Raw genomic sequence first — 72,089 nt, 5'->3', positions numbered from 1 at the left:
TGTAATGCAGTCCAGAAACGAGAACAAAATCGAGGATCCCGATCTGAAACTATATCTTTAGGAACCCCATGATAGCGTACAACTTCATTCACATAGGCACCAGCTAGAACTTCTAAACTCCAGGTTTCTTTGATGGGGATAAACCGAGCACATTTAGTCAATCGGTCCACAACCACCCAAATAGCATTCTTCCCAGAGGAAGTCCTGGGTAAAGCCATCACAAAATCCATGGAAATAGACTCCCATTTCCAAAGAGGAACATCCAAGGGTTGAAGCAAACCCCGGGCTTTTGGTGTTCTATCTTTACTTTTTCGGCGGTGAGGCATCTCCGACATACTCCATAACTTCAATTTTCATCCTAGGCCACCAGAATTGCAATCTCAATCTTTGTACATTTTGGTACCTCCCGGATGAATGGAGTAAGGAGAAAGGTGTGCTTCATCAAGAACTCTTTTTCTCAAATCAGCTGCACTCGGAACATAGATTCTACCATGATAACGGAGATACCCATCATCATCAATCTTACAATCCTTAGCTTGCCCAAGTTGAATTTTAGCTCGAATGGATATGAGAGTAGGATCATTAGGAAGGCAAGTACGGATCTCACGGTGGAAGTCGAGTTGGTGACATGGCATCAAGATGATGAGAGCCCCTTTTTACAAGGCTTACTCCTAGTTTTTGAAGTTCTAGAGCAAGTTCGGGGAGGTAAGTCCCGAAAAGAATTCAAAGAATGACAGATTTTTCGCTAAGAGCATCAGCCACCACATTAGCTTTTCCTTCGTGATAAATTAGATTGGCATCATAGTCATTCACCAATTCTAACCATCTCCTTTGTCTCATGTTCAACTCTTTTTGGGTAAAGAGATATTTCAGGCTCTTGTGGTCGGTATAGATGTTGCAATGGACTCCAATGAGGTAGTGTCTCCAAATCTTCAAAGCATGTACTACCGCAGCTAATTCAAGATCATGAGTCGGGTAGTTAACTTCATGAACTCTAAGCTGTCGAGAGGCATAAGCAATGACTTTCCTCTTTTGCATCAAGACACAACCTATACCATGCTTAGAAGCATCACAGTAAACATCAAAGTCCACTCCTTCTTCAGGTAAGGTTAACACCGGAGCGGTAGTCAACCTCTTTTTCAATTCCTGGAAGGCATTTTCACATTCTTCAGACCACACAAATTTAGACTCTTTATTCAACAGCTGAGTCATCGGCCTAGCAATCTTTGAAAAATCCTTCACAAATCGTCGATAGTAACCCGCCAAGCCAAGAAAAATACGGATTTCAGAAACATTGATTGGACTTTTCCAATCAACAACGGCTTCAATCTTGGCAGGATCTACCATAACACCCTCTTTCGAAATGACATGCCCAAGAAAGGTCACCTTAGGTAAGCAGAATTCACATTTAGAGAATTTAGCATACCATTTTTCATGGCGCAAAATCTCCAAAATAGCACGAAGGTGTTGGACATGTTCTTCTTCAGATTTAGAATAGATCAAGATGTCATCAATGAACACTACAACACATTTGTCAAGGTGTTCTCGGAAATTACGGTTCATCTGATCCATGAATACAGCTCGAGCATTGGTCAAACCGAATGGCATCACCGTAAACTCGAAATGACCATATCTCGTACTGAAAGCGGTTTTAGGAATATCAGCTTCTCGGACTGGAATTTGATGATAGCCCGAACGAAGATCAATTTTAGAAAAAGTAGAAGCACCTCGGAGTTGGTCGAAAAGATCATCAATTCTAGGAAGAGGATATTTATTCTTGATAGTAACTCGGTTAAGTTCACGATAATCTATGCATAATCGCATAGATCCATCCTTCTTTCTTACAAAGAGAACAGGAGCACCCCAAGGTGAATAGCTAGGTTGAATAAAACCTTTGGCAATCAAATCATCCGGTGAGTCTTGACTCTTTCATTTCAGACGGTGCCGGACCTATAAGGAGCTTTAGCAATAGGGCCGGTACCAAGAATAAGATCAATAGCAAATTCAACTTCCCTTTCAGGAGGAATTCCCGGTAGCTCATCAGGAAAAACATCGGGAAATTCACATACTACTGGAATGTTCTCTTTAAGAGGCAGAGAAGAAGAATCAGAAGTAGTCACCATACACAAAAAGGCTTGATGACCCTTTTTCATTGCATTGACAAACTTTATAGCAGAAATTAATTTAGTACCGGTTTGTCTTTTAACCATTTGATAGGACACACGGTGACCTGAAGGGGTTGTAAGAATTATTTTCTTATCTCGACATTCAAATCGAGCATGATAAGTATGTAACCAATCCATGCCCAAAATGACATCAAATTCTTCAAGTGGAAATTGGAAAAGATTTGCTGGAAATATAGATCCCATAATAGAAATAGGAACTTCCGGATAGATTTTAGAACAGGAAAAGACATCACCAGAGGGTAAGGATATAGATGTACATTCTTCTTGTGATGATTCAAGTGATAATTTATTGGAAAGTTTTATTGAAATAAAAGATAAAGAGGCACCCGTATCAAATAGTACCAAACAAGGAACATCAAAAATAGAAAATGTACCGGTAATGATATCAGGGTGTGCCTCAGCTTCAGCTCGGCTCATAACAAAGATCCGACCCTTCGGCCTCACTGGCCTCACTGGGACGACAGGAGTAATAGGAGCCGTCACCTTCCTCTCCGGGCAAACATTGGCCTTGTGGCCCGGTTTGTTACAAGAAAAGCATACGATAGGATCAATGAAGCATTTACCAGGGTGTGCTGGTTTCTTGCAGTTATAGCACAGTCGGTCTCTAGTACCTTTAGTGTCACTAAAAGCTGAAGATTGACCACCCCGGTTAGCTTGAACATTAGAAACAAATCTCCTCTTGTTTGGGTCAGAGGGAGAAGAGATGAACCTAGGTGAAGGAGTAAAGGGCCTAGAAGAGGGATATAAAGGCCTCTTGCCAAGACTAGAACTAGTTGCACGAGCTTCATTTTCAATTTCTTTCAATGAATTCTCGGCCCACAAAGCATCATTATAAATTGAAACAAAGCTAGTGGAATCCCGACGGACCATGCTTTTGATCTTAGGGGAGAGCTTTTCAAGATAGAAGAAGGCTTTTTCATTGTCATCCTTCACTAATCTAGTGGCATAATGAGCCAACTCATTGAATTTATCAGTGAAGGTCTGAACTGGAAGGCTTCCTTGCTTCAACTCCATGAACCCCTTCAACTTTTGCTGTTTCAGCTCTTGAGGATAGAAACGGGCCTCCACTAACTCCTTGAAACGTACCCAATCAAATCCTGGTTCAGCTGAAACGGTAGGCCCAGTCATGGACCACCACCGGTCTGCTTCTCGTACTAGGAAATGAGAGGCTAGCTTCACTTTATGTTCCTCCTTGACATCATACAGTGTAAAGCTTTTCTCCAGCTCCCGAAACCACCCTGTAAGAGCAGCTGGATCAATCTCTCCACCATAAGTGGGAGTGTTGATTCGGGTCAATTGGTTAGCCACCCAAGTATAGGTGCCTGGAGGACCCTCAGCTGGCGGAGGAGGAAGAGGAGCTTGTTGATTTTGTTGGTTTTGTTGATTTTGGAGAATTTGAGTAAGAACTAATAAAATAGCATCATCAATGTCTCTTCTTGGCGGAGCCATCTTAAAAAGAAGAAAATTAATTAGTACCTATCAATTAGCAATCACAAACAGACTACCACATAAAATCCTAATTCTACCCATCCTACCCTTCTCTCAAGTTTATTATTCAAAGGTCAAGTGATTCTAAGTGGGGTGCACAAACGTGCGTCGGGAGCAATAGGCTCTGATACCAACTGTGACACCCTTAAATCTAGCCTTAAATAAATACGTAAATTCTACAGAAAAACTGGTAGGATATGTTTGTAAATGGTTCAACTAGTCAAAAACCTGCAATTTCAAAAATTTTTCTTCCTAAACCATTCACAACCAATCCAACTCAAGAAGAGTGTCAAAAACCCTGCAACAGCTGATAAACTAATTTACATACATAACTAAAGACGCGGAAATATAAGGATACCAACCAAAAATAGAAAAGGGAGACATATGTCCCTTCAAATTATATACAAACCAAAAGTTTAAAAGGTTTACTAATAGAATAGCCAATACTAGGTCCAAGGTTCCTTGCTCACTAGCCCGTCTGTGACCCCAACTAAGCATCAACAACCTGTCAATCGCATTTTATACAAACACGAAAGCCACAATTCAGTGGGGAGTAACTTCGAGTCCTCCCAGCCACGAATCGTCAAAATTAATGTAACATGTAGTAAAACATGTAAACAAAATGATAAATAAATCAATTATCCAATATTCTAACATATGAGCCCTAAATTGACCAAACTAGACTATCATGTGAAACATATAACAAATTGTAATCCAAACTCTATCAACCATAGCCGGCTTGCATCTCACCTTCTATGATTCATAGAATCATCAAACAAGAAAGGGCAATATATCAAAGACAGGCATAAGTTCTTAGTACCGTCAATAGTCACTTTGTAACTCGAGTCTATACCACGAGGTAGGGAAGGTAATCGAACCGGTATCTTGGCTCAGCGGTTAATATTAATAAAACATGGCCAAGAGACAACACAACCCTAGCCTAAAATCTGCGCAGACCTAGACATGCGGATACACACCACCGCACCCAAGACCCACAACTTTTTTTAAAACAAAGTGAAGTGAGTACCCTAAGGACACCACCGAACGGTTGGCTAGTACTTAAGCTGACCCCATACTATCAAAATTAGTACCTGAGGTCATGCCCCAACTTGGATATAAATCCACTAGTCAGGAACACAAAGGCTATCAAGCAGTGAACATATACTCGTCAGAGACTATAAAGACCTATCTATGATGAAGGCCGAAATACTCACCTAGGACCTAGTCCCAGCTAGTCCCAGCTTGAATACTTTAGCCCCATCTCTCAATCTCATTGAAAATATACTCACCTAGGACCTAGTCCCAGCTAGTCCCAGCTAGTCCTCACCTCATCTCTCAATCTCATTGAAAATATAGTTGTGCACAAAGAATGCACACTCATCCTTCTCAAAGCATCTGCAACCACATTGGCTTTCCCTTCATGGTATATAATATCCATGTCAAAATCGCCAATCAACTCCATCCACCTCCTGTTTCTCATGTTCAACTTCTTTTGAGTGAAGATGTACTTGAGACTCTCGTGATCATAAAATACCTTAAAGGTCGCCCCATATAGGTAATGTCTCCAAATCTTAAGTGCAAACACAACTGCACCCAACTCTAGATCGTGCGTCGGATAATTATCCTCATAAGGCTTTAATTGCCTAGAAGCATAAGCAATCACTTTCCCATTCTGCATCAACACACAACCCAACCCATTATTTGAAGCATCCCATACACCTCAAAGTTCTCACTCCCTTCAGGCAATGCTAAGATTGGAGCTGTGGTCAAACGCTCCTTTAATGTCTGGAATGCCGTCACACAACTGTCATCCCAAAGAAACCTGTTCTCTTTCCTCATCAAAGCTGTCATAGGTCTAGGAATCTTGGAGAAATCTTTCACGAACCGTTGATAATATCCTGCTAAACCCAATAAACTCCTAATCTCAGCCACATTCTTTGGTGCTTCCCACTTGGTAACTGCTTCAATCTTTGTAGGATCCACAACTACCCCTTTCTTTGAAATCATATGCCCAAGAAAGGCAACTTCCTCCGACCAGAACTCACACTTCGACAACTTTGCATACAACTCATGTTCACTCAAGGTCTGCAACACAATCCTTAATTGCTTCTTATGCTCCTCCTTAGTCTTAGAAAAGACTAAGATGACATCTATGAAAACCACCACAAACTTATCCAAGAACTGACTAAAGACCTGGTTCCTCAAATCCATAAACACAGCTGGTGCATTAGATAACTGAAACGACATCACCACATACTCATAATGGCCATACCTCGACGTGAAAGCTGTCTTTGGTATGTCCTCCTCTCTAATCTACACCTGATGGTTACCCGACCTCAAATCAATCTTAGAAAAGACTGCAGCACCACTCAACTGATCAAACAAATCATCTACACTTGTCAAAGGGTACTTGTTCTTTACCGTCACTTTGTTTAGCTCCCTTTAGTCTATGCACAACCTCAGGCTCCCATCTTTCTTTTTTACAAACAGAACTGGCGCTCCCCTTGGTGACACACTAGGTCTAATATATCCCCTGTCAATCAGATCATCTAACTGTTTCCTATGCTCCTCCAATTACTTATGAACCATATGGTACGGTGCCTTAGAGATCGGCCCCGTCCCCGGTTTCAGCTCAACACTGAAATCTATCTCCCTCTTCGGTGGTAACCCTGGAATCTCCTCTGGAAACACATCTGGAAAGTCTCCCACAATTGGTATCTGCTCAACTGTCGGACTCTCCACTCTGTGATCCCTCACATGCCACAGGATCAATGGGCATCCCTTCCTCATATAGGACTTCAAGGTTGTGACACCCTTAAATCTAGCCTTAAATAAATACGTAAATTCTACAGAAAAACTGGTAGGATATGTTTGTAAATGGTTCAACTAGTCAAAAACCTGCAATTTCAAAAAATTTTCTTCCTAAACCATTCACAACCAATCCAACTCAAGAAGAGTGTCAAAAAACCACAAATGGTGATAAACTAATTTACATACATAACTAAAGACGCGGAAATATAAGGATACAAACCAAAAATAGAAAAGGGAGACATATGTCCCTTCAAATAATATACAAACCAAAAGTGTAAAAGGTTTACTAATAGAATAGCCAATACTAGGTCCAAGGTTCCTTGCTCACTAGCCCGTCTGTGACCCCAACTAAGCATCAACAACCTGTCAATCGCATTTTATACAAACACGAAAGCCACAATTCAGTGGGGAGTAACTTCGAGTCCTCCCAGCCACGAATCGTCAAAATTAATGTAACATGTAGTAAAACATGTAAACAAGATGATAAATAAATCAATTATCCAATATTCTAACATATGAGCCCTAAATTGACCAAACTAGACTATCATGTGAAACATATAACAAATTGTAATCCAAACTCTATCAACCATAGCCGGCTTGCATCTCACCTTCTATGATTCATAGAATCATCAAACAAGAAAGGGCAATATATCAAAGACAGGCATAAGTTCTTAGTACCGTCAATAGTCACTTTGTAACTCGAGTCTATATCACGAGGTAGGGAAGGTAATCGAACCGGTATCTTGGCTCAGCGGTTAATATTAATAAAACATGGCCAAGAGACAACACAACCCTAGCCTAAAATCTGCGCAGACCTAGACATGCGGATACACACCACCGCACCCAAGACCCACAACTTTTTTTAAAACAAAGTGAAGTGAGTACCCTAAGGACACCACCGAAGGGTTGGCTAGTACTTAAGCTGACCCCATACTATCAAAATTAGTACCTGAGGTCATGCCCCAACTTGGATATAAATCCACTAGTCAGGAACACAAAGGCTATCAAGCAGGGAACATATACTCGTCAGAGACTATAAAGACCTATCTATGATGAAGGCCGAAATACTCACCTAAGACCTAGTCCCAGCTAGTCCCAGCTTGAATACTTTAGCCCACACCACACAAGACTCACCACACAAGTCAAGTAAGACACCCACTTAACCTTAAGAGGGCAAAAAGTCCTACTTACCAACATAAATTCTAACATTCTATCATGTGAAAGGCTATCTAAATGTCTATTTACAGCATACAATCCAACAGAATCCTCAATACTAATTTCTAATTCTAACAATAGTAATCATATTAAAGGCTTCAGGGAATCTAGGGCCATTTCTACAATACAAGACACTATTAAATTCAATAAGCTATACATGTGAACTAAAGCTTGATAAATGGCCTAAAACAAGAAAAAGGCCGATTATCTAATTCATTCAACCGAATTTTTACCCGCAACCCCAGACCTGCGGCAGTGCGGGTCAATTTGCGGTGACCAATCACTCAATTAACTGACATCGCATCAGTCAAAGGGACTAAGGCTCAGTTTTCGGCACAATCAACAAAGCATTACAATTATCGCTATACAATTCATTCTGAGCCTATTATTTACAATTCCATTTTGTAAACTATCCTAACATGTGATAACTATTAATATAAGCATAGTTTTACCATTAACATAATTTTTATTACTTATATGATTCAATTCCTAAAGTGTACTCATACTAACTATGTCATTAATAAACCTGAAATGACCAATTTTGCAAGGTAAACCGCGAAACAAGCAACGGACCGACCCGGGCCAGCCGTGGGCTTTGCCACGGGCTGCCGCCACGGCCTCGCCGCCTCTTCGCCCCACCCTTACTCCTCTTATTTTTTTCATTTTTGCTCAGTATAAGACCGTCTGAAAATTAATTAATCGTCCCCAATTCAACTTTGATAAATTAAACTAACAAAAGGCATAATTTAAGCTAACAATTGACATGCATGCAACCATTCTAAACATGTGAAAATTACTACACCAACAAAAATTACAAAACATTCAAAAACAACAAAGATTGTGACGATAATTCGTCGAGTAACTCAAAATATGTTACCTTAAGCTAGAAAAAAGAGCAATTAGCACCTCAAACCCAAACCCTAACTAGCAACTATCCGCTATCTTCAATAATATACGAGTCCCCAAACTCGTCTTCCAATTCTTCACCTAAATAAACAATTAAAACACAAAGATAAGTATATAAACCGAAAATTCCGAAATTTGGTCTTAAAACAACTTAATGAAAACTGAAATTAGAACATACTAAGTTGTAGATCTCGGCGAGGGGATTCCGGAAAGGTAAATTATGCGAAAAACGGACTAGTAACAAAGAAATTGTGTCGAAAATAAGCTTGGAATGATGAAAATGGTGTTTTTTAGAAAATGGAAGATGAAGATAGGGGAAATCAGAAAAATAAAAGAAAAGGGGGGTGTGGTCCGCGTAAGGGAAGAAGGAAAGGAGGAAAAGGAGGTGCGGGATTTTTAGTCGGGATTTTTACGAGTCGGTTTTGACTCGTTTCAATAATAATTAAATCCGTAAGTCAAACGCAAATTCCGTCAAGACCAAAGTTCTTAAACACGAGATTACAAGAAAATTGAATATTTATACGACCCATTTCCAATTTCGTTTACCCAACGTTCAAAAGAATTGTCATTTTCCCCCCGATACGCCCTTATTTCGAAATAAAAAGTTTTACACGGTTTAAACTATTTTTAAACATTTCAAAATTATCAAAATAAATACTTTTCTTCAAAATATAATAAAATTATATTTCTTTGAATTATTTTTACTTTAAATACATTAATGTCAAATTTTACTTGATTAATTAATTATTTTCGAAATATATTAACGGTCCGAAATTACGGGGCGTTACAAAGGTCACTGCTGCAATCAACTTAACTTTGGGTTTGACAACAAACCCACGATAACACACTAATCCCCTTAGGACCTCTCAGAGAAACTTTCTTTTGATGACAATCTATCTTAGCTTCGTACTTTCCCAACCAATCCATCCCGGCTATCATCTCAAACCCTTCTAAAGGAAACTCCAACAAATCTACAGGTAGATCAACTTGCCCAACTATCATGGACACACCTCTATACAACCTCCCACAAGATACAGACTGCCCCGAAGGTATAAAAACTTCCTCTCTTACAGACACATACTCACTCAAACCCAACCTTTTAACATGACTGTGACGCTCCCGAATCAAACAAAACAAAGGTATAAACACCATTAATAAGAAATGTACCGGTGATAACGTGAGCATCATCCTCAGTTGCTTTCTTCTCCATGATAAACAACTTCCCACTGGTCTTCTGCCCACCTCCCCAGACAGTACTAGCTAAGGTAATCGGTTTTGCACCCGACCCCTGGTTGTTGTTGGTGTATGTGGCCGGTCTCTGATAAGAATTACCGCCATTGCGGTTACCCCCCTCTTCCCGTTGTTGTTCTGACCTCCCTTGTTGTTCCATGACCCAGCCGGCCTGTTACTAGCATAACTCTGTGTAGGACCCTGTGAGAAACTCCCCTGTGGCGGTCTCTGGAAACCCCCACTCATCGCACTGGTGTACTCATGTCTCTTGTGGCCCATACAACCACAGTTATAACAGGTCATACCGCAACTACCTCCACTACAACTACGCCCACGCCCGTATGAAGCCCAAGCACTAAACCCTGAGCCCGATGAATATGCTCTCACCTGATTATGGTTGCTCTTCTTGTAGCTGGACTGACCACCCTGTTCGTTCTCAGCTTTCCTCTTCTCAACACTTCTCTTTTTGGTCATCTCAACCAACCTCTCGGCCCTCCCAGCTCGCTCATAGATTTCCTTCACATCGGTTAGAACTCCCACTGGTAGCTTCTCCATAATCTTTGGGGTCAACCACTTCTCAAACCTCAAAGCTAAGTTCTCCTCACTCAGCCCCATGTCCTCAACATATCTGGACTTCTCATTAAACTTGCGGTAGTAATCAGCTACCGTCATATCGGTTGTCATTTTAAACTCATCAAACTCTTCCCTCACCTTACTCCTCACATGTTCCGGCACAAACTCACGCTTCATCGCTTTGCTGAACTCATCACAGGTATTGCAGGTAACCCCTGCTTCATATAAAACTCCCTAGCACTCACCTTAACCTTATCCCACCAATCACCAGCTACTTCCCTCAGGTAGAATGCATCTTGTTCAACTTTCAACTCATCCGGGCAATGAACTAACTCAAGAATGTTCTCCATCTCTCTGTGCCAATTATCCAGCAGAATTGGCGCCCCGTACCCTTATACTCCTTAGGGTTGAACCTAGTTATGTGAATGCTGATTTTGCCGTGATCAACATCCTTATCCTTTCCCACTCTTTTCAGAGCATCCATAAGAGCATCCTGGTGCTCCAACATCTTCACTATGTCATCAACGGTCATACTCTCAGCTCTAGCATACAACGCGTTTCTTTTTGGCGGCATCTTGGAACTATATAAGAGAAAGGTAAACATAAACACTCATGCCATAACCCAAAACGTGCTTATGACCTGTATAAAACCCACTCGATCGAGCCCCTCAACCCACTCGATCGAGTTGACACCACTCGATCGAGTTACCCCCTTACTAGATCGAGTGCCTCGACTCTAGAATCTGACCAGAAACTTTTCTAACACCTACTCAATCGAGCCTATAACCTACTCGATCATGTTGACCCCACTCGATCGCGTGCCCCTACCTACTCGATCGAGCGCCCAAAATCTCGCTTCTGCCCAGAAAACGTAAACTACCCACTCGATCGAGTCATGCAGACTCGTATAACTACCCGCATGCTTATCTTTCTTTCCCAACTATACATACAACCTTTATACTATCAACATAACGACAACAACAATTCATATGTATAAACGCGGCTCTTTATATACTCAACATAAAACTTTGTTTCATATCACTAATATGCCACATTATAAAACAAACAACATGCCTCACTCATCCAACATACAAGTTACATATCTATCAACATTTATTCCATACCTCCTATCCCCTACATTCACACATCCACCGTTCCACACCACATGTTACTATATAAATACTCAAACAAGAAGATAACACAAACGATCCCCACACGTACCCCATGTAACCGGTTCGAAATTGTAGGGCGAGTTCGGGACTTTAGAACGTCTCCTAAGCCTTTGGATTAGCTCCTACAACTTCTATCCCGGGTTCATTTTAATTTGACTCCCTATGTTCATTAGGTTCACTGGTTACAGGTTTCAGGATCGTCGCTCTGATACCACTTTGTAACACCCCCATACTCCAAGTGCCTTATCATGACCACTTAAGGCTTGTAAGTGCTACCATCTCGGTTACCCGAGCCAATGATAATCAAATGACAATGAAGAAATGTAATTTAAATAACAATACCGTTTGAAGTGATTAGATATTCAAAACCAAAACTGTTAAACTGAAATACATAGTTCTCAAACGGTCTACTGGCAAAACTGACAAAACTATAAAATATCGTCAGACACAGCATAAGACTTCTAACTGCCTCATGATGACTCATCCCAGCTATCCCATACGCATCCTATCATACCTATTCAATTACTGCTCACCATCCCCGTACGGATCACCACAGTTTTTAAAACATTTAAACGGGGTGTAGTCCCGCCAGAATTACACGATACAAACCAAACTGAAACAAATGCCAAACAGCTCAAGCAACACATCAATATCCGGTCTCAATAATCAATATCCACACAACTGACTACACACTAAAGTGTGTAGTCCTGCCAGAGTACCCATCGCAACAAGTACTCCACACCGCCCGTGGGGGACCGCAGCCGTACCCACCAAATCCCCGCTCATCAACTACTGAGCGAATAACTCATGTTTCCTTAATGTGCACATCCCTTCTGTGGCGGGTTCCACAGGAGGCGAACCAAGGGCGTGAAGCCACTCCCGCAAGTGACTCCACTCAGCCAGGGACGTGCCCCGAAGATCACAAACAGTTATACAACAATAATCAACAATGTAAACAACCAACCACCACAATCACCAATAATATAACTAATCAACAATCACAATACAACCACCAAACACATCATGTAATTAATACCGAGTAGGGAAACCCTACCTGGAATTTAATCACAGAATAAGACGATCTAAACAGCTACTCTGAATCTCTCCTCAACAAAGCCTTCTCCTAGACATACATACATATAATTACTACCTTAACCACATGATCATAAAAACCCCGAAATCCCCAAATTTGGGTTTAACCAACAGTAACCAAATGCTATAAAAATGATATGTAGAACTTACCCACGACGCAAGGATCACAACGGTACAAAGAACAAAGAAAACCGACACCTCTAGCTCCGGTATTTACTAATAATGCGATGAGATGAAGCAACGTAACTTAGATCTACTCCTTTTTGTGGTTTTAGGTTTGTAAAAGTGTTTTAGGAAAAAGATGGCGAAACATTATATATTTATCCTCATTATTAACAAACTCGTCGCAAATCACCCGATAACCGACTTACTCGATCGAGTAAGTCACTTACTCGATCGAGTGCCAAGCCTATTCGATCGAGTACCCTACATGCAGACTACTTTTTCGTATTAAAACAAACTTACTCGACAGAGTAAGCCCCACTCGATAGAGTACCCAAAGACTCATAAAACCGTAGTATTACAAGTGATAAGGGCTAATCTTGGGTGAATCTCTTGAGGAGGGTTTCTACATTTGAGACCAAGGTTGGAGGATCTTAAAATGACGTTTAAGCTCGAGAACACATGAAGGTAGAAGACCTTTCTTGTGCCCAAAAATCCGAAAACAAAAATGTAAGGAACATTGTTTTTCTAATTTTATCTCTTATTTAGTTATGCATGCACTAGATCCTTAGAACTCATATTAAAATGTTAATTAGTTAACCACTAGAAATGTCTAATAACAGGTATATGAATTCCTTGTAGCGTAATTTAAAATATTTAAAGAGGATTTCTTCTGGGGACGCTCGAATTCTCCTGGGCACGTGTAGATTTCCTTGCAGCGTAATTTAATAAATTTAAAGCATGCCAGAAGGCGCGGACTGATGCCAAGATTAGCGTCCTGAGAATGGGGACAAATATCCTGAAGTTGATCTACCTAGATTTCTTTACATGAAATTTTATACCATTTAAACCTTCCCAGCTCCCACGTCCTAAGGTCAGGACGCTCGGATTGGTGCTAGGGACGCCCAGATTCTATTCAGCTCCCATGAGTTCTGCCCGTGGGGATTCCTTTTCCCATGTCATTATTTCTTCTTCTCCTTTGGTAAATGTTGTTGGTGCACTACAAAGGCTTGGTTTTCCCAGGCATTTGCTATCCCCACACTTTCTCAAACACTACACATTAAAACACGTTAAAATACCTCCCTCAGTTGCTCTCATGTCAAAAATCTTGATCAAAGAACAAAAATGCAAATCAATAATGGGAAAGATGCAATAAAGGAAATAAAATGCTAGTTAAGGGGTTAGAATATTTACAAATGGTGGTTTAGGGAGGACTTAACCAAACTCTCATTCTTGGATGAGATGTCAAGGGGCCAAAACCAAGGTGTTGTTGATGTTGCTCAACACCTTGTACAAGTAGTCGAAGGCTTGCTCATTTTCATTATAAAGATCTTGCGTAGATCTTTGTGCATTGTTCTCTTCATTGTGGTACTTCGAGTCAAAGTGATGACAAGGATAACCAAAACCTTGGTCTAAGGTCATAACATTTCCAATATAAGGATTAACTAATCCTTCAAATTCCTCATGCCATAGACCACAAACTTTACTACCTTGTTCCCCAGTGTTTTCATGAGTTGACAAGACCAATTATTCCTTCTTGTTGTAATGACCAATAAGGCCTTATTCATTACTTGGCATGATAGGTGAACAATTCAAGATCTCATTGTTGTTGAAAATTCCTTGCTCACTGAATAGAGCTACTTGAAGGTCATCCACTTTCTTCTTCCATATGGGTGGTGTTTCTTTAACCATAGCTTGATCTTTGCATAGAGATTCTTACTTCTACCTATCACATTATCGGCTATAGTGATCGACCATGAAGCATGGCTCATGTAGTCGGGGAGCTTCCATTGTCTTGTCATGGTTGAAAGTGATTGTCTCGTCCCCTACTTGGAGTGTGACCTCTCCATGTTTCACATCGATTACCGCTCCCGCGGTATGCAAGAGAGGTCTTCCTAAAATGATAGGAATGTTATAATCCTCCTCCATGTCTACAATGACAAAGTCTACCGGGATGAAGAAATTGCCAATTCTCATGGGCACATCCTCCCTTACCCCTAAAGGTATCTTTGTTGATCGACCTGCAATTTGAAGAGTAACGTTGGTGCATTTGAGCTCTCCCATTCCTAGCCTATTACACCTCGAGTATGGCATGACACTTACACTTGCTCTAAGGTCACATAATTCTTTATTGGTTGTAGTGTCGCCAATGGCGCATGGAATAGAAAAACTACCCGAATCTTTTTGTTTTGGAGGGGAACTATCTTGAAGAATAACACTACTTACTTTGGGAAAGGCAATAGTCTCTAGCTTTCGAATGGATTTCTTCTTGGTAGAATGTGACACCCCTCGACGAGTAAGGGCTTCTGAAGAATTAGAGTAAGGGCTTCCATGATAGTATTCTTCACCTTTGTAGGTCGTACCATCTTCTCAAGACACCACATAAGTAAACCACGTTAGCACCTAAAAAATAGCATGCACAAAGAGGCTACCAACTTAGGTCCTTAGTTCTACCCATCTCTCATTTAATATTCAAGGTCAAGTTCAAGTTTAAATTTGGGGTACATGTGTGTGCGTCAGGAGTAACATAAGCTCTTATACCAACTATGACACCCCTCGATGAGGCATCAAAAGAACTATTAAATCTAAGCGGAAAATACGAGATTTTTAAAACCTTTAAAAGTTTAAAGTGTGAAATCCACCATAAGTGATCAAACCAAAATAAAAAGTAAGATAATTAAGTTTTATAACTAAAAACAAAGTACGTTGCGGAAAAGATATCCCACCATAAATCAACGTTCTCGCTAGCTCACACATCTTCCCCATAATCTGCATCACAAACCTGTCATTCATATAAACATGAACACCACAGTTAGTGGGGAGTAACTCAGGGTTCTCCCTGCCACAATATGTAAAAATACACATAAGCAAGAACTTAATTAAACATATTGATCATACATCATACTTGAATAATAATGAACAAGGGGATATAAACGATAATCATAATGAGATAAGCATATTGCATTCATAATGAGATAGGCATGATACATAATATTAAACATGAACTCAAGGGAGTAGAATAACTAAGTCAACCAATTTCATATTTACTCGACTCAACTATTCATGTGAGATAATTAACTAATATGGAAGACACGGATACGATCATTTAGATAAAAGTACGCATTTCAAAGAACATAACATGGATATGAGATTAGACATCGAATCATATGAAGAAGATAAATAAAGGATCATTTAAATAGAAGATACATGGATGGGAACGTAGCCATTACTTTGAAAACATCTTAAAAACCATAGCACGAGACGTGGCTACTAATGTCGCATTTATACTTATGGCTTGCATCTCACCATAAGAACGGATGGGAACATCGCTCCTGGCGATCATATCGCAACTAGAGGCTTGTATCTCCAACTAGTATCCGATAGGACTAAGACTCTCAGAAACAATCATATAAGACTTGAACTCTCATATATAAGGACACGCCAATGACCATAATCAAGCAAGACATTTACGTTGTATGGACTCACAAGACAAACACCTAAACTCCAACCTCCTGGTAGGACGATGATAATAATACGGTCTTAGTCTAACCTGGATCAAGACTCTCGGGATGGGCGTCACCCAATTCAACATGCGGTGACCTATCCGCGATCTTCCAGCCGGGTGGTGTACCGGCTGCCGGGCCACCGGCTGGGAGTACACACCCATATCAAAATTTCACAAAAACTTACAGAGAACTCACAGCCGGGTGGAGCACTGGATGAGGGGCCACCGGTTGGGAATACACACTCATAGAAAATCCCATAAAGTTACAGCGATCTCCCAGCCGGCTGGTATACCGGCTGCTGGGCCACCGGCTGGGAGTACATACTCATTAAAATTGGCAAAATACTTACAGTGCACTCCCAACCTGGTGGTGTACCAGCTGCCGAGCCACCGGCTGGGAGTACACTGTGCTCGAACAGTCCAAATCGACTCCCAGAACACTTTGAAACCAACTAAAATTGTTTCACAACAAGTATTTAGTATCCTAAAATGATTCTAACACGGAAAAACAACATACTTGAGACGGTATTCAACAATTACGGATTTAAATGATAAAGCATGGAACTTTCATCAAAACATGTGAGAATTTACATACAAGCATGTTATTCAACATCCAACTAACACAAATCATGAAAGATACTAATTTTAACATTCATATCAGTTTAATACTACATAAATCACACAATTTTAACATAAAAGTAGAGTAACCCATCATCGTTACCTTTTTGCACTTCAATCTTCTAAAGAGTCGTCTACCTTTCAAGAATCCACTTTCGGGTTAACTAATCTTTCTCCTAAACATAAGAAAACACAAATTAAGACTAAGAATCAAAACTAGGAAAAGGGTACCGTGTATAATATGGGTCGACAACCCTATATATGGATTAAAGTCGGATCCTTTATTACCTAGAAAGATGGAGGGCAATGAGGGGAAGAGATAGAAGCAAAAATCACTTGATTCGGATACAAATTGAGCAAGTTATGGTGTTTTGAAGATTTTTAAGAGAAATGTGTAAAAATGCTGATAGTTGTTGAATATGGTGTGCTAAAAGAGGAAGAAGATGTAGTTAGGGTTTCCTTCATGATTCTTATGAGGAGGAAAGAGTTGTATGTGAGCCCAATAGTCATACTAGGCCCAAAATGTAAAATTGAGTCGATATACAGTATACTTTACATCTCAAGCCCACTACTACTCAAGACGGAAAATAACAATATTATTATTAGCATTATCCGACCAAAATATTTATTTTTGTATAAGCTAAGCTTTAAAAACATAATATTTATAAAAATCATGTTTAAAAATGAAATTATTTAAATTAAAAATTTTTATATATAAATAAGACAGTAGATGGTTAATTAAATTATAAATGTCAAAATGGAAAATTCGCGGGTGTTACAATCACCCCATCTTTTAAAAGTTTCGTTTTCGAAACTTTAAAGTAGGAAATTAAAAGTTATATAAAGTCGGACTTTTGTAATTGACAACCAAAACATTAAAAGTTTCTCATTGCAAGAATTAAATTTTCTTCGAAAGTTTCAAGTAGAGTTTTCCAACAGCACCAAATTCTCGTCAGAGGAACGTAAGTGTTCTCGTTGCGCATTCAAGATTGTCATATTCCAAATCCAAGATACGGTCAAAAGCAAATTATTTGTATAAATCGAAAATCAAAATACATTCAAAAACATTAATGAAGAGTTCTCAAAAGTATAAGTCTCAATCGTGGAACGAAATTGCTCTTATGGTGCACACTAGAATGCTAACTTTCCAAGTTAAACACAAATCTAAGACAAAAGTCACTCGTCGACAAGCGTAGAACAAGTTATTAAACGTTTCTAATAACGAGTTCTAACATCCGATCAACGTTAAAATCAAAAGAAAAAGGCAATTCACTCAAATTTTCTTTTGCAAAGGTCAAAATAGAAATAGAGGTTTTACTTTTAAATTCAAAAGGAAGTCAAATTCCTGAAAATATAACATTAAACTTTGAAAAAGAATTATAAATAGGTCAAAGTTAACAGAAATGGGATAAAATTTAAAGAAATCTCGGGTTTCACTAGTACACGACTCTTAGCCACGCACTACGAGATTAAACTTTCACTAGTACACGACCATCAACACACAACATGTCACATTAACACAACTATGTTACCCAACGATACGATTCTATTCAAACGCATGACATCACAACTATCTCTCTATGACCGTCTTTTCATAGCACCTTATTCAACCTTTACTTCAACATACAAATTACTCAACCAACAATGAAAATAATTATAGCTTCATACTAGAAATGTAACAGAAAAAATAGAAAACATTATAAACAAACAACAAAATAATTGTAATATCTTCCTTTTTATTTTGCGACATCACTCTTCCCCTCTAAAAGGAACTTCGTCCCCGAAGTTCACCACCGAATTAGTACTCACATTACGAAAACATATCTCTTGTCATGTACCCAAAGCATATGATTAGTTATTGACATTACTCATTACTCATACAACCATTAATTCATAAAATCATTTGCAACTTTATTCGAATAATTAGCCACAGTCACGAATGCATGTGTGTATCAATTGTATATGGAAAATACGCAAATTATGTGAAATATAACGAGTCTTTTCGATAATAAATGAGGTAGGCTACTAAGCTAGTAGACATTGAAGATATAAAAAAAGAATGCAATGAAAGTAACTATTACTTTCACTATTCGTCACCAATCTGTATTCAAAATCCAAGCACGACTTCCAACAAATCAAATTAACGGTTCAAACATATTATTAATCATCAACAACCATGTTAAACACCAACCATGCAATGATATTAACATTAAAACAATTGTAATTAAGGAAATGTTCCTGTAACAGTGCTACTCGATCGAGTGTATAGGGTACTCGATCGAGCTGACCCTACTCGATCGAGTGTCTTAGCTACTCGGTCGAGTAGCCTCATATCAGAATGCCCCTTACCAGTCACTCCTGCAGCTACTCGATCGAGTGAGGGGCACTCGGTCGAGTGGCCACAGGTCAAAACTCCACAAAAGCTTCCTAACATAACACAAGATATATATATGATATCGCATAACCTTGAGTCGGGGTGATAACCCGACTCTAAAATCCTGCAAACAAGTTTCAACTAAGCAAGTACGACCTTATGGCCACCAATACAAACCAAATGTAAAAAGTACGAACCGAAAAAGACTACTACCATCCAACACAATCAAAACAATAACAAAGAGAAAGAAAAGGAGTATCACTCCTCCTGCTGCTGCTCCTCCATCATCTCATCCCCAGCTCCATCCCCTCCCGAGGTGCCTACTCCTGATGCCCCAAGACCCGCGTCGGCCCCTGCTCCAGCTCCTGGACTCTCATACCATGGGATCAAAATGCCGAACGCAAAGGACTGTGGTGTCCCCCATGCTGCCATGTCCACCCCATAGGAGTGGAAAACCCCACTGTAGTCTCCACCACACTGGATGTGGTCCCTCGGTCTCAATACCCTTAGTGTAAGCCATCTCGTGCATGTTCCGGAGCGTCAGGGTAGAAGACACTCTCTCGGCTAGGTAGCTCGCCAGTGTCTCTGGGGTATCAAGGTAGGGATAGCAATAAAATGGGTGCTGTGGTGGTGCTGTTGGCTGTGGTCTGGTCTCAGTTGTCCTCTCCCTCACACGGCGAGGTCCTCTCCCTAAACTGGGCCTATCCTACGCCGCTCTCACGTTCTCCCCTTTCTTCGGCTCGGGCATCACCTGAAGGATCGTAACATCAATGAGGTACATCCGTCGCGGCCGAGGTACATCATCATCCTCCTCCTCATCGGAGTCAACAGATACCACCACTGGGTCTAACGACTCTGTCGGTGGGAGGTGCTCAGGAGCCGGTATCCTCATCCATCTCATACCCCACACCCTCCAAGCTAGGCTACCATCTGCCAAGGTTCTCAACCATTTCAAGTCGAGGTAGTAATCTCTGTCCATGGTAGGCACCGAGGTGGCTAAGGGGACGTACTCAGAGGAAGCCTCAAAGCGGGTTAGCTTTTCAGCTAACCGAGTGGCAAAGGCACCACAACTCAAGAACCTAGTGGTGGAAGAAGCCATCAAAGCAAGGCTGGCACAAACCATGGCGGGAGCATTGAAGACCACCCTCTCGGTCCGCTCCGGGTTAAGATAAGCCATTAAAAGCAACAACTCGTGATTGTTCAACTTACTCATATCAGGCCTCTCATAAAGAAGATTCGATATGGAACGAAGAAAGATCCTCAAAGTAACATGTTGTACATCATTGATCAACATGTTGCTGGTGGTGGGAGCTGATTTCCCGTTAAGGCAAGGCATAAGGCGGCAAACCCCGCACTCAGCTGGAATCTGGCGGATGAATTCCTTGGGAGGCTTAGCCAATCCAAGGTGAGAAGCAAAGAGGTCCATGGTTAACACAAAACTCGTGTTCATAAGACGGAACTCGACAGACTGCCGAGCCGGCTCGTATTTAAACGAGCTCATGAACTCCAAAGTCAGGAAAGCATAGGAATGCTTCCTTAAACGATATAGCCCCGTAAACCCCAAGGTCTCAAAAATGTGACGGACATCCGTCTCAATCCCCAGGTCATCTAGAAGTATGGTGTCTACACAACGAGTGGGTCTCATTTTTCGTTTCTGTAAAGCTACAAACCTCTTCCTCTGTGTGTAGTCCACAAAGACTACCGAAGGGTACTCGGGTACAGACGGTACTACTGGTCCGCTACCCTCTCCAACTTCGGGCTGAGAAGCCCTTCCCCTCTTACTTTGACGGGTTCCCAGGTTTAGTCTCGACATCTGTTTCAGCACACAATTTAAACATACTTACATAGGCACTTAAAACATGTGATTTACACAAATCGAACATTGAATAATCATCTATGTACACACTTTCACCAACCAATTCCCAATTTTGATATATAATTTCAGTTTATTGCATCTGAGACGATCTATATAGCTGTGCAAATTGTAGCATAGATAACATGAATTACTCAACTACTACAACTGTCAACACATGGCTTAAATACAACTCCATATATACTTGAAAACATGTGAAACATTCATGCATGCTCATAGAAAGGGAAACTAAGTACACACCATCCCAGGCAATCAACATTGTGAGTAAACTTCTCAATTCTCATAGTCAGATGGTCTCTATAGCTGTAACAATTTTGACATATTTAACAAGAATTAACATCGCTACTACTATATCAAAGGTTTAACTCTTAAACACATATTCATATTCAACACAAAATCTCAATCATAGAAAACGAATTTCAATTTAGGGCACTTTTAAGACGGAGTTTTAAGGCAAATTTTGGGGTGCAAATCACAAAATTCAACTTCCAACATGATATATGCAACATATACTACTCAATTTCATCATCCAACATGTACAAGACACCCAAAAATCAATTTGATTTCACAAACCCTAGAAAATTTGTCCCCAATGTTGCAATTTCGATTCAATTTTTTTAGCACAATAAACATCAACAATCATGAAAGGGAAGCATGTGGATTATATTACAACAATTACAAGCAACTTTTCTTCCATATAAATCGAAATTTCAGATTATTCTACCATTCCAATAGATTCTAAGTGATGAAAACATGAAAATAGGAAAGAAATTCATACCTTGATCAATTAGGAAGTGAAAGAACAAATCAAAGCAAAGAAACTACCCAAATTAATCACCACAAACACAAGATATAAGACTTTTATAGAGGTTTAGGAGGCTAGGGTTACGAGTGAAGAAGAAAGAATAAGAAGAATGAGAAACAACAAGGGTTTTATGAAACCCGCAGAAGTCCTTGTACTGTAGCCGACTCGATCGAGTGCCCTCTACTCGGTCGAGTAGGTGCTATTTCATCGAGTATCCGTAGGAAATTCCTACATCTCGACGTCATAGCTTCCTAACTAGATCGAATGAGATCTACTCGGTCTAGTAAGCACTCACACTCGTTCAAGTAAGGTTAAATACACGGCCAGAATTACAAAATTAACTGAAGGTTCCTCCAAAACAATATCACGTGTCGATGAAAAAAAATTAGAGTGATTGAGGTTTTTTTTTGTACTAAGTTGTCTATATCCTATAGGACGCATATGTAATTGTTGGAGCTTATTCTTTATTAATATACTTACCCTTCACCAAAAAAAAAAAATATCACGTGTCGATTCCAAACCATGTTCGGAAATCGTCACTGGTTATCGTACTCACTCATATATTACCATTACTACTCAAATATATCGTACAGTCTCATCAGATAAGATTTATATCACATTACGCTACAACAAACTTCACAACACATGGTTTACCTACTACCGAGTCATCCATGTATGCAATTATGTCATTATATCATGTCTAAACTCGTCTTACCACATTGCTAGCAAACTTATACTCACGTTAATCAAAACACATAATTAACGATAAATTTCCATACGTCATCCAAGTGTATTGGCAACATATTCATGCTTCAACATAAACGAATTATTCTACACAAATTAATCACCACACAAGCGGAAACTTTCAACCATTAAACATTCCATATACCCATTACTATTTCGACAATTCCCATACTAATTGGACAATTCCTTAACTATCACTATTGTGGTTACTGTAAGATGTATTAATCCCATATAAAATCACTATTACTAACCGCCTGAAGCAAACACAGACATTACCATATTTCATACTACAGCACAAACTTCTACGCTTTTCACGCACTTCTATCATATAAAACCTTCCACGTTCCTCATTATCACCACATAAACACACGGACACTACCGAAATTTCACCATACATGATTCTGACGCAACTATTGTGCCTACATTAACTTCAACAAGACTCAACCACACACATTTCTAACATAATCACCATACACGTTAAGTACATACTTACTGACTCCACATTCCCATACCCAGTGATTGGCTTAAGCACAATGGGGCCAAAATTTTGAAATGAGGGCGCCTACTCACCCAAAATCTAGCATCAGCTGAGGCTCCCATTGTATATACACCAGGTTCATTTTATTAGACTCACTACGTTCATTAAGTTCATTTGTTACAGGTTCCAAAACCTGGCTCTGATACCACTTTGTAACACCCCCATATACCGAGGAGCCTTAACTAGACCTTCCTTAGCATATAAGGGCATTACATTCTCGGTTTCCTGAGGAAAGTAATCATCAAAGGTCAATAACAGAACATTTATAATTATATTACAAGTGTTACAACCAACCAATAAAATAAAGATACAACTCGTTAGCTACACACTATCTCTATCAGAACTCGTGACGACTCCTCCCTACCAGGACTCCAGCTACCAACCACATCAACACCTGCTAAGACTGACTGCTCACCATAAGGGATCACGACAGACACATAAACAAACAAGACAACCACACAAGGTCAGTAACTGACACAAGACACAACGTTAACCAACAACAACCGTTAACACAATACAAACACAACCAGTCACACACAATCATACCCACTCCAATCAATCTCCGTCACCGACTGTCCACTGGACCAGCCCTGCCAGTGGGGGACCGCAGCCGTTCCCACCTAAGCCCCGCTCATCATACCGAGCGATAACCCTGTCCCATTAATGTGCACATCCCCTCCCGTGGCGGGTTCCACGGAGGGCGAAACTAGGGCGTGAAGCCACTCCCGCAAGTGACTCCACTCAGCCGAGGACGCACCTCGAGAACCAGAGACAAACAATCACAGACAACTGCAATACAACAACAACCGATATCCAGCATACACCAACCAACTACTAAGACACGGATGATGATGACGACATACCTACATGAGTAAAACCTGGCAAAGGACCGCTACCCGACTCAAGCTATGCACTCCTATGGAACAAGGACCTTCAAAGGTTACCATGGAAGGTATGTGGTGAAGGAAAAAGGAAGGGGCGACATCTAGGTTTAGAAGGAAGAGGCCGAAATGATTTTCGATTTTAAGAAAACACGATTATAAACCCTCGCTGAAAAGACGCTACTCGATCGAGTAACTTACGCACTCGATCGAGTGGCCCCTACTTGATCGAGTATCCATGTTACTCGATCGAGTAGCCTCTACTCTATCGAGTACCACCCAAAACTAAAGGAAACGAAGGCACAAGGTAACTTTAGCACGTATTACTAAGGACCATTACTACTCCCATGGTCGGTCAATGCTGGTCAACGGGTCCCTAAAAGGGCGGGTATTACAAAATGAATAGTAATTTAGACAACATAAATACAAAGTATGATGAGAGGGTCCAGACTTAATTAATCAAAAGAGCTATGATGAACTTCCTAGGGTAAGAGTTGAAGTCGAATCTACAAGGATGTCAAAGATTGAATTTCATAGGTTACCAATATCAAATTTAAAGAAGGAGCATGATGAAGCGAGGAAGAGAGATATGGACGGTAACGCTTATGGTCAAAGAAGAAGATTAGACAACAAGGAAACGCCAGATTGTCAAATCTCAAATGACAACACGATCCTAAACGGTTTCTAAAACTTCCTAATAAAATAAATTCACAACCATAGTACCTCCGAGGATTTCCTCAAAATAACTTGTGCCATTTTACATCTAGTCTATTCCATGAAACAAAGCACTTCACAACAACTGTGATTCCATGACTCTCAAATATAAATCATCTACCAACGACTTACACGAGACAAGATCAGAACTACTAAAAGATTTATACTCGTAACAAACTATCGACCACTAGGAGTTCTCACTATGGTAAAATCCTTAATCAAAGATCGTAATCCGAAGTTCTTTATATTTTCAAACACTCCAAACAAAATCTTTTTCACACCCGAATTCACAAGCATAGATGATCACATTCCCCAAATTATAAAGACCACCAACCAAAAGTAAATAGGTTTGTTATACAATCTTTCCTACTCAACTTAACTCAAGTTCAACTAATCCAGTTTCGATGAAATCAAGGTTCACAAAGAATCCTCAAGGAGCATCTCACTTACTCTACAACGTAGCCAACAACGCCATCACTCCACTAAGGAAACAAAGAGTAAAAACCAGACCAGGAAATGATTGGAAATTTCAAAGGGATACATGAACATGACGAGGTGTGAGATTAAAGGAGTCAAATAATAAAGGTAACTAGTTAACCCCAATAAGAGATATTAAAATTAGGGAGGTATTCAAAGCAAGGAAATGACAAGTAAACTTTTATACTTAAGAATTAAATCCAATCAAGGTATGAACGAAGGGAAGGAAGACGATTAATGGCACGAAGGAGGATTTTAAGCCTTAAACCATACGCTTCCTAAGACATAAGGTTCTCTCTAACAAGGTCACGCTTATTAGGGTATTGTACCTTTATAACAAAACGACCAAATCCCAAAACGAGGGCGAAGGCAATTCATCTCATCCCTCATATGAATGTCTCTCTTAAAGGGTTACACCGCTATGACTGATCAAGGTAAAATAAATGCTCACTTAAGGGTTGATAAATTGGTTAGATTTCTCGTTCACCTCTCCTATCACATATTAGAATTTCCCTAAAGTAAATATACCACTCAAGTATAACAACATCTCTTTGTCTCAAGTACTTGACACAACCTCAATGTTTTAAAAAACCAAAGAATGAATTAACAAAAACCTCTCAACAAAATTCTCAAGGGATAACTAATATCAAATCACATCATTAATCTATACGGGACCATTAACATTTAAACATGGGCTTTCCTCCAATCTCCTATCATAAACGTATCCCATGTTTACTCCTAAAGTAACAAAGTTCGACCTATCAAATATTTCAAATCCCAAACATGAATAACAAAGCCAAGTTCTATTGCTTTAGTAATTCATAGGTAAATTGCACTTAACATACAGAATCCACTAATCAAATATAGTCACTTTCTCAAGGAACTAGGTATAAGAATCACTAAGCATGTCTCATCACACTACCTATGCCTTTCTAACATCATAACCTCTCAAAACCAAGGTCATGGGTCAACCACAAACAATCTCCTCGAAAGCCAACTTATCGGACCAAAGTTAACATTCCATAAGGCAAAGATGAAGGTGTACATGAGGGGTCTTATAAGGAGAAAAAGACAACCCCCAAGATATTTGATAAGAGTTGCGAAAGTTATAGAAGCATAAAGACAAGGGAATATGACAAGGTACTCTTCAAGAGGAAGGTATCTTCGAGACGGCAAAGACATCCTTCAAGAGAAAGAGATCTATATGCAAGATGTTATGAAAGGAGAAACAAAAACGAAGGATAGGTCGAGTGGGTACCAAACTAGCTTCCAAGGTAAAGCAAGAGAGAGAGTTTAGAAATGAAGGATGAGCATCACAGGATAAAAGTAAGGAAATTTTGATCAAGGATAGAAAACACACCCATAACACTGTCGGGAGGAACAACAGCTCTGTCTTGATTCTCGATGAGAATGACTCTTCTTGGCGTGCCTTCCGGAGCATGAGGGGGAGGAGGAGTAATATTCTTCACGGGGCAATCCTTAATAAGATGTTCGGGTTTCTTGGAATGGTAACACTTCAAGGGCATATCATAGCATCGAATCCCGGGGTGATAAGCTTGCCTAAACTTGAAGCATTTGTAGTTCTTCTCAAGCGTATTAGTAGATTTAAAGACTCGTCCTTTCAGATCTTGAACTATTGGCTCTTGTTCTCCATGGTCTTGTACTCTTTGTTATTGGACTCTCGCCACCAATCTGTTCTTGTTAATAGATGATGAAGGTGAGGGCACAAAGGGTTTCTTGCCACGACAAATAGGGTGATGATTAACTTGAGCATTGACATTTCGTTGATCCCGAAGAATTAGAGTAAGGGCTTCCATGATAGTATTCTTCACCTTTGTAGGTCGTACCATCTTCTCAAGACACCACATAAGTCAACCACGTTAGCACCTTACAAATAGCATGCACAAAGAGATTACCAACTTAGGTCCTTAGTTCTAACCATCTCTCATTTATTATTCAAGGCCAAGTTCAAGTTTAAATTTGGGGTACACGTGTGTGCGTCGGGAGCAACATAGGCTCTGATACCAACTATGACACCCCTCGATGAGGCATCAAAAGAACTATTAAAACTAAGCGTAAAATACGAGATTTTTAAAACCTTTAAAAGTTTAAAGTGTGAAATCCACCATAAGTGATCAAACAAAATGAAAAGTAAGATAATTAAGTTTTACAACTAAAAACAAAGTAAGTTGGGGAAAAGATATCCCACGAATAAGCACAAGTCTAAAGATAGGTGAGTCTACGAAAACGATAAATAAAGTATAAGGGTCAACGTTCTTGCTAGCTCACACGTCTTCCCCATAATCTGCATCACAAACCTGTGACTCATGTAAACATGAACGCCACAGTCAGTGGGGAGTAACTCAGGGTTCTGCCAGCTATAATATGTCAAAATACACATAAGCAATAACTTAATTAAACATATTGATCATACATCATACTTGAATAATAATGAACAAGGGGATGTAAACGATAATCATAATAAGATAGGCATATTGCATTCATAATTAGATAGACATGATACATAATATTAAACATGCATACAAGGTAGTAGAATAACTAAGTCGACCAATTTCATATTAACTCGACTCAACTATTCATGTGGGAAATTAAATAATATGGAAGACACGGATACGGTCGTTTAGATAAAAGCCCGCCTTTCAAGGAAACATAACATGGATATGAGATTAGGCATCAAATCATATGAAGAAGATAAATAACGGATCAATTAAATAGAAGATACATGGATGAGAACTATAGCCATTACTTTGAAAACCTCTTAACAACCATAGCACGGGATGTGGCTACTAATGTGGCATTCATACTTATTGCTTGCATCTCACCATAATAATGAATGGGAACATCGATATCGGCGATCATATCGCCACTAGAGGCTTGTATCTCACCACTAGTATCCGATAGGACCAAGACTCTCAGAAACAGTCATATAAGACTTGAACTCTCGTATATAAGGAAACGCCAATGACCACAATCAAGGAAGACATTTACGTTGTATGCACTCACAAGACAAACACCTAGACTCCAACCTCCTGGTAGGACGATCATAATAATACGTGTAATACTCCGTATTTATGAGTCTCTGGGTACTCTATCGAGTAGGCCTTACTCTGTCGAGTAAGGGTGAGTAGCGTTTTAGAATAGTTTCTGACCTGTTGGGTACCCGATCGAGTAACTAAGATACTCGATCGAGTAAGGGGGCACTCGATCGAGTACCTTAGCTACTCGATCGAGTAGCCGGTTTACGGGGACTTATTTCTCGGGTTTTGTTAATTATGCGATTAAGGTATATAATCTTTTCCGTCATTGTTCTAAACACTTTTCAAAACCTAAATTACTGTCAAGAGAGAAAGCAAATTACGTTCTTCACTTTAATCGCATTGTTAGCAAATCCCGGAGTTTGGAAGGTCGGATTTCATCGTTCGTTATACCGTTGAGATCCTTGCATCGAGGGTAAGACCTACTTACCGTTTTTATAGTATTTCCTTTAAGTTGTTTAAACCCTAATATGGGGATTTGGGGGTTTTGTGTAGATTGTGATTTGGTATTGTTTATGTGTTTGTATGATAGGAGGAGGTTTTGTAAGAGGCTTTTTGATACAGCTGTTGAGACCGTGTGATAGTTGTGCTTTCCAGGTAGGATTTCCTACTCAGTATTAGTCCCATAATGTGATGTTGATGTGTTGTGGTTGATTGAATAATATAGTAATTGTATTGTGACGGTTGTGATTGTGATTGTTTGTCTCTGGTTCTCGAGATGCATTCTCGGCTGAGTGAAGTCACTTGCGAGAGTGGCTTCACGCCCTAGGTTCGCCCTTCGTGGAACCCGCCACGGAAGGGGATGTGCACATTAATGAACAGGGAAATCGCTCAATATGATGAGCGGGGATTTGGTGGGTACGGCTGCGGTCCCCAACTGGCAGGGCTGGTCCAGTGGACAGTCGGTGATTGAGATTGGTGGGACTGATGTGATTGTGTGTGTGATGGTGTGAGATATCTGTTTATCGTACTGTTGATATATATATAGATTGTGTGATTAGTACTGACCCCGTGTTGTTGTTTGTAAAACCTACGGTGATCCATTCGGGGATGGTGAGCAGTAATTGAGCAGGCTTGAGTTGAGTCACATGGGATTGCTGGGATTGCCACTGTCAGATGATAGAAGTCTTCCGCTGTAGCTTAGTCGTTTAATAAACTTTACATTTAGTTGATTAGAAAGTTGGTTTGAGAACTTGTACCCGTATTTTGGGAGTTGGCTTGATTTGTACTTTTCACTAAAGTTATACTATTAAATGTTGTTTCGTTATTGTCTTATGATTATCATGCCTCGGGTAATCGAGATGGTAGTATCCTTATACCTGAGTGGTCCTGATAAGGCACTTGGAGTATGGGGGTGTTACAAATGGTATCAGAGCGACGATCCTGAAACCTGTAACCAATAAATCTAATTAATATAGGGAGTCAATTAAAATGAACCCGGGGTAATGGTTGTAGGAGCTAATGCAAAGGCTTGGGAGACGTCCTGAAGTCGCGAACTTGCCCTATAATTTTGAACCGGTCACATGGGGGGTGTATGTCGAGGTCGTATGCGTTGTATGTTAGCTTTTGTGTGGATGTGATGAAGTATGTGTAATTGTTGGATGTTGGGAGTAGAAAGTTGAGAATGTGAAAGAAAGATTGATGAGACATATAGAACTGTTGTTGGAATGAGAAGCATGATGCATGTTTACTATGTGGCGTTTAATAACATGATATAGTTATTTCGTTGATCTATGAAGAGTTGTGTAGCATTATATGCTTAGTTATGATATAATGTTGGGATTTATAAAGTTGTTTATAATGTTGGGATATGATATAACATGCGGGTAGCGTTTTTGAGTTAGCATGACTCGATCGAGTGGGACTGACTTGATCGGGTGGGTATTTGACGATTTTGAATCCAGAATCGTGTTTTTGGGCACTTGATCGAGTACCTCGGACACTCGATCGAGTAGGGGGTCACTCGATCGAGTAGCCGGGCTACTCAGTCGAGTATGGTAGAGGTCAGAAGGCCTGTTTTGGGTCTGGAGTCGGGGCACTCGATCGAGTAGCCTGCTACTCGATCGAGTAGGTTAGGGAACTCGATCGAGTATGTCATGGGCAGCTTGCTTTTGTGTTTTGAGGTTTTGGTACGTATGTTTATATCCACCCCTTTTCTGATATAGTTTCAAGATGCCGCCCACGAAGAATGCTTTGTATGCGAGAGCTGAGCTTATGAACATAGATGATATCGTTAAGATGTTGGAGCATCAGGATGCTCTTACAGAGGCTTTAAAGACGGTGGGAAAGGATAAGGATAAGGATAAGGAGAAGGAGGTTGATCACTCTAAAATCAGCCTCTATATAGCGAGGTTTAACCAGAAAGAGTACAAGGGGGTTGGGGAGCCTAACCTTCTTGATAACTGGCATAGAGAGATGGAGAACATACTAGATTTGGTTCATTGTCCTGATGAGATGAGAGTAGAACAAGCTGCGTTCTACTTGAGGGAAGCAGCTGGCAAGTGGTGGGATACGGTGAACGTGAGTGCTAAGGAGTTGTATGCGAACCAAGGTTTACCTGATATACCTTGGGAAGAGTTTCGTAAGGCTATGAGAAAAGAGTTCGTATCGGAGCATGTGAGGAGTAAGTTGAGAGAGGAGTTCGATGGGTTTAAGATGACATCTGACATGTCTGTGGCCGAGTACTACAGGCAGTTTAATGAGAAGTCTAGGTATGCTGAGTACATGGGTTTGAGTGAGGAGAACCTGGCGCTGAGGTTTGAGAGGGGTTTGACCCCTAAGATCATGGATAAGTTACCCGTGGGAATCCTTACTGACGTTAAGGAAGCTTATGAGAGAGCCTGGAAGAGCGAGAGGTTAGTAGAGATGGCTCAGGAGAGAGTGGGTGTTGAGAAAAGAAAGTCTGAGAGTGAGGGTGGTGGCCAATCTAGTCACAAGAAAGGCAACCACAATCAAACTAGAGGGTTTTCTTCTGGGTCAGGGTTCAGTGCTGGGGCTTCCTTTGGGCGTGGCCGTGGAAGTGTTAGTGGTAGTTGGGGAATGACCTGCTATAGTTGTGGTGGCGTAGGCCAAAAGAGACATGAGTGCACAAGTGCACCTAGAACTTTCCAGAGACCTGCGCAGAGCTATGCGAGCAATAGACCGATTGGATCATGGTCAAACCGGGGAAGTCAGAGATATCAGAGTGGATGTAACCGCAACGGCGGTAATTCTTATCCGAAACCACGGACGAACAACAACAACAATCAAGGGTCGGGTGCTAAGCCGACCACATCAGCCAAAGACCTTTGTCCGGGAGGTGGGATGAAGACCGTGGAAAATCGCTCATGATGGAGAAGAAAGCAACTGAAGATGATGCACACGTTATCACTAGTACTTTTCTTGTTAACGGTATTCATACCTTTGTTTTGTTTGATTCGGTGGCGTCTCAGTCGTTTGTATCTTCGAGTCATGTTAAACGGTTGGGTTTGAGGGTATATGAGTCTGTTAGTGAGGAAGTTTTTATACCTTCGGGTGAGTCTGTATCATGTGGGAGGTTATATAGGGATGTACCTATGATAGTTGGGCAAGTTGATCTACCTGTAGACTTGCTAGAGTTTCCTTTTAGCGGTTTTGAGATGATAGTTGGGATGGATTGGTTGGGAAAGTATAAAGCTAAGATAGACTGTCATCAAAAGAAAGTGTCTTTAAGAGGTCCTAAGGGCGTTAGTGTGTCTTATCGTGGGTTTCTGGTCAAACCCAAAGTTAAGTTGATTGCAGCTGTTACTTTGAAGTCTTACCTGAGGAAGGGATGTCCTTTGATCCTGTGCCATGTGAGAGATGACCGGATATAGGGTCCGACAGTTGATCAGATACCAGTGGTGGGAGAGTTTGAGGATGTGTTTCCGGAGGAGATTCCGGGGTTGCCACCGAAGAGATAGATAGATTTCACAGTTGAGTTGAAACCGGGGACGGGGCCAATCTCTAAGGCACCGTACCGGATGGATTCTAAGGAGATGGAGGAGCTTAGGACGTAGTTAGATTATCTAATAGAGAAGGGATACATTAGACCAAGTGTATCGCCGTGGGGAGCACCAGTCCTTTTTGTGAAGAAGAAAGATGGGAGTTTGAGGTTGTGCATAGACTATCGAGAGCTGAACCGAGTGACAGTGAAGAACAAGTATCCTTTACCAAGGATAGATGACTGGTTTGATCAGTTGAGTGGTGCATCAGTCTTTTCCAAGATTGATTTGAGGTCGGGGTACCATCAGGTGAAGATTAGAGAGATGGACATACCAAAGACAGCTTTCACGTCGAGGTATGGCCATATGAGTATGTGGTGATGCCGTTTGGGTTATCTAATGCACCGGCAGTGTTTATAGATTTGATGAATAGGATCTTCAGATAGTTTTTGGATAAGTTTGTGGTGGTGTTTATCGATGACATCTTAGTCTACTCCAAGACTAAGGAGGAGCATGAGGAGCATCTGAGGATTGTGTTGTAGACTTTGAGGGAGCATGAGTTGTATGCTAAGTTGTCCAAGTGCGAGTTCTGGTTAGAGAAAGTTGCTTTTCTGGGGCATGTGATCTCTAAGGAGGGAGTAGCTGTGGATCCGGCGAAGATTGAGGCAGTGACAAAGTGGGAAGCACCAAAGAATGTGGTTGAGATCAGGAGTTTATTGGGTTTAGCTGGATAGTATAGACGGTTCGTGAAAGATTTCTCCAAGATAGCTAGACCTATGACAGCGTTGATGAGAAAAGAGAACAGGTTTCGTTGGGATGAGAGTTGTGAGACGGCGGTCCAAACATTAAAGGAGCGTTTGACCAAAGCTCCTATCTTAGCATTGCCTGAAGGGATCGAGAACTTTGAGGTTTATACAGATGCCTCAAAGAATGGGTTGGGATGTGTGTTGATGCAGAACGGTAAAGTGATTGCCTATGCTTCTAGGCAATTGAAGCCTTATGAGGAGAACTACCCTACTCATGATCTGGAGTTGGATGCAGTGGTGTTTGCTCTCAAGATATGGAGACATTACCTTTATGGAGCAATATTTAAGGTATTTTCTGATCACAAGAGTCTCAAGTACATTTTCACTCAAAAGGAGTTGAACATGAGACAGAGGAGGTGGATGGAGCTGATTGGCGATTATGACATGGAAATTATCTACCATGAAGGGAAGGCCAATGTTGTTGCAGATGCTTTGAGTAGGAAGAGTGTACATTCTTTGTGTACAACTCTATCTTTGATGAGGTTGAGAGATGAGGTAGCGAAGTTTGGTATACATATGATGCAGAGAGGAGATCTTTGTGGGAGATTTGACAAAGATGCCTGATCTTTATGAGGATATTCGTGGTAAATAGGCTTTGGATCCTAAGATGGTTGAGTGGAGAGCTGAAGTAGAGAAAGGGACAGTGTCTCGATTCTCCATTCATACAGATGGTAGTTTGAGGTTCGGTGGTAGGTGGTGTGTCCCTAATTATGAGGAGCTGAAAATGACAATCATGACAGAGGCACATTGTACACCATATTCAGTACATCCAGGTGGCGACAAGCTATACAAGGATTTGAAGAACACGTTTTGGTGGCCTGGGATGAAGAAAGAAACAGCAGAGTTTATGGCCCGTTGTTTGACATGCCAGAGAGTAAAAGGGGAACAGCGACGACCACAAGGTAAGATTCAGCCTTTAACGGTATCTGAGTGGAAGTGGGAGTCCATTTCTATGGATTTTATCGTGGGTTTGACAAAGAGTCAATAGGGTAACAACATGATTTGGGTAATAGTGGATCGACTGACAAAGTCAGCTCACTTTGTTCCAATGAAAGATACAAGGACTAAAGCACAATTGGCTATGGCCTATCGAAAGAACGTGCTTAAGTTACATGGAGTCCCTAAGGACATAGTGTCTGACAGAGATGCGATATTTATATCAAGGTTTTGGAAAGAGTTGCAGGAATCGTTGGGAACAACTTTGAAGAAGAGTACATCATTTCATCCTGCGACAGACGGACAGACAGAGAGAACGATCAAAACTCTTGAGGATATGTTACGAGCTTGTGTGATGGACTTTGGTGGTAGCTGGGAACAGAGGTTGGATTTGATAGAGTTTTCTTACAACAACAGCTACCACACTAGTATTGGTATGGCACCGTTTGAGGCTTTGTATGGGAGGAGATGTAGGAGTCCGATTTGTTGGGACGATAGTGCCGAGGCAGTGGTTTTAGGACCAGAGATGGTACATGAGATGGTTGAACAGATTAAGACGATCAGGGAACGGATGAGAGCAGCTCAGGATAGGCAAAAGAGTTATGCAGATCTACATCGCCGAGATATAGAGTTTCAGGTTGGGGACAAGGTTCTTCTGAAAGTGTCTCCTATGCGTGGGGTAATGAGATTTGGGAAGAAAGGCAAGCTAAGTCAGAAGTTTATCGGGCCTTATGAGATCTTAGAGCGAGTTGGGGAAGTTGCATATCGTCTGGCTTTACCAGCTGCGTTAGAGAGAGTGCATAATGTGTTTCATGTATCGCAGCTGCGGAAGTATGTGAGTGATCCGTCACATGTGTTAGAGGCAGAGAGCTTAGAGCTAGAAGAGTACTTATCATATCTTGAGGTGCCTAAGAAGATTCTTGATCGAAAGGTTAGGAAGACTAGGAGTGGTGAGACAGTTTTGCTTAAGATCCTTTGGTCTAACCACGAGACCGAGGAAGCTACATGGGAGCCAGATGAGGCCATGAAAGAGCGTTACCCTTTCCTTTTTGATCAGGTACGTATGGTTACGGGGACGTAACCTTGTTTCTTTTAGGGGGGTATGAGATGATCGCGAAGAGTTTTTAAGAGTTTTTGTACCCTTTTGTATGTTGTGTCGGTATGTTTGTCGGGATGAGTTTGGGTTAGTAACATGTTTTATGTCGAGTTTTGTTTTGGTTGTTGAGTCGGAGGTGTTGTGGTTGTATCCTTGTTTTGTGGTGGTTTGAACTTCGGAGACGAAGTTCTTTTTAAGGAGGGAAGACTGTAATACTCCGTATCTATGAGTCTCTGGGTACTCTATCGAGTAGGCCTTACTCTGTCGAGTAAGGGTGAGTTGCGTTTTAGAATAGTTTCTGACCTGTTGGGTACTCGATCGAGTAACTAAGATACTCGATCGAGTAACCGGTTTACGGGGAGTTATTTCTCGGGTTTTGTTAATTATGCGATTAAGGTATATAATCTTTTCCGTCATTGTTCTAAACACTTTTCAAAACCTAAATTACTGTCAAGAGAGAAAGCAAAGTACGTTCTTCACTTTAATCGCATTGTTAGCAAATCCCGGAGTTTGGAAGGTCGGATTTCATCTTTCGTTATACCGTTGAGATCCATGCGTCGAGGGTAAGACCTATGTACCGTTTTTATAGTATTTCCTTTAAGTTCACTACTACAATTCTAAGCTATAAGAACGCCACTTAAAGAACGGTCGATAACGGAACCGTTCTCTTGCTTATTTTTGTTATGGGCGCGCAAATATGACTTCACAAGAGAACGGTGATTGATTCCAACCGTGCTGGTAGATTAACAACGAGAACGGTTAGTTTGACCAACCGTCTTAATATTATAAAGAGAACGGTTAAGTCAAGAAACCGTTCTCATTGATACAACAAAGAGAACGGCCCAATGACAAAACCGGACTAGAAGTAAAAGACAGGCCCGTCTTCCACGTAAACCCAAATAAGGAGCTGCTGTCTTCCCCTCAAAAAAAGAAAAAAAACTCTCTCGTCTTGCCGTCATTCCAACCGCCACTCTCAATTTCTTCCTTATAATCTGCCAATTCCGCGTTCGCTCTTCACCGTCGACCACCTTGCCCACTTGCTTTCATCGTTGCTGATTATTGTTGCCACTGGTATGCCCATTTTTTTTTACAGAATTACAATAATGTTAAGTTTTTATGATAATACTACAATAATGTTAGTTTAATGTATGTTGATGTGATTCTTTTAGTATTTGGTGATGATATGATTGTACTTAAGTGGATTATGATTGCTAGTTGTTACACTGCCGCTATCGAAAGCGAGCCCTGCTGTTCGTTGTCCCTGCATAGTATCAATTATTCCGTCTTTATGAGTTGAATGAGTATTCCTTTCCTATTTTGTTGTAATTCATACAAATATAGTACACTAATTTTCCCAATTTTAACTGATTTCTCGAGTATAATAAGTCTGTCCCATCTGTTTAAGAGGGTGCTATTTAATCTGTCTAAATATTAGAATGGATATTTTCCGTCTTAGAAGAGAGTAACTGTATTTCAATAGTTAGTAGTGCCATCCCGTGTTAAAAGGTCAAGTTTGGTCAATATTATTGTCCTGCTAATCAGTAATCAACCGTATTTCAATTATAGTGCATCCTCTGTTTTAACCAAGTTAAGTGTATCTTTGAGTTCGTCCATGTGTTTCAGTCACTACTTCCTTAATTCGGTTCTCAATTAAAGACATTTCACAACTTACTTCTTTTAATTTTTTTTTGGATCACATGTAAGTAAATATTATTGCATCATTGCATCAAAACCAAGTCAAATATAGGATACATTCACCACAGTTTCAGTCTTACTTCCTTCAAAATTGAAACCTAGCTAGCCATGTTTTGTCTCTTTCCTTACATGGGTATATGATATTCTTTGCAAGTCGAATTTTGGCTTTCCGAATATTTCTTCTGCCACAGTTTCAGGCCTGCAGAGGTGCAATTGCATCCTGCAGCTACTCCTTTTCCACCAAATTTCATAGATGCAGTATGTAGTTTGGCTATAACTGTAGTGTAAATTCTAATCTAGTGACTTTAATTAGCTAGATAATGTCTCCTTTCCATTACCTCAGAAAGACAGTAGAAGTAATTTTATTTGCTATTTTCTCTTCCATCAGCCTAATTTTCACTTCCATGTTTTCACTTTATTTATTTTCATATAAAGTTTTCACAAATCTGCATGAAATCCAAAATTACATTCGAGGTCATTATACTATATTGATAATGTTTGTTGGTTAATTATATTATTTTTTTGTAGGATTGAGTAACTAAATGTTGATTTTTAACAAATTATAACAATATAGTTATTATTTTAATTATTAAATATGTCGTTATTTTCTAATAGGGATTATTTTTTTCACAGTATTTACGGCTGAGTACATTAAAAAAAAAATTCGTTGTAATATTTATTACTTTCTTCTACTATTTAGATTAATATGGATCGTACGTGGATGATGGATGCGAAAAGAGGTGATCCTACATATGATGCTGGTTTAGCTGAATTTTATGAATTCGTTAGAAAGAATGTGAAAGACACGTCTAATATGCCATGTCCTTGTGATATGTGTCTGAATATTAAATATATGACTTTCTCGGAAGTTAAAATACATTTAGAAAAGAATAATTTTAATCCAAAGTATAGACGTTGGAGGTTTCATGGGGAGTCTAGAGTGGTACAGAGAGTGGAAGAAGAAATTGATGTTCAGTCAAGAGCGATTGAGATTGATTGGGAAACTCTTCCTATGGAAAAAGGTATCGGCTCATTGGATAATTCGGATTGGGATACGTATTCTTGTGATATGATTTTATTTGTGAGTTTGATGATGATGAGTTAGAAACAATATTGAGAGACAGGATAAGTGAAGACAATGTAGAAGAAGATAACCCTGACCTAGATCTCGATGATAAAGATGACATTCTAGGTGAAGATGAAGATCCCGATGTTACTAATTTAGATGACATCACAAGAATTGTATTAGAAAAGTTAAAAGACTCCGAAATGCCTCTCTATAAGAATTGTAAGAATTATACAAAATTGTCAATTGTTGTTGTTAAATTTTGTATAATTTGAAAGCAAAAAATGGATGGAGTGATAGAAGTTTTACTGACCTCCTCGAATTATTGAAGGACATGCTTCCAGAGGATAATGTTCTTCCTAATCGTACCTATGCGGCAAAGAAGATACTTAGAGGAATTGGTATGAAATATGTGAAGATTCATGCATGTCCTAATGATTGTATATTATATCGCAAGGAATATGAGAGTTTGTCTCATTGTCCAGTTTGTAATGAATGGCGATATAAAAAGAAGGAGGGGATCCCAGCAAAAGTTTTGTGGTATTTTCCAATAATACCTAGGTTGCGAAGACTCTTTGCGAATAAGGAAGATGCAAAGTTGTTGACATGGCATAAGTGCAAAACCTAATGATGGCAAATTCGGACACCCGGCTGATGGTTTAGAGTGGAAACACATTGATGCCAAGTATCCCGAATTCGGGAAAGAACCCAGAAATCTTCGACTTGCACTCTCTCTTGTGGGATGAATCCTTATGGGAATTTAAGTAGTCAACATAGCACTTGGCCTGTACTCTTGGCTATTTACAATTTACCTCCATATGTGTGCATGAAAAGAAAATATTTGATGTTGTCCTTATTGATTTCCGGTCCTAAGGAGCCGGGTAATGATTTAGATGTTTACTTGGCGCCTCTTCTTGATGATTTGAGAACATTGTGGGATGAAGGGGTAGAAGTATTTGATGCCTACCAAAATAGTGTTTTCAATTTGAAAGCTATGTTATTATGCACTATATCTGATTTTCCTGCATACGGTAATCTTTGTGGTCATACTGTTCATGGCAAAGAGGCATGCCCCTTGTGTGGGGAAGATGTAGATTCTTGCTATTTGAAGCTTTCTAAAAAGCAAGCTTTCTTAGGTTACCGTAGATTTTTGGAGGAAGATCATTTTTATCGTAGGCAACAAAAACCGTTCAATGGAAAACCTGAACATCGTCCATGTCCTAAGATATTAAGCGGTCATGATGTATATGAAAGGGTGAAAGATATTAAAATTACATATGGGAAGAAGGGTTCAAAATTAGCATCTCGTGGATACAAGAAAATGTCTCCTTTTTTTGAGCGACTCCCATATTGGCGGGAACTCTCCATAAGACATTGTTTGGATGTTATGCATATTGAAAAAAATGTTTGTGACAATATTATCAACACTCTTTTGAATGTCCCAAATAAGTCAAAAGACAACACGGCGGCTAGGAAGGATATGATGGATATGAAAATTCGACCGGAGTTGGCCCCGCAAGAGGAGGGAGTACGGATTTATTTGCCTCCTGCTGCCCATACACTCTCCAAAAAGGAAAAAATAGAGTTTTGTGAGTGTTTGCATAGTGTTAAAGTGCCTGAGGGATATTCTTCAAATATTAGTAGCCTCGTGTCAATGCGAGATCTCAGGCTGAGTGGTCTAAAGTCTCACGACTGTCATGTTTTGATGCAACAGTTACTAGCAGTGGCCATTCGTTCCATTTTACCTAAAAAGGTTCGATATGCCATAACTAGGTTCTGTTTTTTCTTCAATGCCATATGCAACAAAGTTATTGATTCTGCAGAGTTAGATGAATTGCAAAATCTGATTGTCACTTCTCTTTGCCAATTCGAAATGTATTTTCCTCCTTCATTTTTTACAATCATGGTTCATTTGACTGTACACTTGGTTAGAGAGATTAAATATCTTGGACCTGTCTACTTAAGGTATCAATATCCTTTTGAAAGATTGATGAAAGTATACAAGGATTATACGTCTAATAGATATCGTCCTGAAGGGTGCATTGCCGAGCGTGCTATCATTGATGAAGCTCTTTCTTTTTGTTATACACACTTATCAAATTCTGAGTTACTTGGCATTCCGAAGAATCGACATAGTGAGTGGATGATGGGCAAAGGTCTTAGGGGTCATGTTCGCCAAAGTATGGCAGCTGATAAATGGCATTCTCCAATCTGCCTATGAATAGATAGTATATATAAATTCCTGATCTGAGTAACTTAGGGTAATTTGATTCGATTGATGCATCTGCCCATGATTAGATAGTATAAATGCAGGCATTCTGCAGTGTAGCATCCAGTTTTGATAAACCTCTTCTTGAGTCTAGGCACTCAACTCTGAAATAATCATATCAGGCCTGTCAATCAGTGAATGCTATTAATCCATTTGCTGTCATTTTGCTTCAATATGCTGGTATTCATTCTCTGAAATTGATTAGCCACCTCTGATAGTAACAGTTGGACTGTGTCTTGGTCTCATTTTGCTGTCATTTTGCCGCCTGTAATGAGGCCGGTTAAGAAAAGTAAAGTAGGTCCATTACATACCATGAATCCAAGCAACAAGATATCATAATGGTAAGCAGAAGGCTTTTTCAAATTGAACTCCTTTTGCTGTGCAAGTTGTGAAGCAACACTATGGTCAAAGAAGTACAGTCCTGATCTGAGTAACTTAGGGTCATCTGGTCTGGCTATTTCGGGTTCAGTTTTGGCGGACTCAGTTTTTTCGAGTTTCAGATGTTTTAAGATCAGTTGAGTCCAAGTGTAGGTCACTCGGGTGAAGTAGAAATGGTTCAACTCAGGTTTGCTGTCATATTTCGGTCATTGAATTGGGGCACAAATTATTGGTATTAAGGTCTCACCTAATTAGGGAATATGGATTATCCGGTAATTTTGGTACAGGTTATAGAGCTTTGGAAATTTATTAACTGTGGGAAGTTTTTCATGCTTGAGAAGTTGGCTTGCTTGTGTCTTGGTCTCATTTTTCGCTTTTATCCGCACTCATTTTCCATATGACCAAATCTCTTGCAATACCAAATCTCTCTTGGAACCTTTTTCTTAGGTGTTGGTATTTCCAACTTATATGCCTTGAATTAGACTTGATTGGAAAAGCGTCTTCTCTTGGATTTTCTGACATTTTCTTGTACTTTTGATCATGTACTTGCAAAGAACTCATCAACTCATTGTGGTTTTTAATTTAGTGTCCTCGGCAGCCGGTTGGGACCGTATTATGCGGATATTATGTTTGCCGATATATGTTGGAGCTTATCAAAGCAAGATATGTTAATGTCGCCCATAATGTATGTATTTTTCCTTATCATTTCAATCATTTTCATCTCTTTGTTTTATTGTTTCCGTCTTGGTAATTATTTTACGTAACAAGCTAGTATTAAGTGAAGTTTTGGGTGTATGTATACAGTTCATGTTAACCGCCCCAACGACATATACGGTTGAGCAAATTGACGAGGTGCGAAATATTTGGGCTGAATTCACACTCAATTTTAAGCCGACAAGTAATGGTGGATGAAGACGATGATTACCAGTTACTTACGTATAGTTATTTTTGCACTTGGATAGAAATAAGTGATGCGGATTGAAAGATTTTTATTTATACATTTTTTCGATATTTATACGTATATTTACTTTTGCACTTGGATAGGATTTTGTCTATTTTTGTAAGGAATTATAGTCATGAATTCAAATTAAATAAAAAGCTTGGTTTTTGTTCCGTAATACATCTTTGTGAAGTTTCGAATTGCAAGTATATATAGAATTCCTATAAGCTATACGATTTAATCGTGTAGGGGTTTCGAAAAAAAATATTTTAAAAAAAAAAAACAAAAATCAAAGAGAACGGTTCATGCAATACACGTTCTCCTTGAACCTCTAATACTATAATGGCGCCAAATTTGAAAAAAATAACTGGCGCGGCGCCAAATTTCATTTTACCAAATTGGCGCTTTTTCTGTCTTTACAAAGAAAACGGGTCCATATGTAACCGTTCTCTTTGTAATATGATAATAGCACGGTTGTAGTGTAGAACCGTTCTCGTTGTAGTTACAAAGAGACCGGTTTGACTTCGTGTTAACCGTTCTCTTATGTCAAAGAGAACGCTTGGCCACAGCACGGTTGAAAGTTGTTTTAAGAACGGTTAGTGACCGTTCTCCTAGCTTAGAATTGTAGTAGTGGTTGTTTAAACCCTAATATGGGGATTTGGGGATTTTGTGTAGATTGTGATTTGGTAGTGTTTATGTGTTTGTATGATAGGAGGAGGTTTTGTAGAAGAGGCTTTTTGATACAGTTGTTGAGACCGTCTGATAGTTGTGCTTTCCAGGTAGAATTTCCTACTCAGTATTAGTCCCATAATGTGATGTTGATGTGTTGTGGTTGATTGAATAATATAATAATTTTATTGTGACGGTTGTGATTGTGATTGTTTGTCTCTGGTTCTCGAGATGCGTTCTCAGCTAAGTGGAGTCACTTGCAGGAGTGGCTTCACGCCCTAGTTTCGCCCTTCGTGGAACCCGCCACGGAAGGGGATGTGCACATTAATGAACAGGGAAATCGCTCAATATGATGAGCGGGGATTTGGTGGGTACGGCTGCGGTCCCGCACTGGCAGGGCTGGTCCAGTGGACAGTCGGTGATTGAGATTGGTGGGACTGATGTGATTGTGTGTGTGATGGTGTGAGATATCTGTTTATCGTACTGTTGATATATATATAGATTGTGTGATTAGTACTGACCACGTGTTGTTGTTTGTAAAACCTGCGGTGATCCATTCGGGGATGGTGAGCAGTAATTGAGCAGGTTTGAGTTGAGTTACATGGGATTGCTGGGATTGCCACTGTCAGATGATAGAAGTTCCGCTGTAGCTTAGTCGTTTAACAAACTTTACATTTAGTTGATTAGACATTTGGTTTGAGAACTTGTACCCGTATTTTGGGAGTTGGCTTGATTTGTACTTTTAACTAAAGTTATACTATTAAATGTTGTTTCGTTATTGTCTTATGATTATCATGCCTCGGGTAACCGAGATGGTAGTATCCTTATACCTGAGTGGTCCTGGTAAGGCACTTGGAGTATGGGGGTGTTACAATACGGTCTTAGTCTAACCTAGATCCAGACTCTCGGGATGGACGTCACCCGATTCGACATGCGGTGACCTATCCGCGATCTCCCAGCCGGGTGGTGTACCAGCTGTCGGGCCACCGGCTGGGAGTACATACTCATTAAAATTAGAAAACTACTTACAGCGCACTCCCAACTGGGTGGTGTACCGGCTGCCGGGCCACCGCCTGGGAGTACACAGTACTCGAACAGTCCAAATCGACTCCCAAAACACTTGAAAACCAACTAAAATCGTTTTACAACAAGTATTTAGTATCCTAGAATTAATCTAACTCGGAAAAAGAACATACTTGAGACGGTATTCAACAATTACGGATTTAAATGATAAAGCATGGAACTTTCATCAAAACATGTGATAATTTACATACAAGCATGTTATTGAACATCCAACTAACACAAATCATGAAAGATACTAATTTTAACAATCATATCAGTTTAATACTACATAAATCACACAGTTTTAACATAAAAGTCGAGTTACCCATTACCGTTACCTTTTTTCACTTCAATATTCTAAAGAGTCATCTACCTTTCAAGAATCCACTTTCGGGTTAACTAATCTTTCTCCTAAACATAAGAAAACACAAGTTAAGACTAAGAATCGAAACTAGGAAAATGATAACGTGTATAATATGGGTCGACAGCCCTATATATGGAGGAAAGTTGGTTCCTTTCTTACCTAGAAAGATGGAGGGAGATGAGAGGAAGAGATAGACGCAAAAATCACTTGATTCAGACAAGAATTGAGCAAGTTATGGTGTTTTGAAGATTTGTAAGATAAATGTGTAAAAATGGTGATAGTTCTTGAATATGATGTGCTGAAATTTTGAGGAAGAAGATGTAGTTAGGGTTTCCTTCATGATTCATGTGAGGAGGAATGAGTAGTATGTGAGCCCAATAGTCATACTAGGCCCAAAATGTAAAATTGAGTCGATATACACTAAAATTTTCGTCTCAAGCCCACTTCAACTCAAGACGGAAAATAATATTATTATTATTATTATCATTATCCGACCAAAATATTTTTTTTTGTATAAGCTAATCTTTAAAAATATAATATTTATAAAAATCATGTTTAACAATGAAATTAATTAAATTAAATAGTTTAATATATAAATAAGACAGTAGATGGTTAATTAAATTATAAATGTCAAAATGGAAAATTCGCGGGTGTTACAAAGAATGTCTTTCATGTACTTCGCATAAGCCGGAATATGATTGATCAAGTCCGTGAATGGAATTGAGTCTTCTAAGTTCTTCACAATTTCTATGAACTTTCCAAGTTAGTCATCAAACTTAGGCTTAGCTTGACGACTTGAATGGAACTCTAATCACAATAGGCTCTTTTTCCTTAGCCTTCTCTTCATTCTTCTTCTTTGAAACTTCATTAGTAGTAGGATCTTCCTCCTTAGAGTTCTCCACAACTATTTGTTTGTCACTTGCATCCACAATATCTTCATCAATTGGCCTCTTCGACTCCTCATATCTTGTAACACTCCTCAAATGGATGGTGATTACCTTGAGGCGTTAATTGCCCCTTTGGTCTTTGAGAGCTAGAAGATATTAATTAAGTCGTTTGACTCTCTAACATTTTCGTGTGGGAAAGTATGTTGTTGATGGTGATTTCTTTAGCTTGGCTATCTTTTTGCATTTAGGTGAAAAATTCTTGTTGGTTCTTTTGCATTTGGAGGACCGCTTTTTGAACATCAAAGCTTTGGTCATTCGATTGGTTGTAGGAAGGTTGATTTTGATATCCTTGACTTTGGTGGAAAAAGGCTCTTTGAGCTTGATTTCTCATTGGAGGTGACGTGTATGTTGGTTGGGGGTTTTGAACATTTTCGCTCTTGTTTGAAAGATTTGGATGAAATTCAGTATTCTCATTATAGTAGTTGGAATAAGGGGTATCATTCTTGTATAATTAGAAAGCATTCACTTGTTCATTTGTTCCCCTACATTCACTTTGCTCATGTCCCAAAGTTCCACAACTTTCACATACTCCACTTGGATTTGAGGATGATGCCACCATAGCATTAACAGGTTGTTTGGGTGATTTGGAAGCTTCATCAAGCTTAGCCGTGGCTTTCTCAAACTTCAAATTGATGGTGTTGATATGAACACTTAGTTGAGCACCCCATTGTGTAATAGAATCTACCTCATGCCTTCCTCCTCTAGTGGCCTTTCGAGGCCTAGTATATTGGTAATTATGAACCGCCACCTCTTCGATTTTGTCCGATGTTTGATTGTCATCAACTTCGGTAAACATCTCATTGGATCCCATATTGAGCACATTGCGTGAGTCTTCATATAAACCGTTCCAAAATTTTTGCACAAGGAACCACTCACTAAGCCCATGGTGTGGACAAGAACAACAAATGTCCTTAAATCTCTCCCATGCTTCATATAATGATTCTTCATCCCTTTGCTTGAATCCAGTGATTTGGGCGCTCAACATATTGGCCTTCCCCGGAGGATAAAATTTCTTGTAGAAGGCAAGTGCTAGCTTCTTCCATAAATCAATATCAAGGGTAGCCTTGTTTAGGCTCTTCAACCATTACTTTCCGGTACCGAACAAATAAAAAGGAAAAAATCCCCATCGAATTTGGTCTTGAGTAATTCCGGTTTGAGAAATCGCATCACAATAGTCACAAAAAATGTCCATATGTGAATGAGGGTCTTCAAAGGGATCCCTCAAAATTGACTTCTCTCAACTAATTGTATGAATGCGGATTTGGCAATAAAATTACCGGTTAAATGTGGTGGTGTAGGAGTACCGTTTGGTAGGTTCTCCTCGGTTGGTACAGAATGTGTTGAAAATTTAGGCATTACGGGTTGATTTTGAATTGGGTTATCCTCTCCTTGTCTTTCAAAAGGGTTGACAAACTCAATGTTCTTTGGTTGAATGTCCAAAATCACTCCAATACCTACAACTCGTGAATTACCTCTAGCAACTCTTCTATTGTTGGCTAAGGTCCTCTCAATCTCGAAATCAATAGGTAATAAATTACCTTGTGATCTCCTAGTCATGCAAAATATCGAACAACTCGAAAACAAATATCAAAACCTTGAGAAGATTGACTTCCCCAAGGTAAAGAAAGACACAACTAAAAACAATTAAGGAAAATCAAATTAATTGAACACCGTCCCCGGCAACGACGCCATTTTTTTGGTTCGGGTCAAACTCGTTGTCAAAGGTACCAACCAAAATAATATTTATAAATTCACAAACTAATTTTAGTAAAGAGGTAAGTAAAGGTCGAATCTCAAGGGACGGGTATTGACGTAGGATTTTTAATTGCAAGTAGCTATGTCTAAGAGTGTCACGAATTGGGTTAAGATGAGGTGTAATCTAAACTAATCAACAAGATGGATGTAAATTAATGAAAACAAGCTATAGAAATTAAAGGGGTATGTAAACAAATGATTAAGGCACTAGGGTGTCATGGGTTCATAGGGGATTCATGGGAATAGATCATACACACATGTTCTCAATTAGATGCAAGCACTAATTGTTGTGATATGATCGAGTTAGTGTATATCTTACAATCCTTAGAAAGATTTAGGTCCCGGAGCCGGGTCGTCTAGACTGTACAACACCTACAAGTCGACTTAGTCTCTTCGTATTCAACTCTATGCATGGTCTAATGAGGCTCGATTTTGTTTATGTCTTACAAGCCTCATTGAAGAGATAAGGGATGGTAAAAAAATGCAAGGTTTCATAGTCTAGCATTTCATCAAACATAACATGTGCATATATTGAAATCACAACAAGCAAGCAAATTAATTAAGAGACATATTAGATTAAGCATAGATCAGTCTCCATGTTTGTTTCCCCTAATTCCCCATTAGCCCTAGCTAAAGAACTACTCACTCATGATCAAATTTAGCATGCTAATAAGGTTGTCAATCATATTAACAAAGCAAAATATGATGAATAAATGATGTGATTAACAATAATTTAACAAGGGTGAAAAAGGAATTATACCTATGGAGATGAACAAAATAATAAAGCAAAGAATAATATAAATACTTGATGATTGACAGAATGTTGTCAATCCTCCAATAAACACAAATAATCTTCTAATTACCCAAATAAAAGGAAGAACAATTGAGAGATCAATGAAAAATTAAGATGTGATTAATATTAAAAAGTGTATTACAACTAAATTAAGACTAAATTAAGAGAGGATTAAAAGTTGATTAAGATTGTATGGTAATATAGGTAGTACAAAGGGGTATTTATTCTAAAATTAAGTAAAAAGATTAGGGTTATTAAGACCATAAATGACTATTAAGACCCTAATAGAAACTTAGTAATTTTGCTCATAATGAGGGACATCCGCGGATCTTCTTTGCAACTCCCACCAGGATCCGCTCGTCCTTGCCTGATGCACTGGCTGTTCTGTAAGAAGATCTGCTCAGATCATCGGGGAGACGCTCGGATCCAGCTCTGGGACGCTTGGATCGTTGGACAAGACTCTTCCCTTGTTTGCCTCCTTAACAATCCGCGAGGTTTGTGTTGGGGATGCAAGGATCGTTTCATCATTTCCCATTTCACTTTATTTATCTAGTAACGCCTCTAGTATCGGTCTTCTCTTGGATGCTTGGTCAGTAGATGCGATCCATTTAGCTTCATAAATGCCAGGTTAGCAATCTTGTACTACCATTGACACAAAAACTCATAGAATTTGCAAAATGGGAAACTAATGATAAGAAATGACCCTAATATATGCTAAAAAGTATGGCAATGAGGTTAATTCGGGGACTAAATGTGCTCAAATATGAGTCACATCAGAACACAATACTCCGCCTTTTACCGAAACTAAGAAACGGCTCAAACTCTTGGAAGAACAACTCCTAGCTCGGGAAAGGGCATGACACAGAAGCATGCTTTAGCTCATACACATCATTTAAGATATGATCAAGAAAGGGGAATTACCTTTGCCTCCACCAACAAAACCAAACAACAAGAGAAACCCTTTGGGAATCCATGTTATCTCCGATGACGAGCCAACCTTAGACTGCTCACACCTTATCTTACCAATTGATGATGAGGTGAATGCCTTGGAGAAGGATGCCTCAAACGGGGTATTGTTGTAGCTCACACCTCGTCCCGAAGTTTCAGAACTACTACTACTTTATTAAAACTACTAACAACTTAATACTTATATAAATGACAAGAGTCTAATCCTCTCAAATAAATACTAGTTACCCTTCTCCCCATTCCCTTGTACTGTACTAGCTGTTCCAAATGTCTTCCCACCATTACTCTGATCACCTCCATTGCCTTCCCTATTGTTGTAGCTCCTCTGGGTACTCCATTGCCCTGCATTTCTATTGCTCCGAGCACTCTATACTGGAGTTTGGTAGTTCCTTTGGTTTTGACTCCCATAACCTCCATTTCCATTGCTACCTCCTTGCTTGCCCAAATTTACTCTACAATCTATGATCTTATGGCCCAATTTACCACACCTGAAACAACTACCCACAAAATCTCTACTAGCCACCGACCGACCATCACTTCCACGACTCACTCCTCCCATTGGTGCACTATTAGCAAAGTAAGGGTGATATTGGTTAAAACATTGTTTCTTACTCCCAAAATTCTCACTAGAAGACTCAGCCTTTCTCTTATCACTCTTTCCCTTTTTCTCCTCCTTCCCCCTCCTCTCTTCCCTTAACATATCTGCAATCCTTTCCGCGTGCCCAGCGCGCTGATAAACATCATCCATGGTACTTGGCTGACCAGCTGCAAGCCTCTTCTTAATAGTGGTTGTTAATCCCTTTTCAAATCTGAGTGCTAACATCTCATCACTAAAATTCAAATCAGCTACATATTTGGACAATTCCATAAACCTGTTATAGTAAGTCTCTACTGTCATCTCATCAGCCATCCTAAAAGAATCAAATTCAGCTCTTATCTTACTCCTAATATGTTCAGGCACAAATACAGCTCTCATAGTCTCCTTAAAGCCCTTCCAAGTGATAAAAGGTTCATCACTCTCCCTCCAAGCTTCCCTTAAGACCTCCTTACTACGATTCTACCACAAACCCGCTTTTCCCCTCAAATAGTAAGCAGCTTGATCTACTTGCATCTCCGCAGGACATTCTAGCAACTCCAAAAGGTTATCAAACTCCCTATGCCAATCTCCTACTAAGGATGGTTCACCTAATCCGTCATACTTCGTCGGGTTGTGCCTTGCAATACTAGCACTCATTTTCTTTGGATCTGAATCGACCCCTTAGCCTTCAATGCCGCAGTCAAAGCCTCATTCATAGCTATCAAACGGTCAATCTACTCTTGGGACATGGTAGAGGGTGTAGGTGTATATCTCTTTGGAGGCATGGTTCTATAAAAGTAAAACAAGACAACATAAGTTCCAACCCGAGTAAAGATAGCTTAACATTTTAAATATTCTACACTTACAAAGATAAAGTGTGGTCAATTCTATCCTTTTTATAACCCTTTATTAGATCTTCCTATGATCACTCCTACCCCTCAACTATCACAGGTTAAGGGCTTATAAGACATTTATATTAATCTTTTGGAAAGACTCTCGTTTTCGGGAATCAAAGTCAAGCTGTGACTTTCAAAATTCACCATTAATTAAACATTACATTCCACGTTAAGTTTTTATATTTTCCAGATAATATAAATAATTTTTAAAGCATAAGAAAAATAATTAAGTCCAAATCTCGAATAATTAATTTATAAAGATTTTTACAATTCAGTGGGTCGAAAAAAAAACTCATCAGCAAAAAGTCAAAGTTTTAGGTCAAATTCTAAAAATCACTATTAATTGTCAAAAATTCACCTTGCAACGTGGCTTATTAATTTGAAAACATATTTGAGTCTTTTAAACAATGGAGTTGGAATTAGGTAAAAATGTTTAGTACAAATTAAATGAGAAATTTTACAAAATCGTTTGTCGAAAACCTTACTGTACAGGAACATTCTGGCCATTGCTCACTAAACTATTTATTTCTCTCAAACGATAAAACTTTTTACCATGAGACCAACGACAATGGAAAACTAACTCACTGGGTTATCATTCATAAATATTTCAACCTTATACGATAAACAAAGGTCAAATGGCAACTAAATCAAATAGGAGTAAAATCTGACTAATAAGGCCCAGCTTCTACATTGCTTTTTACTAGATCATAAATCCTTATTAACACCCTCCTATACTTGTAGTAACACAACTTAGTCGTCCTACTTCACACACAACTAGCATATATTCTAAAGCATTCATTTCACAAGTTTAATTATTTCTTAATTTGTAAATAGCATGGTTTTGGGATTCACATAACCGCATATTGCTAGACATGATACTACTACAATCATCCAATCAAATAATTAATACCAATTCGACAATTACTCTTATGCTCATGATAAAGACAATTTAACATCAAATCCTTATATCATCCATCCTACTCTCCTAAAAAAATCAAGGTTACGTCCCGTAACCTTGGTCATCAACGAAAATAATGCACATCCAAGCCAACAATTACTCCTAAGAAAATAAACAAAATTCATTTTAATTTATCCCACTCTTCATTATCTCTCAAGGTAACCAGTTCAAAACTGAAAGGGCCGGGGTTCGGAGTGAGGGTACCTTCTAATCCTAAGCCAAAAGGGCTCCTAACAGTTTCTACCCGGGTTCATTTTATTAGACACATCCTAAGTTCATTATTAGATTCATTGGTTAGGCCTGAGGATCGTTTTTGCTCTGATACCACTTTGTAACACCCCCATTTATTTAGGAGCCTTTAGCAAGACATTCCCGATAAATAGGACTGTTACCATCTCGGTTGCCCGAGGTAAATGATACAAATTAAAACAAACCAAAGTACTTTAATAACTTTAACTGAAATAATGGTTTTATTACATTCCCAATTGATTAAATTTAAACCTTAACATTACAATATACTACGCAGCGGAATATACATAAATAAAATTGTATAAGTCAACTAAGTGATCTAGACAGCAACTATGGTCCAAGTCGAGCTCACGTCCCAATGCTCCCAAGTCGGCTAATCTTTAGTACCTGTCAAATCTGCTCCCCATTATGGTTCATCACAGGTGTTCACTAATACACTGTCAACCACGAGGTTGAGTACGATAAACTACATTAAAAAAACCAATCTCTCACAACTGTCAATATTCCAATCTCAACTGTTCACATGTCACATCTCGACATCAACTATCCACGTTATCCACCAGAGACTAAGCCTGGGGCCTTCCAATTATTCACACACGTTATCCACCAGAGACTAAGCCTGGGTCAGTCCAACAACCACTCACGTTATCCACCAGAGACTAAGCCTGGGGCAGTCCAATTCTCATAAAGCATTCCACAATATAATCGTATAAAATATACACAACTCCAATCAATTAACAAAGTTAATCACTCAATTAGCTTAATTAAATAAGCAATCATACACCAATCATCCTTTCAATACATTCACGTATTAAACACGCAAACCAAATATAGTTGAGTAGATTATCCTACCTTTTCAGCAATACTCCAATTTACGCAATCCGAGTAAATATAAATCCAATTGACACAGCTTCCCACAACTCCGTCACCTAGACAAGTAGTTATTATAATTACTAATTATATACTTTATTCAATGATTACATTAATTATAAATTAATTAATTAATTATGTTAATTATAATCTCGTATTAAATCAAAAACCCGTTACAAATAAACACACCCAAACCAATCCATGCGTAAACCCCATGTCAAACACCCACATAAACCCATTTTAAAACTACCCAACAAGCTCATGAATACACGGTTGAACCCGTGTGAACGACCCATGAAAACAACACCCGTAGACACCCATTATCCACAGCCAACACCGTCACCTTACACCACGATGCACCACCTTCACCTCAGCCAGCCACCACCCAGGCCATCCACCTCGCACAACTCCCCTAAAACAGTCCCAAATTACAGCAATAACATCCGGAACCCGCAACTCCCTCTAAACCTGCAACACCACCATAACCACCCTTATCCACGGCCAACTACCTCCTGCCATTACCACCGTAGTCCACCCTCACTCCAGCCACGGTGGTCACGGCCTGACCCACACCCCAACAACACCCCCACACAACCTCCTGTGACACCATCAGCGCACAACAACGACAGCAACACCAAACAACAACCAACCCACATGACCCTGAAAACAACTCTATAAATCACCACTAACGACCACCCAGAACAACCCAAGTCCGACCTCACGCCACCTACAACCACTTACAACCTGAGCCAAGACTCAAACACCCACAACCCGCGTTCATCTACACGGTTTAAGACACGACCTATGATACCCGTCGTTGTGAGTACCAAAAATAAAATTTATAATTCCTATTAAAACTAACCTAGGCTAGTGGTAACTGGGTCGAACCACAAGGAGGCAGACGTAATTTCTAGCTGTCTAATAAAAGTCTAAGGTAACAAATGTGGGGGTTGATTTGATTTGATCTAAGACTAAAAATGAATAAAGACAATAAACTAAAAAGACGAATTTAACAGATAAAGAAGGGGTACTAGGATGGTCGGTTCATTATAGCTTCGGCGGCAGCAAACTAAGTCGGTCTGAATCAAACACAGGTGAGGCGGGAAATAAAGAGGTCCTCTCGGTCCACTCTTAACAGATAGCATCTTTCGATCTCGCTAAAGGTCCCTAATATCACTAATACTAACTTTCGTTCTGAAAAGTGACTAACGGTCTAAACTATACCTATCTTTCGATCTCAGCACAGTTTAGTCGATTTAATTGATGGTCTAACAACTTACCCTATCTTTCGATCTAATGGGTTTGTCATAAATTAACTATCTAACTAGTCGCATGCATTCGATTTGTTAAATACAACATTAAAATCAATTAAAACGAAATAAAGCTCACGAGGTCAGTCGATCGACCGGGTAGGGTGGTCGATCGACCAACACGCGGGTACAGGCCGTGTTCAATCTAATGCCGCCTATGCTACAATTCGCCTACATCCTAGCACAATTGATTTAGCTACTCATGCTAAGGGTAAAAACAACAATAATATGAACGATAAGAATTACTGAATTCATGTTTAAAGACGACAACAAAAGCGATAAAACGATAATTGGCTTTGGGTACTAACTAGCAAAACAGTACTAATAATGCGAAATAAGTAATAAACTGGAAATTAGAACAGAAGGAATACCGAATTTTGCAGAAGGTATGTAACGGAACGATTGAAAGCACAACGAAAATCCAATGCAAAATAATATCCCAAACCCTAATTAATAAACTAAAAGTTAATGTAAAATTTCTGAATAAAACTTAGATTAAAACTGAATGAAAACTGAATTCTAAACTAGGTATCCCAGGTTACGTTATATAGCAATTAACGTAACTTCTTATTTCCTAAACCTAGCATTATGGGCTTGCGCTTCCTTAGTCTTTTAATTCTCGTCTGGAATAGTAGTTGGGTCGATCGACTGATAGGACTGGTCGATCGACTGGGCTTCAGCAAACAGTAGCTTCTGAAACCCGATGGTTGGTCGATCGACTAAGGGAGGTGGTCGATCGACTGCTTGAGCTGCTACTTGACTCTTATAAACTCGTGGATTTGTCTTTTGGGCCTTGAATTGCGCACCAAGCTCGTTCCACGGGTGAATACTTCACGTCATATGCAATGCAGGATACTCGGGGATGGATTTAGCTTGATTTCCGTTGAATTCTTCACATTTCTGCAATAATGTACAAAACACGGAAGTAGACGGAAATAGGGAGAAATGTAGCATAAACTACATGAATGAGCTCTGAAATGCGTGGAAAATAAGATGTAAAACATCATATAAAAGACACGCATCAAACTTCCCCAAACCAAACCCTTGCTTGTCCCCAAGCAAGAACTAGACGCGATCTAATTATCTAATGGAACGAGTTCAATCTCAGAGCGAATTGTCAACTGTAAAGCCTAAACCAATTTAATGCACAACCAACAATCAATTAGCGTATGAATCATGCAAACGAGTTATGGAGTCGTTAAAAATATGCTGAACCGTCAACCATAGTGACTTATCAAATCGGACACTCGCGGGTCGCTCAAATCACTCATAAGCACAGGTGAATATATGTAAGATAGAAAGAATCAATTTTGTAGTGACTCTCACCTAACTACGACCTATGAAGACATGCCAGCAATAAAATATGAAAATGATCTCTATGACCGTACATATGCATTCCAACCAAACAGATGACCATGACACATGCCGAGGTATATATATGGATATGTGAGGTATGGGTAAGAAGAGGCAAAACATTTATGGAAAAGTGGAGGTACAGGTGATCAAGCTAGTACCAAAACGGAACCATATGGCAACATCCAACTTCTTGCTCAAAAACAAATGGAACGGTGCTACAGCAAGCACAAAACTCACAATCTCCAAAATACTAAATCAATAAACTCCTCATAGGATATGAATGAAACATGGGAGCAAAAATCGCCAAATAATAAAGACTGAATCATGCGAATTGATTTTTCCTTTTTCTTTCTTTCGAACTCCAGTCGATCGACTATAAATGGCAGTCGATCGACTGCTTTGAACAATACATAACTCTTTTTCTTCTTTTTCGAATCATTTTTTCATCTTTTTTCTCTTCTTTTCTTTTCTATGTACTTCTTCCTTTCCTCCTTTTCATTTCCCAACAACATCTCAAAAGAGCATATACCACCAAAAACGATTAACAATCCCAAGAACTAAACTACTAGCTTGACAAAGGACAGGCTAAATATAGGATGTAGTAAATGGGACAAAAAGGGATATTTTTGGCAGTGTGGAGCTTATGGGCATAATAAGAAAAGGGAAACCTCTACCACATGTGTCAACAAACCACAAACCGAATGCATACAGGTATTAAGTAGATCAAGTTCATATTCATGCAAATTAAGGAAACATGTCTCATAAGGAGTACTACTCACATTCCTAGATGAACTAGTCATGAATGTCACCAGTTATAGGCTCCAAACTCAGAAATATGATGTAGCTTGCCAATTTTCTAAGTCAAGTCTCAAGTCCAGCAAGTAATTGAACGAAAACTCGTAGATATGCACTTATACGACTCTACTAATAACATGTTAATCAAGCAAGGCTCAGGCAAAACAGTTGAAAATCCAATATCATCCTTGAAATACTACCGTTCCGACTCAACCTATATGCTAAAATAAACGTGCATTTTAAGGAAATTTTTGAAATTTTTGAAATTTTTTTGAAATTTTGATTTATATGAGAGAAATGAAATAATGCAAAACAAAATGTAAACGTGAATGCAAGCAAATGATATGCGACGCAAAACCCTTCCCCAAACCAAATCGCACAATGTCCCCATTGTGCAAAATCATGTAATGAAGAAAAGAGAAATGGGAATTTGCGTATATTGAAATAAATAAACATGACGTGAAGTGGAAATTGGGAACTTACAAGACTTTAAGCGCAGCAAAGGAAACCTCCCCAAACCAGCGTGAGCTAGGAGGTTTCAGTAGCCAGCAGTGCTACTAATAAGTACCTGAAAAGACAAAAAAAACCACGCATAAAATCGAGAAAACAATTTTGGGACGGTAAAATTATGTGCAAAATGAAGAATATGGAAGAAATCAGAAATAAGACGGAAAATAAAGTGGAGGGAAGACTCCCTCAATTCCGCAAAACGATCAAACACAGCAGGGGAACGATCGCGAACAGGTACAGCGGCGAACTTGGTCGATCGACCACATCACTCAGTCGATCGACCAAGGTGAAAGGAACAGTAGCTCCTGGAAACTGCAGACCAGTCGATCGACCATAGAAGGCAGTCGATCGACCAAAGTGAATAGGAACAGAAACTCCTGAGATGCGCAACTAAGTCGATCGACCATGGAAGGCAGTCGATCGACTGGGAAAACTGCTGTAACTTTCTGATTTCTTCGAATTAGCTCAATAACTTGAGCTAATTTGGTCTATATACCTGCACAAGCACATAATAACGCGCCCAAAATTGCGTAAAACCCAAAGTAAAGTCTAAAGTGCGTAAAAATCCTAAACAAAACAAATAAATGCGAAGTCTCGCCACACAAAAGCAATAAAAAAACAAAATAGTTCGAAAGCAATAAAATGTTTGTAAAGCATTTGATCAACTAGTAGTTGATCAAGAAAGGCCAAGGTATGGCCCACTTCGTCGGCCTCTGGCTACTAGAGGTAGCCTCAACGGTGCTTATCTTATCAGCTGCACCCTTCTTAGCTTCAACAGTCGGAGAGCTCAACTGATTAACTTCGTCATCTCCCCAATCAAGGACTTCCTCGGACTCGTCAGAATCCAAATCAGACTCCCTGGCTTTGACCGGCTCGTCATCAACTACCTCATCAATTCCATAGCTCAGGCAACCAAGACCTCCTCTTTGAATGATCGGCTTCTTTGCAGCGGAAGCAACAAGCGGCTCGCCTTTCCCCAAACCAGCTCCTGCAATGTCTGAAACAACAGATTCTTCCTCCTTTTTGCTCCCAGTTTGGGGCGGAGGGGTTAACACAGGAGTAGTGATAGAGATAGGTAATTCAGGAAGCACAAAGTACGATTTCTTTTCAGAAACCGTATTACAAGTTACAGGCCACATAGGGTCCTTTTTCTTAGCCGGCTGGGCAAAGACAATAGAGTGCTTTCCCACTTTGAAAGTCAAGGTTCCTAGACCGACATCTATGACTGCACGAGCAGTGTGCAGAAATGGCCTACCCAAAATAATGGGAATAATAGCATCCTCAGGCATGTCAAGTACAACGAAGTCAATGGGGAAGAAAAACTTCCCTATTTGGACAGGAATGTCCTCTAAGACCCCTATTGGCTGGACCGCAGATCGGTCAACCATTTGTACTGTCATATCGGTAATAGCAAACCTGGTCAACTTAAGCTTCCTAGCTAGACTCAAGGGCATGACACTTATGAAGGAAAAGTAGATCTACATACTTACATATTCATATATGTCTTTATTTAATTTGTCATAAAATTAAACATGGATTTTATGCATGCAAACTAATAAACAATATAAAGAAGAAACCATCATCTTACATTGTGATTTTCGGATTTATGGGCACAAGTGAGTTCACCTACTCACTTGTTCTTGAGCTCTCCAAAATGGATGAACAAGGACTCAAATGTAGAATCCCTCCCAAAAGCATATACCCAAGGAATACATCTTAATAAACCAATACGATTTAGATCTAGTAATAATATTAGTTTTACAATAAAATTGACACAAAATAAAATGTATTTTGGCTCTTGAAAATTTCGGTCAAGAGGTGATGTTTTGTGTGGTTTATTTCTCTAGAAATCTCATAAGATGTAGAGAAAATCAATTTTCTTACTCTAGAAAAAAAAAATATGGTGAAAAGAATGAATGAATTTTTAAAAATGAAAAAGAAAGGCTCTTCTCTTTCTTGTGGGATGGCCGAAAATTGCTTGGGTAGGTTGCCCAACACTTTTCATTTGTGCTCTTCACAAGAGACTAGGCATGCAAGCCTACTACCTAGTGTTATGATTGTGTTTTCATTTAAAAATAAACAACACAATATAAACTATGTACACACCCCTTATTTTCGGTTTTTGGGCATAAAATGGAGAATCCATTTTATTTTGTCATTTGTCAAATTTGTCACATGTAACATGTTATATGACATGTCACAATGTAATGTATTTTTATCATATTAAAAATCAACATACTCATAAAATATGTCATTTACAAAATTGACTAGTAATTCGTAATTACTTGTACCAAAGATGTTTCCGAATTATAAACTACAACATTCTGTATTTATAATAATTTATTCATTCCGTTTCAATTGTTTCTGTAAACAATAATTTCATCTAAGTAATAAAACAATTCGATTACTTAGATCGTGTCTCATTTAATCATATTTACAATAAGACACGTAAATTATACTCACAAAATCATCCGTCAATTTTAAGTAATTTAATTAACTCGTATCGGTATACGATCAATTAAATAATCAATTAAGAGTATTTCCCTATAGGTATGACCTAAGGGGATCAACTGATCACCACCGTCGCACGACAGTAATGTCAAACTCTAGTCAGCCAATCATTACCGATATGTGTGGACCAGTTGACTGTAAAATATTACATCCCACATGTATTCTTAAAATGAGATTCAATAATGATATTTAAATCATGTAATCGCACTATTGTTGAGGACACATTTCCCAACAATCTCCCACTTGTCCTCGACAAGTGTGCGTCACCAATTCTCTTGTCCTATTACTATCTCCAACTCAATGCAAGGTGTCTTTCAGGTCGTACTTGCAAGTGATCATATCGAGAGTGGTTTCCTCGATCTGGAGAATAACTGATTGACCGGATTTATCATTCATAGATACCTTCCGAGCGTGGCCACGCATTTCCAGTTCATTACTCCTCGAGTGGCCCTGAGATATTGTTTTAACCCTGACAAGGGGATGGACAATTCCTATCGCACTCATTCCCTTCGACTAGCCACAGCCATCATAACCCAAAATATGCCCATTTGACCCCATTTACGAAGGTCGTAGTAACACAAATCAAAGTTAATCTGAAACTGTGCCATCTTAGGTGAATAGTCTTTAGTCAGAAGAATCGACTCATTTGAATACTATAGTAGCTCTCGCCACGACCAGGCTATATAATTTGCCAGAACTCTATAAGCGGTCATTAGGCCCGACAAAAAACGTTCCTAACAGTCTGCCTATGTGATCGACTAGTCATCTCACATGACTCTATGGCACTTGAACTTGCCATCAATCGCATCACACTTTAGTCACTTCAAGACGTCACCTCATACAAGTGACTATGGGCGAATACCATGCTAATCCGTGTTCACTTTAACGGGGTTCAATTGTCTCTACAACCCGTTTGGATGTAACAAGGTATAGTAAAAGAGTTTTAAAGTAAAACTCGAACGACAAATGCGATTATCACATATGAATAGTCAATGCCTGATTACTATTTCATGTTCTATAATCTAATTTGATCTTGTACGTAGTTGTTCATTTCAATTCAATTGAAATGACATGACTCATCATGTTTAGCCTTTGAGAAGGCTTTGGTTAGTAGGTTTTATCAACTTCTTGTACCTTACTCAACCTTACTACATACTCGTTTTCCTTGTAATGTATACATTTGCATCACAAAACTTTCTGAGTACGTGTCGAGATCCAATAAAGACATAGGCCCTCTAGCCTAAGAATAGCTCCCACTGTTTTCACAGTGTGCGGGACTCATCTTTCTTGAACATCTCATGATCGCAAGTGTACTCAATTTCCGTTATAAATATCTCTCATTGTTCTTTATTGCCTAGAACGATTCTAGAAAATCTACTTCTTAATTAACATTGCCACGATGGTATCTTAACCATCCTAATGTGTTTTGATTATGGTTTGGTCGGAAACCATGCGCAATCTCAATTGTCAATTGTCACTTGTGTAACACCCTTACACAATATTGCATCATAAACACTTTGCTTTACTTCCTTAATGCTTCTGCAAGCACTTAAGGGTAATCTTTATAGCTTACTTGGTAAATATTACTTAAATTCGATTTTGAAAACAATTCATCATACTCAAGGCATATGAAGTGTTATACATCATTACTCATTTAATTGATCCGGCAGCGGAAGCAAATGGAATCAATCAAATATGTTCAAATTAATTGAACTAGTCATGAATCTTATCAACATAAGACTTCTTATTGACGCTAATATCATGTGGATTTATCTTCATAAATCCGGATAATAAAGATGTATTATAATACTCCAAAAGTCTTAAATCATTCTCAATGATCAATATGTCATCCACATATCGGACTAATTAAAAATTCCGTAACTCCCACTAAACTCCATGTATAAACACAATGTTTATCTTCTCGACTTATCGAGAAATGTTTTATCACATGATCAAAATGTTGATTCCAACTCATTGATGTCCTACTTAAGATCCTCTCTTAAGTTTCACATTATCTTAGGATTGCAAGAATCTATAAAACTCATGACATGTATTGAATACATTCCTTCTATTGAAGAAGTGGGTTTTAGATTCACTTGCTGTATGCATATCCTCATAATGAAACACATTCCATAAGAAGATCCAAATAGACTTAATCATTTCAATTAGTGCAAAACCCTTTGCAACCAATCTTGCTTTGAAAGATCTTTTTATTAGTGCATAACCCTTTGTCACTAATCAAGCCCTTTTGTTTCGGATTTTCATGGCTCTAAGCCTTGTATTGAGTTGTGACTTAAACACTCTTATGTAAGTCATATGTTCATTACTTTCTAGAAGTAATCAACTTGAATCAAACAATTTCATTTGTAAGTTGTAAGCTCTTTACTTTCTTAAAAGTAGCATGAGTTCATCATTTTTAATAAGTGACGAAATTAACCTCCTAGGTTTTAAAGAAACAATATTTTACACAAAACGTCTCATGTAGCCAAGAAATACCAGTTTCTTGCGACATAACATTCTTTGTGGCTCTTGAATAATTTCTCCCACTCTGTCTTCTAGAAATAAACTTGTATTTTAGAAAGACAGCTTCACGGGCCACAAACCCGGTGTACTCGTGATAATGGAAAAGGGAAAAATGAGCATTTGTTTCTTGTAAAAACTTACAAGCATGGTACCCTTACCATTTCATATCTCATATGATTCGTTTTAGTGGAAAAATAATCTAGACAAAATGATTAAATCCCCAAAAGGATCAAGTAACTCAAAGTAACTTGATCGAAGTCCAAACCATATCGAATAGCATTTGATTTCTTATCCAACCACACATTGTTCATAATGCGTGATAAGAGAGATTAATTTGTGATACTATATCACAATTCATTTGGCTTATATCAAAGTTTTAACTTTGATAGTCCCATCACGACTAAATCGTGATTCCTTGAACTCTTGAACTTCTTCAAAGATTTCTCTATTTACCTTATTAAGTGAACACACTAGTGTCAACTTAAATCGTTGGTAAAAGATGATGATCAACCTATTTTGGATCGATGATTTATAACCTCGATCTCCTTTTCAACCAAAAGGCACGAGACATCTTGCTTTGAATACAAGATACGCATCAACCATTAACAATCTAATGATTTCAAGAGTACTCGATAACTCTTTGCGTTCATCATTCCAAAATTTAAGGTTTAATCTTGGGTTACCAATTTGAGTCTTGCATCATCTTCATGATATATCATTCTAGTTAGGTTTAGAATATAATCACCTTGATGATGGGCTAGCCATACATCAAATCATGGTGTATAGGGTCACAAAAGTGAAACCTCTTTTGTATCTTTAACAAATTGTATTCTCATTTAGAGTTTATGTACTTAATAGTCACAATTAAGTACAACTTCAAACCCGAAAACTAGATTTAGTACACAATGACTCTATCTCTTGACTTCATTGTTGCTAGTCGTCATATTCTAATCATCCTATGTATCAAACATAATGATTAAAACCACCACCGGTTTCTAATATTGACGAAGTAATACTAGCAAAATTTATGTTTAATCAAATAAACATTTAACGAAGAAGGTCCCATTAGATGTCCCACAACTAACTTGTTGATTCTTCAATAATTTGGGGTAGTTTCCTTTCTCGTGTCTAACATTTAAGACAATGGAAACTGTATCGGTCGGGATTGATAGGTTTAGTATCGTAATTCTCAACAACTTTACCTTTAATATTACCTTGTATCAATTCCATTATAATCTTTACTTCTTGAACCTCGTCCTCATCTTAACGGTTTAAGAGAATGCTCCCACTCAATTCAATGAATCTTTGCTTTGAGAAGCAAAATTGAATTCATGAAGATCACTCTTCATTTGTTCGTCTTAGTCTTAAAACTTTCATTGAAGTGGTTGCGTTATTTTGGTCAATTACGAATTCTTGACAAAACTAATTACCAAAACAATTTATCGCTTCAAGGTACTTAATTCAATTAAGTATATGAATAACAATCCATTGTAAGTAGATGTGTTAATCAAGAATCAAAAACCTATTTGATAATGAATAACTTTAATCTATACTCTTTACAAGAGATCCTTAGCAATGGTTCGTTTGTGGTTTTAGAAGAAAATTCAAATTTTGTCTTTAGTTACGATGTTTTAATGGAGATTTGTATCAAAAACGAAATGATATCGTATATGAATTGTGGTAAAGAAATAGAAAAATAATAACAACGGAATAGTGGAAAACTTAACATTTATCGTTTTATTAATAATACTTGTAAACAAGTATAGCATTTACATAGTGACCTCTACCCAACTATGATAAATGATTCCAAGATCCAAATTCATATTAACTTGGGCACGGGGTAGCCGATGCAACCCTTATCAATATAACTCGGTGGATTAACTCTTTAATCGATTCTACTTTTAGAACTCTCGGTCGATAAAATTACTCTAATGTTTATCTATAGCCCAAAACACATCAACAAGGGCACGGGGTAGCCGATGCAACCCTTATCAATAACTTTTGTTGAGTTCAATCCAAATTTCGAATAAATGTGTCCATTATCCAAACCCACATTAACTTAGGCACGGGGTAGCCGATGCAACCTTCATCAACATGAATTCGGTGGATAGACATTTATCACCCACTTCCCCTACGTAACAAGGTTTGTACCCCGGGGTAGCCGAGCGCACTCCCTCGCGAAATAGGTTTTCATGGTTTCTACTATTTGGTAAGGCTATGTCTCAATTAATTGTTTTAGCGAGAGGTCATGTCAATTTATTATCTATCACGTTTTAAGTGAACTAAAGCGGTGAACTACGATAATTTTAATTGACACGGTCGATATACTCGATAAAAAGACAATGCATGTTTTAGTTATGGCGATTTAGCGATGCATGCGACATAAAATAAAATGCAAGCATAAAAATAAATAAATCCTAGTATGGCCTTTCCTAAAATAGAAAAACTATTTAACTATTACATAATCGAAAACCAACTCCATTGGTCCCTTGAACTTCGGTTGTGGCACGCATCTCGAGGTAACACCGTCTTTATGTATCGCCATCTTGAAGAAATCCGTCTTTGGGAACTCCGAGATGAATAAAAATATATAATAAATTACATAATTTCCTATTATACATTTGTAACTAAAATAAAATAAATCTATTAAATTACAAAACGGTGATACGAGATCACAATAAAATTACAACCGAATCGATATTCCCATACATTTCGGGAAATACCAATTAAAATCTAAGGCCATACTAAGTAAAATTACATAATTCAAAATTACATAAATAAAATTATGACAATCATAAAGAAAATGCAGCATTATAATATGTATGAACATGCCCAATTTTATGCTAAATCGCCTTTAAATAGTCAATATCGTATATTACTCGGTTTTTACGGATTTGCGTGATTTCAACACTTTACAATCACAAAAATTACATAAATTCATATTTATGCATAAGTTAATTACCCTAACCTCTTAGGACTCAAAATTTAGTCTTCACTAATAATTTGACCATAATTAACTCATATTTATAAAATTGTTCATTAATGGACCAAAAATTACAAAAATAAGCTATAAACTTCAAATAAATCACAAAACTTCAAATAAATTCAAAATTCAAAATTTAAACTCATGAACATTCTGGAAAAATACCATGACACTCATAATGTTCAATAACTTAGGTTAAAAATTTCGACATTTTTCCGGAAAAACAATGTTGCGGTTTATCGGTATTTAACAAAATAATCATAAAAACATGAGAAAAATTATATTCATTAACTTTTCAATTTTAGATCTGAAAAAGATAATAAAAAGCAACATTAGACGTTTTTCCTAAGTCATAGATTATGTTTTATTAATTTTTCACTAATAATGTCACTATTTATGCTATTTTTCTTCAAAAATCCATAAATCATGCAAAAAGACTTCTTTATAGCCAATTATTTTACAAACATCTTGTAAAATTGCATGTGACAACATATTAAATTTCTATGACCAGATTCAAAATTTAACTCATATTAACCTATTTTTCACCTAAATCCGAATTTAATAATGAAAAATCCATTTTTCGAGCATAAAAAGTCCAAAAATTATGAAAATTTACAGGTTATCTCAAAATAATATATGTGACAACATATCCAAAAATCACTGGAAAATTCGATGTTTAGCTATTTTTAGTCCGAAAATGACATTTTTACTCATAAAATCATATTTAAATGCCATTATTGTAAAATATGAACAATAAAAATCCGTAAATTAACCAAAATATCCTAAAACATTTTAGGACCAGAAATATTAACGTGCATGGATTAATTTCGTGATATATCATAATAACACAAAATATACAAGTTTTATATGTTATTCTTTATACCTCGGAAAAACTTTTAACCAATTTGCATGCAAACAACCATGGCTCTTGATACCGATTGAAGGAAAAGTAGATCTACATACTTACATATTCATATATGTCTTTATTTAATTTGTCATAAAATTAAACATGGATTTTATGCATGCAAACTAATAAACAATATAAAGAAGAAACCATCATCTTACATTGTGATTTTCGGATTTATGGGCACAAGTGAGTTCACCTACTCACTTGTTCTTGAGCTCTCCAAAATGGATGAACAAGGACTCAAATGTAGAATCCCTCCCAAAAGCATATACCCAAGGAATACATCTTAATAAACCAATACTATTTAGATCTAGTAATAATATTAGTTTTACAATAAAATTGACACAAAATAAAATGTATTTTGGCTCTTGAAAATTTCGGTCAAGAGGTGATGTTTTGTGTGGTTTATTTCTCTAGAAATCTCATAAGATGTAGAGAAAATCAATTTTCTTACTCTAGAAAAAAAAAATATGGTGAAAAGAATGAATGAATTTTTAAAAATGAAAAAGAAAGGCTCTTCTCTTTCTTGTGGGATCGCCGAAAATTGCTTGGGTAGGTTGCCCAACACTTTTCATTTGTGCTCTTCACAAGAGACTAGGCATGCAAGCCTACTACCTAGTGTTATGATTGTGTTTTCATTTAAAAATAAACAACACAATATAAACTATGTACACACCCCTTATTTTCGGTTTTTGGGCATAAAATGGAGAATCCATTTTATTTTGTCATTTGTCAAATTTGTCACATGTAACATGTTATATGACATGTCACAATGTAATGTATTTTTATCATATTAAAAATCAGCATACTCATAAAATATGTCATTTACAAAATTGACTAGTAATTCGTAATTACTTGTACCAAAGATGTTTCCGAATTATAAACTACAACATTCTGTATTTATAATAATTTATTCATTCCGTTTCAATTATTTCTGTAAACAATAATTTCATCTAAGTAATAAAACAATTCGATTACTTAGATCGTGTCTCATTTAATCATATTTATAATAAGACACGTAAATTATACTCACAAAATCATCCGTCAATTTTAAGTAATTTAATTAACTCGTATCGGTATACGATCAATTAAATAATCAATTAAGAGTATTTCCCTATAGGTATGACCTAAGGGGATCAACTGATCACCACCGTCGCACGACAGTAATGTCAAACTCTAGTCAGCCAATCATTACCGATATGTGTGGACCAGTTGACTGTAAAATATTACATCCCACATGTATTCTTAAAATGAGATTCAATAATGATATTTAAATCATTTGATCGCACTATTGTTGAGGACACATTTCCCAACAACTTATACTGGCTCCTAGATCACATAAGGCTTTCTCAATAGGAAAGGTGCCAATATTACACGGAACAGAAAAATTTCCCGGGTCTTCTAGCTTAGGGGGTGCAGTGTGAGATAAATAGGAGCATGACTCCTCAGTGAGGGCTACAGTGTGCACTGTTTCAAGTGACTTTTTCTTTGACAATAATTGTTTCATGAATTTAGTATATGCAGGCACTTGATTTACTAACTCAAGGAAGGGGACTTGTACATTCAGACTACGAATAACTTTTTCAAATTTGCTGAAAGATACCTGTTCCTTCGTTGGCACGAGTCTCTCCGGATATGGGGCTGTAAGGAGTACTAATTCGTGTGCCGGTATCCGTGGACTTAGGCTGAAAGTCCACCACCTTTTCCTTGTTGAAGCTCGACCCTTCCTCAGACCGTCTCAAATGAGAACCATTAACCGTCATCGGATCGAGCTTCGGAGCCGGGACTGACCCATCAGCACTCGGGTCTGCCCCCAATATTTTCGGGACTGTGGTACCCCGAAACAAGTGGTCTCACAGATGATTTGGCATTAAAGGACGAAATTCCTCAGCATCAGCAGCGATCTCAGTCGATCGACCACTGTCCTCAGTTGATCGACTGAGATGTACAGTTCCAGAAGCTCCTGTAACCCGTGCTTCAGTCGATCGACTAGGTATATCAGTCGATCAACTGATATACCTGGTAGACGGCTGTTTCTTTGATTTATTCGTTGAAGCTTTCTTTTGACTTGTTTCCGGCTCATCTTTTTCAACAGCGTCCTCGACCATGGCAGGACCCTCAAGGGTGGACCCGCTCCTCAAAGTGATGGCATTTAAGGTCTCCTTTTGGTCAGTTTGGGTCGGCAAGTGTTCGGGAGCTCGAGTGTTACTTTTGCTAGCCAATTGAGCAATTTGGCTTTCTAGTAATGTAACACCCCGGTTTATGAAGGAGCCTTTAGCAAGACATTCCCTAATAAACCGGACTGTTACCATCTCGGTTTCCCGAGGTAGTGAATAACAAAGTACAACAATACCAAAGTACTTTAAATTAAAACTTAACGATTACATGTTTATTACAATTTATCCAACTAAACTTAATATAAGATAAATACAACTCGCAGCGGAACATAAATTAAGTGATAAAATCTCCTATGTGGTCTAGACTTCTAGGTAGATTGGCCAAGTCCTCACGTATCCCATAACTCCCAAGTCAGCTAATCTTTAGTACCTGTCAAATCTGCTCCCCATTATGGTTCATCACAGGTGTTCACGAATACACAGGGTCAACCACGAGGTTGAGTAGGGAAAACAATGAAACAACAAAATATGATATGCATGCTCCTCCGTCTCCTCCACCTCCATCTCAACTCATATCTCATAACCCGGAACGCCCAGCCATACCGATCCCCGGTAGACTATATATCGACCGTAGTCGATCTGCCAGCTCGCAGCTGAGCACACCAGGGCAAGTCCTGCAGAACCCGCCTGGGCCTTATCACAACATCATCATCACCACATCTCATCACCACAACATCCTCCATCTCCAATGCATATGAATGCTCAACAGTAAACAATGCAATACATTATGTACATCAATGAATGAAATAATGCCAGCTACCAAAAGTGTGATAACACACTCAACACGAACAGTTCAGTCAACCATGTCATAGCGTCATCAACAACCACGAATCAAGTCAACACATTTAACAACAACGATAATAAGTCAAGTGTATTTCCCTACCTCAAAGTGCCAGCAAATCCAATTAAGCAGTTAAAGCAGTCCAGAAAACAAAGCAATGCATTTGATTATCGATCCTTCACGAATCCGTCACCTAAAACAATTATAATATTTATAATTACTAACTACTAAATATAGACATCTCTCAAAATAGAAACTTTCCCGATATAGTAACTTTCCACTTTAATCAGTCCCGACTCAAAACCCGACTTGAATTATTTAACCGACTCGGGAATTAAATTAAATAACTAATATGATAAATAAAATATTGAACGAATTAAACGTTTTAAGAAAACCCGATTCAAACATTTGAACTGTTGGGAAATGTGTCCTCAACAATAGTGCGATCACATGATTTAAATATCATTATTAAATCTCATTTTAAGAATACATGTGGGATGTAATATTTTACAGTCAACTGGTCCACACATATCGGTAATGATTGGCTGACTAGAGTTTGACATTACTGTCGTGCGACGGTGGTGATCAGTTGATCCCCTTAGGTCATACCTAAAGGGTAACACTCTTAATTGATTATTTAATTGATCGTATGACGATGCGAGTTAATTAAATTACTTAAAATTGACGTACGATTTTGGAAGTAATATTTACGTGTCATATTATATTTGATTATAATAGGATACGGTCTGAGTAATCGAACTGTTTTATTACTTAGATGAAATTATTGTTTACGAAAACAATTGAAACGGAATGAATAAATTATTATAAATACAGAATGTTGTAATTTATAATTCGGAAAACACTTTTGGTACAAGTAATTATGAATTACAATGATAATTTTTATAAGTGACATATTTTATTAATATGTTGATTTTTAATGGTTAAAAATACATTTTATAAATGAGATACCATGAAATGTGTCACATGTGACATATTGACAAAATCACAAATAAAATGGATTCATCCATTTTAAGTGAGTGTACCGAAAATGGAGGGAGCTTTAGGATCAAATTGTGTTGATTATTTATAAGTGGAAAACACAATTATGAAGACTACTCATAGCCTTGCATACATAGCCTTCTCTTGGGAAGAAAAGGAGAGCATGCATTGGGCTCTCTCTCCTTCCCTTTTTTCGGTTTTCCAAATGTAGATGAGCAAAATGTTTTTGCTTATTTTACACACTAACACTACATGCAATAGTTAGTGTATTATTCATTCTTTACACATTTTTATTTTCTAGAGTAAGAAATAAAAATTTCCTCTCTACATCTCATAAAATTAGAGAGACATAAACTCCAAATTATTCCTCTATTGTTACCGAAATAATAGAGTACCAAATACATTTTTGGGTCAATTTTAGTAAGATTATTATTATTCTAGATCAAATAATATTAATCTATTAAGGGGTTATCTTGGGTATTCATCTTTGGGAGAGATCCTATACTTGGATCTTGGTTCTTCCATTCAAGGATAGCACAAGAACAAGAGAGAAAGGTGATCTCTTTTGTGCCCTATAAAACCGAAACATCAATGTAAGAATATGATTTCTCCTCTTTTGTTATATTGTTTGCATGCATAAAATCCGTTTTAATTTTATGACAAATTATTTAGACATATATGAGTATGTTAAGTATGTATATGAATCTACATTTCCTTCAATCGGTATCAAGAGCCACGGTTGTTTGCATGCAAATCGGTTAAAAGTTTTTCCGAGTTATAAGAATAACAAATAAAACTTGTAAAATTTGTGTTATTATGATATATCACGAAATTAATCCATGCATGTTAATATTTCTGGTCCTAAAATGTTTTAGGATATTTTGGTTAATTTTACGGATTTTATTGTTCATATTTTACAATAATGGCATTTAAATATGATTTTATGAGTAAAAATGTCATTTTTGGTCTAAAATTAGCTATACTTCGAATTTTAAGTTGGTTTTTGGATATGTTGTTACATATATTATTTTGAGATAACCTGTAAATTTTCATAATTTTTGGACTTGTTATGCTCGAAAAATGAATTTTTCATTATTAAATTCGGATTTAGGTGAAAAATAGGTTAATATGAGTTAAATTTCGAATCTGGTCATAGGTTTTTAATATGTTGTCACATGCAATTTTACAAGATGTGTGTAAAATAATTGGCTATAAAGAAGTCTTTTTGCATGATTTATGGATTTTTGAAGAAAAATAGCATAAATAGTGACATTATTAGTGAAAAATTAATAAAACATAATCTATGACTTAGGAAAAACGTCTAATGTTGCATTTTATTATCTTTTTCAGATCTAAAATTGAAAAGTTAATGAAAATAATTTTTCCATGTTTTTATGATTATTTTATTAAAAATCGATAAACCGCAACATTGTTTTTCCGGTAATTTTTCGAAATTTTTAACCTAAGGTTTTTGAACATTATGAGTGTCATGGAATTTTTCCAGAATTTTAATGAATTTAAATTTCAAATTTTGAATTTATTTGAAATTTTGTGATTTATTTGAAGTTTAATAGCTTATTTTTTGTAATTTTGGACCATTTATGAACAATTTTATAAAATATGGGTTAATTATGGTCAAATTATTAGTGAAGACTAAATTTTGAGTCCTAAGAGGTTAGGGTAATTAACTTATGCATAAATATGAGTTTATGTATTTTTGTGATTGTAAAATGTTGAAATCACGCAAATCCGTAAAAACCGAGTAATATACGATATTGGCTAATTAAAGGCGATTTAGCATAAAATTGAGCATGTTCATACATATTATAATGCTGCATTTTTCTTTATGATTGTCATAATTTTAATTTATGTAATTTTGAATTATGTAATTTTACTTAGTATGGCCTTAGATTTTAATTGGTATTTTCCGAAATGTATGGGAATATCGATTCGGTTGTAATTTTATTGTGATCTCGTATCACCGTTTTGTAATTTAATAGATTTATTTTATTTTAGTTACAAATGTATAATAGGAAATTATGTAATTCATTATGTAATTTTATTCATTCCGGAGTTCCCAAAGACGGATTTCTTCAAGAATGGCGATACATAAAGACGGTGTTACCTCGAGATGCGTGCCACAACCGAAGTTCAAGGGACCAATGGAGTTGGTTTCCGAATTTGTAATAGTTAAATAGTTTTTCTATTTTAGGAAAGGCCATACTAGGATTTATTTATCTTTATGCTTGCATTTTATTTTATGTCACATGCATCGCTAAATCGCCATAACTAAAACATGCATCTTCTTTCATCGAGTTTATCGACCGTGTCAATTAGAATTATCGTAGTTCACCGCTTTAGTTCACTTAAAACGTGATAGATAATAAATTGACATGACCTCTCGCTAAAACAATTAATTGAGACATAGCCTTACCAAATAGTAGAAACCATGAAAACCTATTTCGTGAGGGAGTGCACTCGGCCCTACCGGGGTACAAACCTTGTTACGTAGGGGAAGTGGGTGATAAATGTCAATCCACCGAATTCATGTTGATAAGGGTTTCATCGGCCATACCGTGCCCAAGTTGATGTGGATTTGGATCATGGACACATTTATTCGAAATTTGGATTGAGCTCAACGGAAGTATTCGCGACCGTAGTTGCATGTGTTCTGGGCTATAGATAAATATTAGAGTAATTTTATCGACCAAGAGTTCTAAAAGTAGAATCGATTAAAGCGTTAATCCACCGAGTTATATTGATAAGGGTTTCATCGGCCATACCGTGCCTAAGTCGATATGAATTTGGGTCTTGGAATCATTTATCATAGTTGGGTAGAGGTCACTATGTAAATGCTTTACTTGTTATTTACAAGTATTATTATTATAACGATAAATGTTAATTTTTCCACTATTCCGTTATTATTGTTCTATTTCTTTACCACAATTCATATACGATATCATTTCGATTTTTTATTCAAATCTCCTTAAAACTTCGTAACTAAAGACAAATATGAATTTGCTTCTAAAACCTCACATGAACCATTGCTAAGGATCTCTTGTAAAGAGTATAGATTAAAGTTATTCATTATCAAACAGGTTTTTGATTCTTGACTAACACATCTACTTACAATGGATTGTTATTCATATACTTAAATGAATTAAGTACCTTGAAGCGATAAATTGTTTTGGTAATTAGTTTTGTCGAATTGTAATTGACCAAAATAGCGCAACCACTTCAATGAAAGTTTTAAGATTAAAACGAACAAATGAAGAGTAATCTTCATGAATTCAATTTTGCTTCTCAAAGCAAAGACTCATTGAATTAAGTGGGAGCATTCTCTTAAACCGTTAAGATGAGGACGAGGTTCAAGAAGTAAAGATAATAATGGAATTGATACAAGGTAATGTTAAAGGTAAAGTTGTTGAGAATAACGATACTAAACCTATCAATCCCGACCGATAAAGTTTCATTGTCTTAAATGTTGGACACAAGAAAGGAAACTACCCCAAATTATTGAAGAATCAACAAGTTAGTTGTGGGACATCTAATAGGATCTTCTTCTTTAAATGTTTATTTGATTA

General features: G+C 38.2%; 1 protein-coding gene, 1 long non-coding RNA gene and 1 other non-coding gene across 3 annotated transcripts; 2 read left to right on the top strand and 1 right to left on the bottom strand.

Moving 5' to 3' along the window:
* Positions 1-37,600: 37,600 nt before the first annotated feature.
* Positions 37,601-38,588, top strand: LOC141595540 (uncharacterized). The gene is made up of 3 exons (XM_074415506.1): positions 37,601-37,916; positions 38,000-38,182; positions 38,239-38,588. Exons 1-3 carry the CDS (start codon positions 37,601-37,603, stop codon positions 38,586-38,588), a joined length of 849 nt encoding a protein of 282 aa, XP_074271607.1.
* A 6,879-nt stretch (positions 38,589-45,467) lies between these two features.
* On the top strand, positions 45,468-45,574 carry LOC141597864 (small nucleolar RNA R71). The gene has a single exon (XR_012523076.1). It is a non-coding gene; the product is annotated as a small nucleolar RNA R71 (small nucleolar RNA).
* Positions 45,575-66,906: 21,332 nt separating this feature from the next.
* LOC141595004 (uncharacterized) lies at positions 66,907-67,734 on the bottom strand. The gene is made up of 2 exons (XR_012522253.1): positions 67,609-67,734; positions 66,907-67,104 (listed from the first exon to the last, which is right to left on the bottom strand). It is a non-coding gene; the product is annotated as an uncharacterized LOC141595004 (long non-coding RNA).
* Between the last annotated feature and the right edge of the window lie 4,355 nt (positions 67,735-72,089).

This window comes from Silene latifolia, chromosome 8 (assembly GCF_048544455.1).
Source record: "Silene latifolia isolate original U9 population chromosome 8, ASM4854445v1, whole genome shotgun sequence".
In the NCBI taxonomy this organism is placed as follows: Eukaryota; Viridiplantae; Streptophyta; class Magnoliopsida; order Caryophyllales; family Caryophyllaceae; genus Silene; species Silene latifolia.
This window is presented reverse-complemented; position numbering and strand designations above follow the sequence as displayed.

Bases quoted from the DNA above. Each gene is read 5' to 3' on its own strand.
- LOC141595540 (XM_074415506.1), top strand. From the start codon at position 37,601: ATGGATCGTACGTGGATGATGGATGCGAAAAGAGGTGATCCTACATAT. The intron at 37,917-37,999 runs GTATCGGCTCAT...ATGATGAGTTAG, and splicing joins AACTCTTCCTATGGAAAAAG to AAACAATATTGAGAGACAGG. The intron at 38,183-38,238 runs GTAAGAATTATA...ATAATTTGAAAG, and splicing joins AATGCCTCTCTATAAGAATT to CAAAAAATGGATGGAGTGAT.